The sequence below is a fragment of the Balaenoptera ricei genome, chromosome 13 (genome assembly GCF_028023285.1).
Source record: "Balaenoptera ricei isolate mBalRic1 chromosome 13, mBalRic1.hap2, whole genome shotgun sequence".
Taxonomy (NCBI): Eukaryota; Metazoa; Chordata; class Mammalia; order Artiodactyla; family Balaenopteridae; genus Balaenoptera; species Balaenoptera ricei.
The window spans coordinates 7537653-7609741 of record NC_082651.1 but is presented as its reverse complement, the minus strand read 5'-3'; the positions used below and the strand labels follow the sequence as shown (position 1 = coordinate 7609741).

The 72089-nt window shown below is 42.5% G+C and overlaps 2 protein-coding genes across 6 annotated transcripts in view; one reads left to right on the top strand and one right to left on the bottom strand.

Annotated features, from left to right (window-relative positions):
* CHST10 (carbohydrate sulfotransferase 10) overlaps positions 1-2792 on the bottom strand; it is a 26297-nt gene extending 23505 nt beyond the window's left edge. For all 5 annotated transcript variants that reach the window (XM_059942748.1, XM_059942752.1, XM_059942749.1 and 2 more), the window contains exons 1-2: positions 2523-2792; positions 554-623 (exon numbers count right to left, since the gene is read on the bottom strand). The gene's annotated coding sequence lies outside the window, so the exon portion shown is untranslated. The remainder of the gene's footprint in view (positions 1-553; positions 624-2522) is intronic.
* Positions 2793-23806: 21014 nt separating this feature from the next.
* On the top strand, positions 23807-33788 carry NMS (neuromedin S). Its single transcript, XM_059943395.1, has 9 exons — positions 23807-23882; positions 26936-26991; positions 27291-27329; positions 28922-28945; positions 29042-29095; positions 30866-30940; positions 32024-32059; positions 32647-32688; positions 33750-33788. The coding sequence occupies exons 1-9, from the start codon at positions 23807-23809 to the stop codon at positions 33786-33788; spliced, it is 441 nt and encodes a 146-aa protein (XP_059799378.1).
* The last annotated feature ends 38301 nt before the right edge of the window (positions 33789-72089 follow it).

The following is a 72089-nucleotide window of genomic DNA, read 5'->3' as shown; positions in this document are numbered from 1 at the left end:
AATGTGTTCCCTAATCAACAAAACTATTAAATCACCACTTACGAAAATAAAATGCTGCGTATGACTTTATAAAATATATAAAGTCTTATTACAATCACTGTGAGCTTTAAATTCATAGTAAGGGTTTCTCTCAATCTAAGTTCAGAAATTTCCTTTGTCTACTTGGCCGTCGTCATTACAATTGACCACCTCAGAATGACTGCTCATCCTTTAGTGACCAGAATGGAAAGCCACTCCTCACTCTGGCCAGCTGGGGAATGAACTGGAGGTGAAGACAGATTCTCAGGAGTGATCGTGACGAACAGCAAACACGTCTTCGGGGGTCGCTGCAAGCCAGGCACTGCACTCGGCAGGTACCCAGCTCACCTAACCCCCTGCCTAAGCGGGTGCTCCTATCATGATCATGGTTAAGAAAACATTTCTAAGAATCCGTGTACATACTCCTATTTATGAGTTTAAGCTTCTGGAAATCTCCATATGAGCAAGAAAGGAGAATGCCATGTGACATGGATCTCAGATAACTAGTGAGGTGTCCACAACCTCCCTTCCGTACCTTCTCAGGCCTGGTCCACATTTCCTTGCAGTATCTGCTTTGCCTTGGAGGTTCCTGGCTCCTCCTGTCTCTGTACGGGACGATTGAAAAAACAAATAAGCACCATTAAAGGTTATGAGATCAACTTACTGAACACAACTTGCTTTATACTTGGGAAACAGTTAACCACTTTGATTTTTCAAGTATATTTCGCACGCCAGGTCTCTTACAGAGGGGGGTTATCTTTGGATGGCTTGGCAGATGAATAAATATTCTAAACGTACCAAAAGGGCTAGCCATTTAAAAGATTCTTCCTGTAACTTAGTATGAAAAAATGAAATTTTTTTGGAGCAAAAATAATCAGATCCTATTATACCTGCTTTATATGTTTGATATTGGGTAAAGGATTCCTGTATAAGATATCAAATCTTTCAATGCAAGATGTTCACTGGGTTTTGTATTTCTTCAAGCTTTAACACCCTGGTAAATTCTAGCCAAATGTCATATCGTGAATGAATAACTGGAAACAAGCCAAACTCATGGAATTAGAGAGATCACAGATTTAATAGAGTTACCTGGCAAAATAAACATCCAACTCATTTAAAACACAATAGAGCCCGAGCTGTCTGGGATGCTTGGAGCAGTCTAGCTATGCTTCCCTTTACTCTTATGAACTCAATATTAAAAAGAAAAGCAATTTCATGTTACAAAGACGGAAAGATTAAGATGCAGATTCTTCCAGACCTGTATCAGGACAAAACACTCTCTTGGCTTCTAGGATCTCTCAGGTCCTGCATTCACCTCTCTCCCCCGTTTCTATTCTACTGTATAACCTCAAGTATTTGAAAAATGATCTGAATATAATTGCAAATTGCCCAGGATAGTAACTAATTCTTCCCTTTCTTTGTTCAGTTTTGCAAGAACTCCAGTTTCCATTCCAGGGAAGGAGAGAATTTTTCTCTTAGGTATTTCTTGGAGACTCTATCCTTGAGGGTCAAAAGCAAAGATGGAAAGATTCTTTCTTTCCATCTTGAAATTCCCATTTGGACCCAAGATGGACTTTACCCTAATTATAATGGGAAAAAAGAGAGAAGACCATTTCCCTCTTCGTGTCTCTTCCTCTTAACCCAGTCAATGAAAAGAGTGAATAAGCCTGGAGCTAAACGGAGCTGCCTGGTTTTAAGAATACCTGAGACATTTCTCACTCTGGCAGTGAAAACTGACCAATAACCAACTCTTTATGGCCCAAGGCCCCAGACTTGGGGTGTTTGAGACAAAACACCCCTTTATGACAGTCCTCCCGCTCAGCTAACCAGAACCTGACTGCGCTGCTTTGCACTCAGCGCCCGGCCCTTTCCTGCCTTTTGCAGACGTGGAAAATAACAAGGCAGCTTTTGGAAGATCTGGTTCATCTTCCCAGCCAGAAGTGCAGAAATTTATGCCTCCACCTCCAACTTCTGACAGGCCTCTCTTTTGTCCAAATCTGAGCTGAGGGCACCCGGGAGCCTACCTGGCAGGACACACGCATTTCCAACCATCCTTTCCCCTCCCACCCGCCAGAGACGTGCTTAATTGGGCACTTAGGGAAGCTGCACATGGTCCTTCTTCCCTGGCCTCTCTCTTCCTCTGTCTGCCTGCTCCCTGCACCCAGGTGGAACATTTTCTTCCTCTTTCCGCCTCCAATTACAAATGCAAATTCTCAGGCAAGGATGAAAGAAATGAACTATGGATCACCGAATATCAATGATGCCACGATCACAGCATCCCCAGCAAGGACGCCGCCTCATTGCATAATTAACGTGATGAAGGTTCTCCTCTTTAACCCCACGAACTAGGGAGGCCCTCAAGTCGCCAAAACACACTGGGATGTCGCTAGCAAAGAGAAGCCGGTTTTCCCCCCGTTTTCCCGTCCACCCGGGGTGTTGTGGGAGTCGGGGTCCGGGAGTACGTGACGCTCACCCCCACGCCCCCCGCCCTTCCCCGAGCTCACCCTCCGAGGAGCCGGAGCCTGTCGCGGTCCTCCGGCCCTTCCGCGGCCCCAGGGGCGAAGCTCGGCTCGGGCCTCGCGGGCCTGGGGGCGAGGCGCGCGGGGTCCCGGCGTCCGGGGAGCGCTGGAGGCCCGCCCGCCCGGAGGCCTCGGCGCCGCCGCCCGCCCGGCCCGGGATGTGGCGGCGGCGGCGGCGGCGGCGCCGGAAGAAGGAAAGCGAGCGCGCGACGCCCTCTCGGGGGGCGAGGCCGCCGCCGCCCCACGCGCCCCTAGCGCCCGTCCGCGCCGTGCGCGCCCCTGCGCGGCTGTGCGCGTCCCCGCCGCCGTCCCCGCCGTGCGCGCCGCCTGCCGGCTGTGCGCGTCCCCGCCGCCCGTACACCACCCCCCCCGCACCACCCCCGCACCATCCCCCGCGTGTGCGCGGCGCCGGGACCGAGGGGAGGTGGGAGGGGGCGGAGCCAAAGGACCCCAGGAACCCGATCACCGGGTCCTTGAGCCTCCCTTCCACCCACACCCCTCAAAAAAAACACCCACCAAATTATATCCCGGGAAATGACAGAGGGACTTGTGGCCAAACCTAATCCCACCAGGTCTCCATCCAGGAAACAGGTTGGGTGTTTGAGAACGAAAAAAAACCCCAAACTTGGAAAAATGAAAAAAAAATCCAAGCTCGGAAAAAGGCAAAATTGCTTGAGTTTGGGGTACCTCCCAGCATTCCTAATTAGCCTACCTGGTAAAAACAGAGCTTTCAACAGGGCCCTTTCCACAGACCCACCCTTGGCTGACGGTCTGGAGGACGTAACCCCCTTGTCAAGGTAGAGTGGGTGGAGTCAGTCCCAACGGTGATGGGGGTTTTATTGCCCTAGAAAACGTGAACTAGTTTTGTTTTGATCTAACCTACATGTTTGTTAACTACCTAAATATATATCTACTTAGCAAACAGGGTAATATAGATAAGTGTGTACACACACGTATGCACATGAACACATATAATTTTTGTCAAGCTTTCAAGAAACCAGCTTTTTTTCCCTTTTTTGGTCTACCCTGTTGGTTTCCTCTTTAATGACTTAAATATAATACCGGTGGGGCTCAGCATTTCAGAATTTCATTTTTAACGTGGTTACTAACCACCATGACTTAAAGATGGCAGGGCGGTTTAAGGGCGCTTTACTCGGTCTTTTGATCACACATTCAGATATTTATTAAGCCCTTTCTTGGGGACACTATGGTTGACAAGAGACATTTGCTTTCTCCCTGGGGGTTTGAATGGACACACGTACACGAGAAGGGCACAACAAGTAAATTTGGAACTTAGATGTGACACTGAATAATATGCAGAGTTTGAGTCCGAGCTCTGGGAATTAGACCCTGTGGGTTCAAATCTTTATTCCACCACAGAAGGCTCGTGACCCTGTCAAGTTCTTTTGTCTCTCTGTGCTCCCATTTCCTCATCTATAAAATAGGGATATTATATAGTATTTACCCCAGAGTTTGATACTAAAGAATAAAGGAGATAATGCATTTGAAGTACATAGCACAGTTCTCCCCCAGTAGTTAAAATCACAGTAAACATAAACTACTTTCATTATTATTATTTATTATTTATTGCATTCCTAAGATGCTGTTCAAATATTAAAAGATACGGTTCTTTCAAGGGGCTTACACATTGGTGACTAAGGTAGCTGAATATTTTTGTTGGGGTTTTTCCAAATTATTCTAGTTCTTCTTTTTGTTTCTATAAATGAACTTAAGGAAAGTATTAGTATTCAGTCTTTATACCAGCAGAATAGTTTCTAAAATAGCAGTTCTCAAAATGTGATCTGTGGACCCCTGAAAATCTCCAAGATCCTTTTAGGGGATCCTTTTAGTGGTTTAGTGGATGTCAAAACCACTTTCACAATAACACGAGAACATTAGTTGTCTTCAGTATTTTTTTTAAATTTTTTTTCTGCCTTTATTTTAAAATTTATTTATTTATGGCTGTGTTGGGTCTTCATTTCTGTGCGAGGGCTTTCTCTAGTTGTGGCAAGTGGGGGCCACTCTTCATCGCGGTGCGCGGGCCTTTCACTGTCATGGCCTCTCTCGTTGCGGAGCACAGGCTCCAGATGCGCAGGCTCAGTAGTTGTGGCTCACGGGCCCAGTTGCTCCGCGGCATGTGGGATCCTCCCAGACCAGGGCTCGAACCCGTGTCCCCTGCATTAGCAGGCAGACTCTCAACCACTGCGCCACCAGGGAAGCCCTTCACTATTTTTTTTAAACATTTTTAAAATTGAAGTATAGTTAATTTACCAGTTTGTGTTAGTTTCAGGTGTACAACAAAGTGATTCAGTTATATATGTATACCTGAATATATATATTCTTTTTCAGATTCTTTCCCATTACAGATTATTATAAGATATTGATTATAGTTCCCTGTGCTATACAGTGGGTCCTTGTTGTTTATCTATTTCATATATAGTAGTTTGTTAATCCCAAATTCCTAATTTATGCCTCCACTGCTATCCCCTTTGATAACCAGAAGTTTGTTTTCTTTTTTTTAAACATTTTTATTTTTATTTATTTATTTTTAAATTTATTTATTTTTGGCTGCGTTGGGTCTTCGTTGCTGCGCGCGGGCTTTCTCTAGTTGCGGCGAGCAGGGGCTACTCTTCGTTGCGGTGCTCTGGCTTGTCGTTGTGGTGGCCTCTCCTATTGTGCAGCACGGGCTCTGGGCACGCGGGTTTCAGTAGCTGTGGCACACGGACTCAGTAGTTGCGGCTCACGGGCTCTAGAGCGCAGGCTCAGTAGTTGTGGCTCACTGGCTTAGTTGCTCTGCAGCACGTGGGATCTTCCCGGCCCAGGGCTCAAACCTGTGTCCCCTGCACTGGCAGCAGGATTCTTAACCACTGCACCACCAGGGAAGTCCCCCAGAAGTTTGTTTTCTATGTCTATGAGTCTATTTCTGGGGTTTTTTTACCGTTTAATTTTATATTGGAGTATAGTTGATTAACAATGTTTTGTTAGTTTCAGGTGTACAGCAAGGTGATTCAGTTATACATACACATGTATCTATTCTTTTTCAAATTCTTTTCCCATTTAGATTGTACATAATATTGAGCAGAGTTCCCTGTGCTATATAGTAGGTCCTTGTTGGTTATCCATTTTAAATATAGCAGTGTGTACATGTCAATCCTAAACTCCCTAACTATCTCTCCCCCCAACCCTTCCCCCAAGCATAAGTTCGTTCTCAAAGTCTGTGACTCTATTTCTGTTTTGTAAATGAGTTAAATAAGTTCATTTATATCATTTTTTGTTTAGATTACATGTCTAAGTGATAAATGATATTTGTCTTTCTCTTACTGACTTCACTTAATATGATAATCTCTAGGTCCATCCGTATCACTGCAAATGGCATTATTTCATTCTTTTTTATGACTGAGTAATATTCTGTTTGTGTGTGTGTGTGTGTGTGTGTGTATATATATACACACATATACGTGTATATATATATATATATATATATATATATATATATATATATATATATATATATATATATAAATACCACACCTTCTTTATCCATTCAACTATTGATGGACATTTAGGTTGCTACTATGTCTAGTTGTCTTCAATATTTAGACATTTGCTCTGATGGTACAAAAGAAATGGTGGGTAAAACTGATGACAAATAGCGTGAATCCAGGCAGTGGCACAAGATTGAACTGGTAGTCATTGTATATTCATCACCATCGTGCACGTGCAGTAAAAACAAACATACAAACAAAAAGTGCCACTGAAGACTGAAGCAGCCCTAGTTTTTGGAATGGGTTGGAAAGTGCACAAAAGTATTGCTAGGTATGGTGGTTCTCTGGAGCCAAAGCTCTGGGGCCATGGTTTGCAATGCAAAACATTGAGCTGCTTTTTTTCATTGAACACCGTTTTTACTGGAAGGAAGAACTGACAGACAAACTGTGATTACATAGACTTGAGGATTTGGCAGACGTTTCCTCCAAAATGAATGAAATGAGCCTGTCACTTCAAGGAAAACACAGATAGTTTTTATTGCTGATGATAAAATTCAGGCTTTCAAGTGAAAATTCAAACTTTTGGTTGGAAAACCTGTATCTGCCACTATGAGTTTGACAGCATCCCAATATTTAAAGATCTTTCTGATGAAATCGGTGGTGATGCTGAAGGGCATTTTTTTTTTGATATTGTATACTGATAGACCAATTGTGGCACAATAAAAATATATATATTTGGCCTTTTCCTGGTTCTTGACACAGAGATTCTAAAACCTTTTAAATGTCTCAAATAAAGAGGTGATAGGAGCATCTTTTATTCTAATATTTGGCCTTTGTTCCTGGTTCTTGACAGAAAATTCCTAAATCCCTTGGAATTTCCTGGTCGATAGGAGCATCTTTTGTTTAATGAGGGGACTTTGGGTGGGCCCCTAGGTAGCTTCGGATGAGGACTGGTCACCACAAAGACCAAACCTTGATTAGAAGCCTGGAACTTTCAGCCTTACCTCCCCCAACCTCTGGGGAGAGGACAGGGGCTGGAGATTGAGTTAATAATCGATCATGACTATGTGATGAAACCCCCATAAAACACCTAAATGACAGGGTTTGGAGAGTTTCTGAGTTGGCAAGCACATCGAGGTGTTGGGAGGGTGACCGTGCGGAGAGGGCTTGGAAGCTCTACACGTACCACCCCCCATACCTTGCCCTGTGCATCTCTTGCATCTGACTCTTCCCCAGTTGTATCCTTTGTAATACATCGGTCATAGCAAGTAAACTGTTTTCCTGAGTTCTGTCAGCTGTTCTAGTAAAATCAAAACTGAGGACAGGGTAGTCGTGGGAAGTCTGATCTGTAGTCAAGTCAGCTGGAAGAGTGGTAACCTGGGGACCAACATGTGTGACTGGCATCTGCAGCAGGAGGAGCCTTGTTAAAGCTTTGGAGACTGATGGTAACTCCAGGTGGTATCAGAATAGAATTGTAGGACATTTAGTTGGTGTCTGGAGAATCCTAGAGTTGGTTGTTGGAAACACCCCAGGCTGATGAATTTTAACATCACAGCGTATGAAAAGTTATTGATAGGGTTTTGGGTTCTATGTTGTACTAAACTTTAAGAAACTACCACTTGCTGAGTTTGGGTGTAATATTAAAGAAAAACACCAAAAATTATCTGAAAAGATGATTGAAGTACTTCTTCCTTTTCTACTTATCTGCACAAGGAAGGATTTTCTTCATATGCTTTGACCAAAATAACACTGCAACAGATTGACTGCAGAAAAAGTATATGAATCCAGCTGCCTTCTATTAAGCAAGACATTAAAGAGATTTGCAGAAAGGTAAGTAATGCTGAATTTTTGTTTTGGAAAATATAGCTATTTTTCCTTCAAATATGTCATTTATAGTAACATTTAATGGGAATATTGTTATTTTCCAATGAATTAATAAATAAATGTTTTAAATTTCTCAGTTTCAGTTACTAATATTGTCTGTATAGAGAGATATAATTCAGATGAACAAAAGCCCTTTGGGTTCGTTGATCATTTTTAAGAGCGTTGATGGATCCTCAGATCAAAATGTTTGAGAACTGCTGTTCTAAAAGAAACCCTCATTCTTAAAAGTAAAAGAAAAATACACCAGATTCTTTTAGCCTCCATAATTGCCAAATGTTTATCTTTAAAGTCAAGGCTGGAGGAATGACAGAAGTCAACCGAAGTTGGTCAACCAAGTTGACCAAAACCTATTTCCATCTGTTGGAATCAAACTGGTGGAATAATCAATAGATACATTTAGAGAAACCTAGACGCCTCTTACAGGGGGTATGGGTTATATGGAGAACAATCATCCTGTGAGAGTAGGAACTTGCCAGCTCCTCTAAGCATTCTGTGGTATTAAGATTTTGTAAATTTCTCTCCAGTTCTTCATTTTGGGTAAGTATGTATGGACTTGGAGTCTTTAGTGTTGGTGCTAGAAATTGACATTGTTTTCCTTCTTGCTTCCTTCTTCCTCAACTCCTAGGTGTGCCACAGAGAGGCCCCTGCATTTCCCGTAGCAGCCAGGGCAGGAGACAGTTCCCACAATACTGGCCCTCCTGTTCCTGAACTCACATCTCAATATATACAAGTAGACACTAGTCTCTAGAGGACACTAGCCCCTCACAGGCTTCCTTGGAGTTTCTTTAAAAGAAGTGGTTTTGGAAATCATTTCTCAGCTAGCTGGACTGTAAAGGTAACGGAAAATTGCATACACAGTGTGCATACCCCAGCTCCTTTTCTGAAGCCCACTGAAAAATTATATTTGGCTCCCTTGGTGGGCATATGGGGAGATGCTTTCCAGGGTTGAAATGAGATTTTGTCAAGGTTAAGAGGAGCTGTAGTGGTCCCGGCCAGGCATCTCCATGTGGTTCTAGAACTGTGAAATGTTCAGTTAATTAGAGGGCTCTTCTCAGTAGACATGCTGCTGGCGGCAGGGATTATACAAATCCACCTATGTTGATTTCCCTTTCCAGTTTATAGCTGGATGTATAATTCAAAGTCTTATGTACCAGGAGATAGCCGGGTGAAACAGACTGGGTTCCATGCAGTAGCCCTCAGAAAACCTCTGATGAGTTTATTATGGTTTTTGTCGGGGGCTGTTTTGTCTTATTAATAATATATCCTATATTAGCTAAAATATGATAGGGGTTCATATTTGGAAAGATTTACCAGAAGGATTTATTTCATATTTTAAGTTGGGGGCATTTTTAAGATCTACATTTTGAATTGTTGGAAATATATTTGAAATATTATTAAAATGAGAAAACCAAAAGAGGTGCTGAACTCATGAGATGGGAAGAGACCACAGACACATCCCACTATCAGGTTAGACTACCTTCCCAATGTAATTGGCTAAGGATAGAAAATTATATCAGAAGTAAGGTGACCACACAACCTGGGTTTGTGCCATGTGACTGGGTTCTGGCCAGTAAATGGTACACAGAATTGATCTAAGCCACCTATAGGGTTCACCCTTAAGAACATGCCATTTGATCCTCAAGTTTTCTTCCCCTGACATGTGCTGGGTGTTCCAGAAGTCAGACACACAGAATGGAGTCACCATCTGGAGGAAAGTTTTAGTACCTACATAGCATAACATGAGCAAACCATCAGCATTCATTGTGTTAAGCCAAGGAGAGTTCAGGGCATATGCCTTATACAGCACAGCCTATTCTAATACAATATTCTAGTTTAGTGATAAGAACACTGGACTGAAAGTCAGGAGACTTAGGTTCATTGAGGTTGAACTGTAAGAGATAGCTGATAATCAATAGTTTCTGATGTTCAAGAACGGCAATTTCGCATGACTAACTCTAAGTTCCACCTTTGTGGTCAGCTAGATATGTGACGCTGAATTATCCAATAATCCCATCTGAATCTCATTTTTCTCATCTGTTAAAATCAGACCTAACAGACATCTATAGAACAGTCACCTAGTACCAGGAGAATTTACATCCTTCTCAAGGATACACAGAACATTCTCTAGGATATATATGCTATATGCTAAGCTGTAAAACAAACCTTGATAAATTTAAAAGGATTGAGATTATAGAAAGTATGTTCTCTAATCACAATGGAATTAAATTAGAAATCAGTAACAGCAGGAAACTTGGGAAATACACTATATTAAATTAAACATCAAAATCCTAAAATAATGAATGGACCAAAGAAGAAATCACAAGGAATTAGAAAAGACTTACAAATGAATGAAAATGAAAGCACAACATCTCCAGATCTATGGAATATTCAGAAATTTATTGCTATAAATGAGAACATTAAAAAGAAAAATGATCTCAAATTTAACCTAAACTTTCACCTTAAGAAACTAGAAAAAGAACAGCAAACTTAAAGCAAGAATAAAAGAAGTAAATAATAAAGATTAGCGTGGTAATAAATGAAAGAAAAAATAGAAAAGCAATAGAGAAAATAACAAAACAAAAAATTGGCTCTTTGAAAAAATCAACAAAATTGATACATCTTTTTCTAGATTGACCAAGAAAAAAAGAGAGGAGTCAAATTACTAAAATCAGAATGAAAAGGGGGATATTACTTACAAACTTACAAAAATAAAAAGGATTATAAATGTATACTATGAACAATTGTATGCCAACAAATTAGATAACCTGGACAAGTGGACAAATTCCTAGAGAAACACAAACTACCTAAAATTGACTCAAGAAGAAACAGAAAATCTGAATAGACCTATAACAAACAAGTAAGAGATTGAATTAGTAATTTTAAAACTTCCTACAAAGAAAAGACTAGGCCCAGGTGACTTCACTGTTGAATTCTACATTTAAAGAAGAATTAATGTGAATCCTTCACAAACTCTTCCAAAATATAGAAGAGGATGGAACACATCTCAACTCATTCAATGAGTCCAGTATTACCCTGACACCAAAGCTAGACATAGACATCACAAGAAAACTACAGACCCATATCTTGTATACAAAAGACACAAAATCCCTCGACAAAATACATGCAAATTGAATCCAGTAATATATATAAAGGATCATACAACATGACCAAGTGGGATGTATCCCAGGGATGAAGGTTGCTTTAACATCTGAAAATCAATTAATGTATTACACTATATCAATAGAATACAAAGGACAAATCACATGAGTAAATAGAAGCAGAAAAACATTTGACAAAATTCAACTCCACTTATTGATAAATACATGCAATAAACTAGGAATAGAAGGAAACTTCCTCGACCTGATAAATGACATCTACAAAACTCTACAAATAATATCATACTTGATGGTAAAAGACTGAAAGCTTTCCCCGGAGATCAGGACCAAGACAAGGATGTCCACGTTCATCACTTTTAACAGTTTGCTGGAGGTTCTAGGTAGGACAGTTAGGCAAGAAAACGAATGAATTATCCATATTGGAAAGGAAGAAGTAAAACTATCTCTATTTTCAGATGACATGATATTGCATACAGAAAATCCTACAGATTCTACTAAAAAGAACTAATAGTTAGTTGAACAGGATTACAGGATATAATACAAAAATCATTGTATTTTTATAAACTAGCAATGAACAATCCAAAAATGGAATTAAGAAAACAATTCTATTTATAATAGCATCTAAAGGAATAAAATTCTAGAGATAAATTTAACAAAAGAGGTACAAAACTTACGCTCTGAAAACTACAAACATTTTTGAAAGAAATTAAAGAACACCTAAATAAATGTAGAGACATCCCATGTTCACGTATCCGAAGACTTAATATTAAGATGGCAGTACTCTCCAAATTGATCTACAGATTCATTGCAATCCTCATCAAAATTCCAGCTGGTTTCTTTGAAGAAATTGCCAATGTGACCCTAAAATTCACAGGGAAATTCAAGAAACTCAAAGTAGCCAAAACAATGTTGAAAAATAAGATCAAAGAGGGAGGAATGACACTTCTCAATCTTAGAACTTACTACAAAGCTACAGTAATGAAGAGAGTGTGGTACCAGCATAAGAAGAGACATATGGATCAATGGAATAGAATTGAGAGTCCAAAAATAAACCTTCACGTTTATGATTTCCAACAAGTGTAACAGGGAAGAACAACCCTGACTCCGTATTGGACGTGTTTCTTTAACCTTTGTATTCTATTGCTTTTGCTACAAGTTATTCACTAAAGGGATGTTGCCTATAGCTTAAGGTATGCATAATGGCCCATCTCCAGGAAGCCTGTCTCCCATGTCTGAAGGTTAAGCTAAAATATCTTTGTTTTCCTTTGTTCACAGGAAACATCCCGACCAGGCCCACCTGTGGAAAAGAAGAAATTAACACACCCCCTCCGGAGTCTGGCCAGAACCAGGAAATATTTGCAACAACTTGTTGCCTTTTTTACTTTACCTCCTCACCTTCCCCTCTTTCTTTTATAAAAGAAACTAGCATCCAAACCCGAGCAAGATGGTTCTTTGGGACAGTAGCCCACCATCCTCTTGGTCTGTTGGCTTTCCGAATAAAGTCGCTATTCCTTGCCTCAACAACTGGACTCTCCATCGATTGGCCTGTCATGCAGTGAGCAGTACGAGCCTGGACTCAGTAACACAAGGTTGCTAAGATAATTAAATGAAAACAGAATAGTCTTTTCAAAAAATGGTGTTGAGATGACTGATAGCCATGTGCCAAAGAATGAATTTAGACCCTTCCATCACATCATATTGAAAAATTAACTCAAAATGGATTGTAGATCTAACTGCAAGAGCTAAAACTAAAATACTAGCAGAAAAATAGGCATAAATCTTTTAACCTTGAGTGAGACTATGGTTTCTTAGATATGACACCCAGAGCACAAGCAACAAAAGAAAAAAATAGATAAATTGGACTTCATCAAAAACTTTAAATGTTGTGCTTCAAAGGATACTATCAAAAAAGTGAAAAGACAGGCCACAAAATGGGAAAAAACTTTTGCAAATCCTATATCTAATAAGGGACTAGTATCTAGAATATATACAGAACCCTTACAATTCCATAACAAAAAGACAAATAACCCAGTTTAAAAATGGGCAAAGGGGGCTTCCCTGGTGGCGCAGTGGTTGAGAGTCTGCCTGCCAATGCAGGGGACACGGGTTCGAGCCCTGGTCTGGGAAGATCCCACATGCCGTGGAGCAATTGGGCCCGTGAGCCACAACTACTGAGCCTGCGCGTCTGGAGCCTGTGCTCCGCAACAAGAGAGGCTGCGATAGTGAGAGGCCCGTGCACCGCGATGAAGAGTGGCCCCCGCTCGCCACAACTAGAGAAAGCCCTCGCACAGAAATGAAGACCCAACACAGCCAAAAATAAATTAATTAAAAAAAAAATGGGCAAAGGATCTGAATAGACGTTTCTCCAAAGAAGATATGCAAATGGACAGTAAGCACATGAAAAGATGCTTAACATCATTTAATCACTAGGGAAGTGAACATCAAAATCACAGTGAAATACCACCGCACATCAACTAGAGTGGCTAGAATCAAAAAGACAATAACAAGTGCTGGCAATCGTGGAGAAATGCAACCCTCACACATTGCTGGTGAGAATATACAATTGTACAATCGTTTTGGAAAACTTCTTGCCAGTTCCTCAAAATGTGAACCTAGCAGGTATATATTCCAAGAGAAATAAAAACATACATCTATACAAAAACTTGTATGCGAATGTTCACAACATTGCTGTTTATAATAGCCAAAGAGTAGAAACAACACAAATGTCCATCAAATGATGAATGAATACCCAAATATAGCATACCCATACAGTGGAATATGATTTGGCAAAAAAAAAAAAAAAAAAAAAGGAATGAAGTACTGATACATGCTACAACATGGAGAGTTCCATAGTATCACTGGTAATGGCTTCATGCTATTTCATTTTATAGGCGTACCATAGTATACGAAACAGATCCCCTTCGCTGGACATTTAGGCTACCTCTAGTTCTTTATGTCATAAACAGATTCTAGGAATATGGAGGTGGTAGTGGCAGCACAGTTTTTTCAGTTTCTCAAAATATCAGCATAAAAACAGAGCAACTAGATAGCAAAACCCATGGACAACACTGACAACAAAACCAGATGATGAGCCATTGCCACAAACCTCAAAAATACAAGTAGGCGGGGGAAAACCACAGACCCATAGGTTAACAGCATCTGTACAGAAACAGACAGATAACCAGGCAGCATCTGAGAAACTGGAGAACAGGAGAAACCCGAAGTTGTACAGAGGACCAGTTTGAAAGCCGCCACTGAAATGGGGGAGGGTCTTGCCCAATCCAATAGCAGGTGAGAGGGGTCCCACAGTAAAAATTGAGGGGCTGGAGCGGTGTAGTCTTTAGGAACCGTCAAAACTGACTGCCTGGGCTCCCAACTCCAAGCATCTTCACTAGGTATTCCGAATTGCTTGCAAAGGGGTTGTGCTAATTTACCTGCCCACTTCTTTGCCACATTAGTATTGTCAGACTTTTAGATTTCCGACAATCCTATGTGTGTGAATGGTGTGTAATTGTTTTAATACCTACTTCTCTAAAACTAGTCTACTGGTCACTATGAGACATGGGACCTGGGACCCTTTGCTGCAGTGCTGCAGTGCCTGCACCTGGACACACCTCTCCTTGAGCAACAAAACACAAAGAAACTCTATGGGACTAAAAATAACTGCATGCATGCGCAGTCGGTGCAAATTCTGAACAAAAGATACAAAGAGACCAAAAAACCCAACTGCCACTTTTGAACAACCTGGAGCAAAAGCAGGGTACTGCGCATGCCCCCTGCACACAACACCAGCTAAGGGGTGGGCAAAACACCTAAGCCAACCCTCTGGCACGACCCCTGGACACACCCCTACCCTCACCCCGTATAAGGAACAATCTCATCCCCCATCAGGGATCGAGCCGGCAAGGGAACCTGCTGTTTGCTCTCATTGCCCCCTGCTGCAGCAGGGACCCCAATAAAGCCTTGCCTGAATTTCTTGTCTAGCCTCTGATCAATTTCTATTGATTAGGGAGGCCAAGAACCCAGGTCGGTAACAACTATATTTCTTCTTCTCTGAATTGCTTGTTCATATCCTTTGCTGAGTCCTGACTCAGATCCTTACCAGCTGTGTAATATTGAGTAAGCTGTTTAAATTCTAAGGTTCCCCACCTGTAGAACGAAAAATGAATAATAGGATTACTTTATAGCTGTAGGGTGATTATTAGGATAATGTGCCTTTATATATGTTTAGAACTGTGCCCAGCACATAGTAAACACTGTCTAATTGTTAACTATTATTAATTCATAGCCTATATGAATTTATATTTGTATATAAATTCTTCATCTGCCATAAAAATGTTCTCTCTGAAAAAAAAAAAATGTTCTTTCTGATTGTGGCTTGTCTTTAACCTTGGTTTGTAGCATATTTTATCGTATAGAAGTTTAACACTTTTATAATAATACATCAATATCTTCTCTAGTGATTTCTGTTGTCTTTATAAAGAAATCACCTTTCCCCCAATAATAAAATAGTATTGCGTACTTTCTTCCAGTTGTTCTAAAATTTCTCAATTTAAAAATTTATCTAATTTCACATTTAGCTAATCTCACTCCCATCTGGAATTCATTTTTATATGGTGTGAAGAAGTATAAATCTAATTTTTTTCCATGTAGAAAGCTGAGCTAGACTACAAGTGCTTGTTATGGCCACGAGGACTGGTGAGGATGACGACCTGCACTTAGCTTGGGTTACTTTCTCTATCGCTTACTTGTGAGCCAACCAATGACCAGGGCAAAGATCACAGGAAGCTAAGGAAATATTTCTCCAAAATTTCCTTTGTTGTCATGGAAGTACATCTGAATAGTTGGTGGTCTCAGCAGCCCTGTGGGGAAAGAAAAGTGCCAGAGGCTGCAGAATCAAGACAGCCTGCCTTTTATATCATCTTGGAGGTTGAAAGTGTAGGTGGAGTCACATCAACCTTTCAAGATCCTTTAAAAATGTCAGTACAACGTGTACCTTCCATTCCATTTCTATGTCGGCCTCCCTGAGATTTCGATGCCATGAGATAACACAGTTGCCCCAGCTCCATTTGTTGACTCGTCTTTCCCCATGATTGGTAACATCTCCCACACCGAGGGCCCCCTAAAGACCAAGGTCTCCGTGAATATGATAACTAATAGCGTCCATGTAAAACATACAATGTCAAACACTGGCCATCTTGATCTTGGCTTGTCCAAAGTCTGAAAGCTTCAGAGATGAAGTGAAAAAAAAAAAAGATCCTTATTTTTTGTTGACACATTCCAGGTTTTAGAGATTCATAACACAACCCAGAGCCTTTCTATACAATTGCCTAATGGGATGACACCAGCTTAGGACTTGGGTGTGTGCCTTCTGATAAACATGGTGGTGTCAGACATTACAGCTGGGTAGTTATAATTGTAATAATTCTGTAGTCGTCTCCTGTAGAAAACTGAGTCACTCCATGAATTGGTCAGCAAACTTTCCAAAAAGAAAGTTACTCAAATGAGCAGAGGAGGACTAAATGTGTAGTTACAGCCCCGTTCTATTTCCTGTGCACCAATTGCTTCCTCAGTAGTGTACCTATGCCTCAGCGCTCTCACGGTGTCATGATGGGTAATAAAAACACAGAATCCGGAGGAGGAGCATTGCTACATTGTATTAAAACATGGCCTTGGGATGAAAAGAAATGAGCTTGTGATGACTGAGTAATAGGGAGATGAAACATTGTGAGAATTATTCATAGCGGGTCATGAAATGGAAAGGCCAGGATGCACTTCCCAGAGCAGGGCAGCCAGCGATGCTCAGGGGTTGTTTGCATTCTGCTTCTCTAAATGACAAATTCTAGTCATCAGAGCTTTCTCGAAACTTCCTATCCAGCAGGGCTGCTTAGGTTAGTGCACAAATGGTATTTTTACACATGCAGATGGCTGTGCTTAGATCATGTGGACGCTAGCAGCTGTGGTGGAGCCGCGCTGGGGCACAGATCACTCCAGGCATTCCACACAGCTTCTGGGGAGTCCTCTATTATCTATTTATTTTCTGCATAAGATTTGTCTTTGTCAGTATTTTTCCAGAACCAATATAAAAATACCTTTGTGGGGAGGGAGGGAGATGCAGGAGGGAGGAGATATGGGAACGTGTGTATATGTGTAGCTGATTCACTTTGTTATAAAGCAGAAACTAACACACCATTGTGAAGCAATTATACTTCAATAAAGATGTTTAAAAAAAAAAAAGATCTATACTCTTAGCAACTTTCAAATTAAAAAAAAAAAATACCTTTGTGTGTTCTGAACCCAAAATTGGCTGAGAATGAGCTATTGAGTACACAAGAGAAATCATCTATTTTTAAAAAATATTTACTTATTCATTTATTTTGTTGCACCGGGTCTTAGTTGCGGCAGGCAGGTGGGCTCCTTAGTTGCGGCAACTGGGCTCCTTAGTTGTGGCATGCGAACTCTTAGTTGTGGCATGCATGTGGGATCTAGTTCCCTGACCAGGATCAAACCAGGGCCCCCTGCATTGGGAGCGCAGAGTCCTAACCACTGTGCCACCAGGGAAGTCCCAGAAATCATCTACTTTTGTTTGAACTGAGGTTCTTAACCCGGGGCTCCTGAATCCATAGGCAGAGCTTCTCAAACTCAGAGGGCAGCGGAGCCCTCTGTGAAGTGTGTTTCCAGTGCAGAGTCCTGTGTGCCACACCCAGCAATCCTGATTCTGGGAGTCTAGAAGGGGACCCATGAACCTGTATTTTTCATGCACACCCCGGGTGTTTCTCAAGCACATGGTCTGGGGGCTACATTCAGAGGAACCCTCTCCTGAGGGTGGGTGGTTGTTTGTGGTAGGGGTTCAAGAAAAAGGACTGTGGAAGACAGAGAGAACAAACTTATGGTTACCAAAGGGAGAAGGTGGGGAGGGATAAATTGGGAATTGGGGATTAACAGATACAAAGTACTACATATAAAATAGGTAGACAAGGACCTACTGTATAGCACAGGGAACTATAGTCAATATTTTGTAATAGCCTATAATGGAAAAGAATCTGAAAAAGAATATATGTACATATATACATGTATAACTGAATCACTTTGCTGTACACCTGAAACATTGTAAATCAACTGTACTTCAATTAAAACAAATAATAAAATGGACACACACATACACACACACACACACACACGGTAAATGGATAAACAAATTGTGCTAGATCCACACAAAAGAATACTGTTCAGGAATAAAAAGGAATGAACCACTGGTACATGCAACATGGATAATGCTTAACAGAAGAAGCCAGACACAAATAGTACCTAATGTACGATTCCATTTATATGAAATTCTAGATTAGGCAAAACTAATCTGCAGTGATGGACAGATCAGTGCTTGCCTAGGGCTGGGACTTGGTGTGGGAACCAACTGCAAAGTCACACGAGGAAACTTTTGGGGGTGATGAAAATGTTCCAGATTTTGATTTTTTTTTTTCACTTTTTTTTTTTTTTTTTTTTGGCCGTGCTGTGCAACACGTGGAATCTTAGTTCTGCAACCAGGGATCAAACCCGTGCCCCCTGCAGTGGAAATTTGGAGTCTTAACCACTGGACTGCCAGGGAAGTCCCCCAGATTTTGATTTTGATGGTGGCTATTTGGGTGTATATATTTATCAAAATTCCTTCAAGGATACACTTAATATGGGTGTATTTTATTATATGTAAATTATACTTTGACAACAATAGAAAAACAGGACCGTGGAAAGAACCATGTGCCTGACCCCTGCAGTGGTATGAAAATTGGGCATCCAGATGTGCTGTGAATTTTTCAGAGATGAGGATGTATGGCTTCCCTCACATACCCGGAGAGACCCATGTGCCCTCAGAAGTTACAAACCACGATAGCACTTAGTTCCCACGGAGCTAATGATCACATCTGTTTCCAAGGAGGGTGTTTAACTTCTCTCAGCTATGGGAAAGTGACTCAAAAGGGACAGTTTATCGAGGTGGATAGGCAGCTGGTCTCTGCAAACAAAGGCAGCAGTGCAGTCTGTGCACCAGGCAGCCTTGCGAAAGGCTCCCAAAGACAGTCAGGGGGGCAGGAATCTCCCCTGGGGCTGGTTTTCCTCAGTTGGTGTCCAGGAAATGGCTCTTGGAGGTGGCCTGACTCTCCAGCAAAGGTCTGAGGTCCTTCAGTTCCAGAGCCCCCTCACCTCCTTGAGTTTCCAGAACCTTCCTCTCCTGCTCCTTGGCCTGTGCAGAACCATGAAGAACAGCCCACAATCACGAAGACTGTCCACAATGACCATTCGAACCTTCCCTCTGACCGTAGCCATTTCTTTTTCATTTCCTACCTGGCTTCTCAAGCATCTATTACCATTAACTTACATGAGTTTTTCTTTCAAATTCTTTGTTTACAATAACAAAAAAAATCATAGGGTTTGGTTCATTGTTATTATTTTACCTTGGCACAGATGGAAGATGACCAAAGTGCCCCTGGCCCTCTTTTGACTTAAAGGCTCACAAATATATATGCCTTTCAGAAAACAGATCTCAAATGGGGTGAAACAGAGCAACACATTTTTAAAAAAGACCAATTAGGATCACCACCTTCACAGAAGCTACAGTGATTTGCAGAAGCCGTAGCAACAATCTCTGAAGTTCCGATATTTTATGATGCTTGTGTTAGAAACAACATGGACGAGCATGATTACATGATGTAGAAGAACATTTCTCTGAGCTTTCATCTTGTTAAGTTTGTTTCAGTTAGAGAGGGATACATTTTCTTCTTTAGCTGAGATTTCTCTTACGAGCAATTAGAAGGATCTATTATGTCAGGGCTTGGATTCCATTACTTAGCACTGTGAAGAATAAAGCAGGCCTGTCTTATGAAAATATTTAAAAATTTAAAATATGGAGCAGGAAAAAGTGGAAAGAGAATTTAACAAAGGGAATATGGAGCGTGTGAGGTTTTGCCTCTAAATTGCCCTAACTTCCTGCTTCTTCCCACCAGCCTCCAGCTAGGTACCTTAGCCTCTTCTTTACATGACCTGGCTCGAATTCCTTCCCACACCTCCAGTCCTGTGTGTGCCTTTATCTCCTTCCCTCCTGTTTCAGAGGCGAGAGACTGATCCCTCCTCCTGGCTTGTGACTCTGTCCCCTTGGATGACTCCCTGACTTTGGCTCCTCAATTTCCTTTCATCTCCCTGTCTCTACCAATGCCTCTGCTCTGCCGACCTGCATGTCCCCATCTCCTTCACCCTTCATTTATTACGGAGCTTTTCTTGCGCGCAGCCCTCTCACCTTCTGTGCTTGGAAGGCTGGTCTGCACGCGCTCCTCCGCGGTCTCTGCGTCTGCGCATGCTCACCCCAGGCCCTGCCGACACTGCACACCCACGGCATCCTAGATGCTAAATCCACCGTCCCTCTCTCCCTGGCAGTTCCCGCTGGATCCCCTTTTGGCTTCTGTTCCGCCCCTGCCCTTGAGCACTTGTATTCCCTATGTCTCGCCACTGCTCTCAGGTTCCTTTAGTCCATTCATTCTCCCAAAGCGACGTCTTTTCTAGTGATTGCAGCCGCTACACCTGTGCTCCCGATGATTCAATCCACACAGTTCAGTCTCTTTCTAAAGCACAAGGCACTCGTTTCCAGCTACATCCTGGACCCCTCTGTTTGTATCCTCCGCAGGCACGTAACCAACACAGCAACCCACCGCCCTCCCTCCAAGCCCGCATCCCAAGCCTCAGTCAAGGCTGCCGCTCTGCTCTGCGTTGAAGACCTCACCCCTTGGAGGCCTCTCCAGCTCCTTCCTTTCCTTCAGCCTCCAGTCATCCCCAACTCCTGCCAATTCTCCAGTTCAAATGTGTGAATCCACCCCCCCTTCTCTGTTCTCGGTAAGACTGTGGGGTCTGGCCCTCACTATTTTTCACCTGAGGATGCCTGCACCTTCAGATCCCACCATCCCTGCTTTCAGACCTTGAGGACGTCCTGATTCTGACACAATACATCCCACTCCCGATCGGCATAGCAGGCTCTTCCAGCGCAGCTTTCCACACCGGCCCAGTCGCTAGCCAGTGTGCTCTTCTCCCTTCTCACTTCCCTTCCCGCAGGAGGGGGCCAAGTTCTAACATCAGAGGATTGCCGTCTGGTGGTGGGCAGCTGCGTTTGCAGATGGGGAGAGTAAGCGGATAAAAATGACTCATTGACTATGCTCACTACGAGTCTGCAGACTGACAACCTGTTTCCACTGAGCCCTTCATTCTGCTTCTCCATCATCTTTGTTGTAGTCTCAACAACCTCCCAGAAGATGCCACACCGATCTCTCCTCCCATTCCAGCTATCAGCCACACTTCTGTCCCCCATCTCTGGAAGCACCAAACTTCACTTTTCTCTGATACTTTCTCACCTTTGTACCTTTCATACCGCCCTTACCTACCTGCTCTGCTCCGCAAACTCCACTTGTCTTTTAAATCCCGGTCAAATCCAGCTCCACTGTAGAGCCTCCCCTATTCTGGGGTTTGCTCAAGAGCAATTTCCAATCAATTATTTACTCTCTTTTTTTCCCTAATATAGCATTTTATATAAGTGTGTGCATGTGTGTGTGTGTGTGTGTGTGTGTGTGTGTGTTAGATTTAATTCATTAATCCTCTGGAATTTATTTTAACTTATAGTGTGAAATAGGGAATTTTTTCCAGATGGATAGCCAGTTGTCCTAACCACCATTTATTGAGTAGTTCATTATTTTTGCACTGATTTGAAATACCACCTTGACTCTGTATTAAACTGGTCTGCTTCAAGACTCTATTTCTTTCCATTGATCTATTTGCCTGTTGGTGGATCAATAACAAAATGACTACTACAACATAATTACTATTGCTTTATAGTACATTTTTACATTAACAAAGTATCATTCTTTTTAAAAGAAATTTCTTGCATATTCTAGAATATTTTCTCTCCCAAATTAATTTCAGAATCAGTCTTAAAACTCTATGAAAAGTCATTTTGGAAATTTAGTAAGGATTATCCTGACTTTATAGGTGAATTTGCCATTAGTTGAAACTTTAACAACAGTGAATGTTGTCTAGGATCATGATGTACCTTTTCATTTATTCACATATTCTTTTATGTCCTTTGGTAAAGTTCTGTACTTTTATTTTTTAATATAGTCCATATTTATCCTTTGGTTTAGTTCTCAATATTTCATAGTTTTTTAAGCTATTTACATTTTCTAATAAACATTTTTCAATTTGCTTTTGCTCATGTCTAAGAAAATTATTCCTGAAAATAGTTTTCTTTAAATCTGGCTGTTTTGTAACTTTTATTCATTCTGATAATTTGTCAGTTGATTCCTTTGGATTTTGGGAGATAGATAATTGTATCATTTTAAGCAATGAGAGTTTCCACCTTTTACTTTGTATTTCTTTTTTTTTTGTATTGAATTAGCTAAGAATCCCTGTGTTTGTGTTAGTCTGGTTGGGCTGTCATAACAAAAGACCACAGACTGGGTGGCTTGAACAACAGAAATTTCTTTTCTCCTAGTTTGGATTCTGGAAGTCTGAGATCAAGGTCCCAGTAAGATTGTTTCTGGTGAGACCTCTCCCCTCTGCTTGCAGACAGTACCTTCTCACTCTGTTATGAATTAGAAATTTTTTGGCAAAATACCACATTTTAAGTCATAAATAAATAGCCCATTCTGAGCAACTTCCACCAAAAATTATTCTCCTAATCCTTAAAGGCAAAAATTAAAGATATGCATGGTGGAAAAAATCCTAAAGCTATTACGCATATGCTGTATATGTTACACTTTTTGCAAGACAGCTGACTTCATTCTTTTTCCTTCTTCTTTCTATCTCATATCCAATCTTAAGGAGGCTCTTTTTAGAAAAAATTAACATATCAACTAAAATCCCACACTCTTACTGATGTGACCTTGGGTCCAAATCCCTTCTCTGCATCCTTGATGGCTTGGTGGCTTTGGCAAGTTCCTTAATCTCTCCCAGCCTCAATTTCTCCATTCATAAAATTAGGAAAGAAATACATTCCTTATGAGTTTTCTGCAAAATTACATGAAGTAACCTATGTGAAATCCTAAATAGGACCTCAGTAGATGGAGTAATTTTGTTATTACTATTAAACACTGTCATATTTTCTTGAATACTGATTAAATTTGAAATATTTAACTTGTTCATAGAAATGAATCTGGAGAAACCATAAGAAGTCTAATTTCTAACCATAATTAATTTTTTAAAAACCTTAACTGAACTTCTGAATTTCTTCTAATGTTATATCCAGGACTCCAAATTTTGTTCTCAGATGCACCAAAGACTATAAAACATCCTTTGTTAATGGTGGAGAATAAACAGCTTCTTATAAAACAAGACTTCATCATCCAAGAGTTTACACATTTATATCCAGTGATTTGATTAAAAAAAGAAAAAAAGCCTTTTTTTGAGTCAGAAAAATGTTTGTGAAACCACTATAGAATAACAATTATGACTCTCCAGTTTTTATTTTTATTGCTGGGTTGAAAAAGGTGACTCTACAATGCCTACACCAGGAGGATATAATTCTACAAATAAGGGCCCAGCGTGACATTTATGAGAAAAGCCGAGTCCTCCTGCACAAAGCTGATTGGTGCTCAGTCAATGGGCTTCAGGGTGTTGCAAATAAAGGCACCTTCTCCACTGGGCTGGCCAGACGCAGGGCCGAGTGTTGTCTCTGCCTGTGGAACTTCGGGAAATTCTCAACTCCTGTCCCAGCAGAACACATCTGTGGCCAGCAAGGAGAAACCGTACTTTGAAGATGAAACATCTTCTTGCCCAATTCCCGTCCATCTTGGCCATTTATTGCTTCTGCCTACTACAGATTCCCTCCTCAGGTAAGGGGACCCCTTCAACAGACCCCAGCTGGCCTGAGCTCTAAGGAAGACTGGGACAGACCTTGACCTTTCAGGGCACTCCTGGAGGGAGTCTAGCTTGATTCCCTCACCTACCCTCATTTCTACCCTTTGGAAATGGCTTCCATCAGAGAGGATGGACAGAGCTAGATGCCGCAGCCTTTTACCAAAGGAGGTTACTTTCCCCTGTGGAACTGCCTTTAAACAGCTCTTGTCCCAAGGCTGGCCCCAGGATGTGCCGCTGAAATTGTGAGGAATGTGAGTCGGGGGACGACTCCAACGTGTTAGCCATTTATGCTCCTGGAATTCTGAAGAGATGAGAGCAGAGACGAGCTTACAAGTCCCAAAGACTGAGGATTGAGCAACAGTTGGAGAAGGGCGGTGTGGGAGCGAGCACAGGGAAAGGGAATCTTCTCCTAGCTTCTCCTGTGGGCCTGGCGGGGAAGGTGAGGGGGTTGGGCGGCGGGGGGAGAGTCCCAGGGAGCGCAGCTGAGGCCCCGTGTCTTCCAAGACTTGGGCGCTGTCCGAGGTGCTGACCGGACGCGGGTGTCTCTTCACCAAATTCTGAGAATCAGTGCTTTTGTAGGGAACAGGGGTTGGGTATGGGGTCCCTAGTCGAAATTTGTTACCCATCTCCAGGTAACTCGCTATATGATGCAGGATGTGGTGGAAGCTCCAGTTGGAAACAGATTATTTCAAAATTTTAGAATTTTCCATTAGAATTTTGGTTTCAGGGAGTAGAAAATCTTTGAAAATATATTCAAACAGAAAATATATTTCAAATAGCATGCTTGTTTTGCCATGTCCTGTAGTGTAATCACAAAGCCTAGGCATTGCAAGGAAACGTGGAGGTCATCTAGTTTAAACTCTCAGGAGAGCAGGGATCGCCTCTATGATTTCCCTAGTTGATTACTTTCAGTGACGCCCAACTCACTACCAGCCAAAGTCAGCCAGTAGCCGCCTCCCCTGGTTTCCAATAGAATCTTGTTTTGGAAATGTCTTACTATCTTTTATTTACCTGTCTATATATTTATATCCACGTCCCTCTTTTTCCAATTTAATTTTCTGTTCCCTGAGGATAAGGTCCCTATGGTATTTATCATTGTATTGTTAGCACAGAACCTCTTAGTAATTCCTTATAAGATTGGTTTGAATTTCTTTTCATTTTTGAATAGCTCCAATCATCACAAACTTCTTTACACTGAGCTGAAATCTGATCACATGCAACTTCTAACCACTAGCCCTAGTTCTGCCCTTCGGGGATATACAGAATAAGATTAATATTTCTTATGACAGTTCTCAAAATAGTTGATGGCAGTTAACACACACTTCCTAATTTTTCCCTTTGCCAAAGAACACTGTGCTCATTTCCTTTAACTCACAACAAATCCTATCATTTCAAGTAGGACTATTACCTTTCAAGGTTGGGACACTATTTTTTCAATCCAGCACGAGATTGCCTCAGCTTTTTCTTGGCTCATAGTGAGACTGCAGGGAGCAAAATATCACTCAGTATTTTTTAAAAAAATACTACTCTTGAGCCAGATATTCCCTCAGATTTTTAAAATCTAAAGTCAGGGTCTTATATTTATCCCATTTAATTTCATCTTCTTAGTTCTGACATATCCAGTTGATTCTTTCAGTTGCAGTATTAGCTTTTCCTCCAAGTGTTGTGTGACATGCAAATGAGATGAAGACTTCATCTAGGTCAGATAAAAGTTGACTGGTATGGGGTTCAGCTGCACGCCAGCAGCAACCTTCCCCATATCCCTATTCCTGAAGAGTCTGATGAAGCAGAGAGACAGGTATCCATATTTCTTAAAAGTTCCAAGAGTGACTCTGATGCATATACTTATTGACACCATCTCTTGATAGCCTGTCCTTATATATTCCATCAAAATATTACCAAAAGTGGGGTCCAGCTGCTCACCACTCAAAAGCCAATACAGAGGCAAGTTTGGTGGAAAGGAAAGCTTCCTTTATTTCAGGTGCTGACAATAGAGCAGGGGAGGGTGGACACAGGCCTGTCCAAAGGCCGACTCCCCAGCCCCCCACCCCGACAATCAGTGGGCAAGAGCTTTTATAGATGGAGGGAGGGGGCTACTTGCAGAAACAGTACAGTCAGCTCTGACAGTCATCTTGAAATTGGTCATATGGTGGTCTGACCAGCATCATCTTGATTGTTTTAAGTATAGTTAATCTTCAGTTCTCGGGTTGGGTTGTTCCCATTTCCTTGAGGCCAGTTCTCAGAATTGTGGCAGCTTATGTGATGGCTACAGTCTGGTCATCATGTAGTTAATTTCTTCCACCTGATGGAGGTTTTAGTATCTACAAGACAGCTCACAGGATATGGCTCAGAATATTATCTATAGCCTTTGAGAAGGAACTAAAGGTCCTTGACTTTGCTTAATGACTAAACTATTTTTATTTAGTCTTTTTGGGCTGTTTTCTTTTGTTTCTGCATTTTCTCACTTCCTGGATTAAACTTATCTTTTGGCTAAAGTTTTTCTACAGACAAAAGGCAGGAGGAGGACATGAGGGGGCAAGGACCATAGGGCCCTGATCCATTTCAAAAATACAAATTAAGTTGTTACCTAGGTAATTTTTTCCCTCTCTCTTAACTTGCTAACTCTTGTGCTGCTAACTCCTGGTAAATAAAAAACCATGCAATTTTTAATTAACTTTGGTACAAATCTCAGATTTGCTAGTGGTAGGTAGAAGTGTGTTTTCTTTAACAATCCTTCTAACAACACGGTATTAATAGAATCGCTGTATGCTTTTCATGGTAAAGATTTAAAAGTTAATCCTGGACTTTCCTGGTGGTCCAGTGGTTAAGAATCCATCTTGTAATGCAGGGGACACCGGTTTGATCCCTGGTCGGGGAACTAAGATCCCACACACTGCAGGGCAACTAAGCCCACATGCTGCAACTAAGACCCGATGCAGCCAATAAATAAATAAATAGTAAAAAAAATAAAAGTTAACGCTACAACCTCTTTTCTCCTAACTGAGATTTTTATGATTTCTCACAATAGGATTTCCTCGACCTTTAGCTGATCCTCCAGATGGCTTGGATATTGTGAAGCTTGAGGTACACCACTGTTCAGTAATGTGAGATTTTTATTTAGCGTTAGCCTTGAAACTATCATGGGGATAATGTTCACTTAAAACTATTTTAAGATCAGATTCTTGGCTGCAGCAGAAACTCACTGTTTTCATTTTCATGGCTTCATTTAAGTCATCTTGGGAGTTGTGTTGAAATTCATGGCCACTGTGTGAGAAGATAATGCAACGTTCATAAATGAGACAACTTTAGAATTTAATTTTAATTTTAATTCTATTGATTAAGGAATTTGTACTTATCTTTGATTCATTTTCCTCATTTTTTAGTGGCTGGCATATTGGGCAACTCTTTCTAGACAACCTAAGGTAAAAAAATTAATATACATATGGTAATTTTTTTATTTATAACAGTGCACCTGTTTATACCATAATTGATATCTGTAAATAAGCTCACTCTTTTGCTACCTACAGGAGAATTCTGTTTGTATGTGTAAGTGTGTGTGTAAGAATACAGTTTTAGGAAATAACAAGTGACTCTCCTAAATATAAATGACCATAAAATATTGGTAGTTCATCTGCATTCTTACAATGATCATAATCACATATACATATCATATACATAATCACATATATACATAAAATTACATGTCATGTGGGGATACAGTAGTGACCCAAACAGACCAAACTACCTGCTCTCATGGAACTTATATTCTAGTTGGGGAAGTAGTCTCCAAGACAGATAGATAAAATTTTAAAAATATTTTTTTCTCTAAAAAGAAAAAAAAATAAAGCAAGGAAGGTGCATATGAAATCTTGAGAGTTGGTGTTCATCACCTGGAAAATCATCTTCAAATTCCTTGTTATTTTTTGGTTTTTTGGCTTGAAAAGTAATGGTATAAAGTTGATGAACATGATAACAAAAATCTATTGCCTATTGGGGCCCAATAGGTGTCCAGAACACACACACACACACAAACACACACACACACTTCTGTGAACAGATGCTGACAAAGAGACCGGAAGTTGTAAAAATAGTAAATACTTTCTGCTGATTTAGAAATGGTGATCATAAGGAAACAGAAAGTTAATGTCCACTGAGCCTCTGCTATGAGTAATTTTGGTTCATTATTTTGTGTGTGTGTGTGTGTGTGTGTGTGTGCCCATATGCACGTGTGTACATGTACATGCATAACAGAGAGAGAAAGAGAGAATACGTAAGTATTGGTTACTGCAGAAACCCTCCCCAAAGTTTGCAGGAAGATGTACCCACAGCAACAAAATTAGACATGTTACTAACAACTTTCATTTCTGTCTTGATTGGAGTTTGAGCTGATTCAACAATGTTTAGATGTAAATGAGATGAGATCAATAGTAACCAGATAGTTACAACATCATTCACAGTACCTCTTTGAGTAGGAATACTGCCAATATAGCTTTTCCTGGGCTGTCATCCATGCAGACAGAACAGGGTGGTGTTCTAACAAGGATTCAGAAATTAAAAGCTGGACTTTCTGCAAGGACAGTGAAGATTCATGTAGAAAGCTTTTAGGGAAAAAATTTGGTCAGTATGAACCAACCCTAAAAAAACTGAATTATAGGGTGTGCCCAGCAGCAAATTAAAAGTTGCAGTCATTCTTTTATCCCACCTCTTAGTTAGATGGCTATCTGGGAATTGATTAGGGTATTGCTTCAATGCATCATAGAGTGTGTTTTTCCCCTGAAGATTGAAAAGGTAAAATAAGATTAAGTTTTAAAATAATGATATTGCTGGTAACTTTCCTTTTAGCAAGATTCTGCATCAACTATAGTCTTATTAAGTTTGTATAATGGATTTCTTTTTAGAATGCCAATTTATTTCATAATATTCAGGTAAATCAGGAAGGTCCCCGGTGTAACTTCTACTGGAAACCTGCCCCAGCAAAATTCCATGTGACTTACCCTCATCATTTTCTTTCCAGGATAATCAAGACATATACAAAAGGGTGAGTACCACCAGCCTAGTAACAAGAGCATGCAACTACCACATTTACAGCAAGTGACGCTTAGAATTAAAATCAACCTTTTTTTCTCTTATTTAGTTTTTATTTCATTACTCCAGAACTCAGGAGCCGACGCATCCAGTTAAAACTGGGGTCAGTATTTTATCGTAATCATCTTTCTGTAAAAGTCACTCTCCTCTGCATGCCTTTGTCCTTTCCCATTTAATATATGCAGATAAGTAGAAAAACAGGGGCCTTCCAGAAACTCTGGGTAATAGCTTTCTAGGTGCTTTTTCCTGGGGCTGCAGGGATTCTCTCTCTCCCTCTCTGGGGAAGAGGTTGGGGGAGGTTGACAGATCTGAAAAGCTAGAGAATAAATACAGAAAAGGAAAAATTAGTAAGAAATAACTTTTTATTATGCACTTAAACAGATGTACAAGAAGCCTGGTAAAGACTGAGCTCTATTTACATTGCTCCATATTACCTTCTGTGTTTTAAATTCTGAAAAGTGCTTTGTGAAGTGTGAAGTACCACATTCCCAATAGTGATCCGTGGGTGTGCATCTTTCATCACTGTCACAGTGTGTATGTGCTGTGGGAATAAAAAGCATCACCTCTAACTTTCTTATTATAAATTGGAGTTACCCTCAGGAACAGATTGTTGAAGTGAATTTCTGCAGGGTATGATTTGGAGAATATTGGGAAGGTCATAGAATAGAATTTTTAGTAGAATTTCAATCCAGTCACAATGATTGAAATTCTACTATTAGAAAGTCACTTATTTATATAGTCAAGGCTTTCCAAGTCTTCAGAAAGATCCTTAAAATAAACAAGTACCAAGCAAAATGTTTTTCCCTTTGAGGCAAAGACACAAGAGTAGTATAGATTTAGTACTGGGGATCAGGTAAGGATGCGAATAGTATCAAGACAGGCCATGGGCACTGCAAGTAGAGAAGGGTCAAAAATGGAAGGGAAAAGAGAAAGACAAATACCATATGATATCATTTATATGTGGAGTCTAAAATATGGCACAAATGAACCTATCTACAAAACAGAAGCTGACTCACAGACATAGAGAACAGACTTGTGGTTGCCAAGGGGTGTGGGGAGGGGGGAAGGATGGAGTGGGAGTTTGGGGTTGGCAGATGCAAACTATTACATTTATTAGAATGGATAAACAACAAGGTCCTACCGTAGAGCACAGGGAACTACATTCAATATCCTGTGATAAACCATAATGGAAAAGAATACGAAAAAAAGAATATATATGTGTATAATTGTCACTTTGGTATACAGCAGAAATTAACACAACATTGTAAATCAAATATAGTTCAATAAAAAAAAAAATTCTTTGTAGCCTAAAAAAGAAAAAAAAAAGAAAAGAAAATGGAAGGGAAGAGATAAACTCCGTGTCTGTGACACGAATTAACTTTTACTCTGAGCCAAAATACTCAGGGAGGATTCACAGGCCTAGATGAGACAGGGTATGTATGTCTGAGTGTGTGCGGGCAGTCACGGATGAGACCTACAGGAAAGTAAAATGCATGGGGGCGGTGGTTATGCACACTGCCCTTCCACCTCGCCCCTTAGATAAGGAGAGCACACCTGGGGAGCCAGAGAGGATCTTCATGGAGATGCTTCTTTGAGACGATGCACTCCACACTAGAAGGACTGAATGTTTGGGATTAATGCCGACACAAGTCTGTTTTACCCTAAGGGAATATTTTTAAGTGATGTGTTGGAATGAAATGTGCTAGCAAGGCAGGCGGTTCTTTATTGAAATCATAAAATTTCAGGCTTAGGCTCGGAAATGGATTTTACTCTGAAAATTAAACCCATTTGTAAGGGGGTGAGCAGACAGGAATGCACATAGCCCTGGGCCTGGGCCCGGCGCTGTCTGACCCTCACCGCCTCTTCGCTGCAGTTTCCTCCTGTGCGTTCTCTAATGCGTCTGGCTGCCAAGCTCGCCAACCAAAGGATGAAAAGATTTCGGCAGCGCGTATGTACTTTTTCCTTCCACCATACTTTTATGCCACTAAAAGTTCACTTAAATGGTGAATGCCTGTTGTCCCCTTGGGGCTCACTGGTGTTTTCTCCTTGTACAAGCTCCACACAGTGGCTGCAGGGCAGGGAATGGGGGAGAGGGGCTGTGGTCCAGCTCCGTGACCATCGTCTCCTCGTCTGCGCTCTTCATCTTTTTCCATTTTAGTTTTTGTGTTGTTTTTTCACTTTCCCTGTCCTCTTCCTCCTCGTGACATAGACACTTGCCTTGATCATATACTCTGCTTCCCCTTGTCCCACCTACCTTTTTATTCTTATCGCAGAGCTTTGTTTCTTAAAAAAAAAAAAAAGCTCTGAAACTAACACAACATTGTAAATCAACTATACTCTAACATAAAATTAAAATTAAATTAAAAAAACAAGACAAATTTTAATTAAAAAAATTTAAGTTTAGAAATGACTAGTTTCAATAATAGCTGAAACTGTTCAAAATGTCCATCAAAGTTTTGTTGCGTGGTAGCAAAACAAAGAAACAAACACAATGTTTTGGACACTGTGAGTCCAAGTAGGGTGAACGACTCATCCCAGTTTGCCCAGGACGTTCCTGGGTTTAGCTCTGAAAATGCCAAGACCCCAGAAAATCGCTCACTTCCTGAGAAACCCATTGGTCATCCTAAGCACAGGCCACAGTTTGCCTGGATACTGATGTCAGACTTCCAGGTTGAGTCTGCCTCCATCATTGGGCCAGATCCACATGCAAAGATGAGCTGAAGAAGCTGAAATGGCATATCCTTGAAAATCTGCCTAAACCAGGAGTCAATTTCAAGTCGAGGCTGTTGGGAAGAACAAGCAAGTTTAACATTGTCCTGGACCCTAAGGGTAACCCAACCAAGAAAACACACTTGCCTTCCTGAACAGAAAATTGTAATTGGCTGCATGGTTAGCTGTTTTCTTGGAAGGCATTTTGCATCTGACTTCCGGCTACCTTAGAATGGAATCAGGGAGGGGCAGGATCACAGTACCCTGCAAGCCTCGGGGATGAGTTTCCTATTAAATGAACCTGGGCCTCATTCCTTCACAGGATTCCGGTGCTGCGGCAGAGGATTTTACCAAGAAGGTATGTCAGCCCTGAGCAAGCACCACCCCCCAAAAAAGATCTACTTCTCAAGAGAGAAGGACGGGGAGTGCTTGGAACCAGGCCACCTTGCAGCCCCTTTAGATCACTTCTGGAAAGAACTGGTCTCACACTATACCCTAAAATTCTCTGAGGCTGAGCATCTAATTTTGGGTTTCCCTGGGCTTGTCCTGGAGCAGAAAGGAATCATGGAGCAATGCCCTTGGACGGTACTATTTCATCTCCGTTCTTACAGATGCGTCACCTGGGTCCATCTGCACCTGGAGATTTGCTTTCTGGCTCAGAGGCCCACAGGCCAGTTGTGCAAACTTGGGGAGGGGTGCTGCATCTGTGCTTCTCCAAGTTGACCGTGCACCGTAAACACCTGGGACCTTGTTAAAATTCAGACGGCTGGGCCCCAACCCCAGAGATTCAGTGGGCACCTGAGATTTTGCATGTCTAACAAGTTCCCAGGTGTCGTTGATGTTTTGGGTCTGGGGAACCACACTTTGAAAACCACTACCATAGACATCTTTGAAAGACCTTCGGCACAGCGTGGTTGCATAATGGTTTGTGTTTTTATGTTGCAGGATCACACTGCCACCTTGGAAAGACCATTTTTCCTTTTCAGGGTAAAGCATATTTCCTCTTCTCTGTTTTTCACCCCGATTCTCTCCTACCGCCTCAGTTATGGAGTTACTGCAGTATAAGCCCAGCCAGGCCCCCATGGCGAACTTGTGAATCATTAGGGGAACTTTCTCACCCTTACTTAGGGGATGACTCGATGCTTGGAAAGGAAAGGGTCCAGCTGGACACATGCTGCGCGCACCAAGGCTCTGGGAGGAGCTCAGGGGCGGGAGGCGGGAGTTCTGCTGATGGACAGACGCGCGGGCCAACCAAAGTCGGAGTCCGTGTTCCAGAGCCTGAAGGTCCAGGACACACGGCCCCAGATCACAGTGGAAATAGGAGTCTAGGTGTCCTTTTCCCCAGGGAACTTGGAGCTTCTTGCAAAGGTCACAGAGTCACAGATGATCTTTTAATTCTTGATCTACCACTCCCTAGCTGTTTCACCCCCTAGATCTTCAGTGTTTGCATCAGAAAAACGTGCGAATCAGACTAGACGTGTGCTCTCCATCTGCATTCTGTGGTCATTGGTGCTAAGAGATGCTCTGCAAAGATCAAATACGATCGAAAACACTGCACCTGACACTCTCCGAGGTTTATAGAGCATACCATGTCCTGCAGGAAACAACCTGTTTAACTTGGCTCAATCATACTATTCCCAAACCCGCATGACATCCCAAGTACAGCTTTTAAATCTGCATGCCCTACTAGTGGTTGTTTTCTGGAAAGTACTTGCAGAAACAGTGGGTCTCCACGATGTCTTTAGGGTGAGAAGTCCTGTGATGCGTCGTTTAGGGATCGTCCTGCCACATAAACAGAGGCTAAGGGGTGGAGTGGTGGGGTGAGGGACAGTGTCTGGGCCATATGAGCAGCAAGGGTCCTGGAGCACTGCCCCAGAGGATCCACAGAGTAGCAGTGACTGGGGCTCCCCAGGTGAGCCCCCAGGGAAGCTGCTAATGCCTCAGTTAGGAGAACAGAGCCTTAGAGCGTAGGGAAAGGATCTGGAACCAAGACACAGATTTCAGACAGTTTGGTCTCAGTACTGTAAGCTGCTCCTTTTTTTTTTCAGCCAAGGAATGGAAGGAACCTTGACCTTAGCACCTGGTAGGATCGTCCAAGGTCAGCCTCATTGCAGCTCTTCTCCTCCAAACAAATGTTATCTGTCTGACGTGGGGGAGTGAGAGGCAGCCGGAGGGGTGATAGTTCCAAGAAAGGGGGGCCACGTGAACCCCCTAAGGGGCGCCTCTGCCCCTCCCTTTCCCGCTCTCAGCATCACAGAGACCCCACGGCAGCCTGGCACTGTCCCAAACAATGCAGCCTCTGCTCCATGCCAGCTCTTTGCAGGTGTGTTGTCTCCAGCAGTGGCTGTGAGAGGACAGAAGCTCCACAGCTTTTGTGACTTCTCCCCGGCCCTTGTGATGAAGCAAAATCCACCCTGGCGTGCTTGGCGGGGAGAAGTTCTCTATAGTGGGAACATTTCCGATTAGAACCAGGCCAGGCTGTTCCCTCCATTCAATGGGGCTCTGAGACCCGGGGGTGAAATCTGGGGAGATTTCTTGGCTTCTGGCCCATGGCAGTTCAAGTCCCTGCACACGGGCAGCTCTGGGCCTCCTCTGTCTCTCATGTTGATGTGGTCCCAGGGACATGAAGCCACTGTCCTTCAGAGGCATCCCAGCCTCCCTCCTGGAGCCCCTGGACCAACTGGCAGCGACTGGGGCCCTGGCAGCCCAAGGTGCCTGAGAGAGCTGTCCAGATGCTGGGGAGTGTAGCTGCCCTGGCCAAACTGGGAAAGATGTTCCCTGAGGCCACAGCTCTCACGCTGGCCTAGTGGCCTGATCAGTTACAGCAACAAATCTTATGAGTACCAATTATGGGCATTTATGACATGCCAAATTGAGGTATTTTAAAATATGTTATATAATAACATGACCCTGGGTCTCATCTCCATCCTGATAATGATTCAATCTGACCTGTACATTTTTCTTTTTTCTTTTCAGAATTCAGCGGCAAAGGGAGTCTGGATCAGATGAGGCAACTGAGCATTTATTTTGAACAAACATCAAATTTCTTTCTGTGAACAGTATTTAAAGAGAATTCTCTTGCTCTCTATTCACTAGAATATTCAGTTGTGTAAAAAATAAAGTAGCATTGACACAACATTTTCATTTCTTATTTCTTATCGGGTATATTTTTTAAGTAATAGGGTATGTATGATTAAAATGTGCTGGTTTTGGTGTTGTTTTATCATGTTCCAACAATCTCGTTATTGTCGAGCATTGAGAGAACAAGCCCGGGAGAAGCCTGGCTGGCTTCAGATCCTGACTCCGCTTTTTAGCTGGGGGACGGTGGGCTGGTCACTTTCATGGTAAAATAACAGCACCTTCACGTCGTTTTTGAGATGACTGAGGAGATGGTCCACATAAGGGGCTTAGCATGATGGTACCTAGTGAGCACTCAGGGAGTGTTGGCTCTAATTATATCTCAAAGATGAGTTTTGTTACACAAATGGTACCAAAGGGACTTGCCCTATGGAAGCTGCTCCTATATTGCTGACCAAGGGCTTGAAGTTACAGCATTAAGTTGATGTATACCAACTCCAATATGATCCAGCAATCCCACTCCTGGGCATATATCCAGACAAAACTATAATCTGAAAAGATACACATACCCCTATGTTCATGGCAGCACTATTTACAATAGCCAAGACATGGAAACAACCTAAATGTCCACCAACAGATGAATGGATAAAGAAGATGTGAGATATATATATATATATATATATATATACACACACACAATGGAATATTACTCAGCCAAAAAAAAGACTGAAATAATGCCATTTGCAGCAACGTGGATGGACTTAGAGATTATCATACTAAGCTAAGTAAGTCAGAAAGAGAAAGACAAATACCATATGATATCACATACGTGTGGAATCTAAAATAGGACACAAATGAATATATCTATGAAACAGAAACAGGGTCACAGACATAGAGAACAGACTTGTGGTTGCCAAGAGGGAGAGGGGGTAGGGGAGGGATAGACTGGGAGTTTGGGATTAGCAGATGCAAACTAGTATATACAGGATGGATAAACAACAAGGTCCTACTGTCTAGCACAGGGAACTCTATTCAATATCCTGTGATATTCCATGATGGAAAAGAATATGAAAAAGAATGTATATATATATATATGTATATATACACACATATATGTATAACTGAATCACTTTGCTGTACAGCAGAAGTTAACATAACATTGTAAATCAACTATACTTCAATAAAATTAAAAAACTAACAAACAAAAAAAATCCCACATACCAAGCCCAGACTCCTCAAGAAACTATGAGGCTCAGGCCTTTACCTTCTCAGGTGCCTCCTCTATAAATGAGGGGCGTAGATGCATGGAGGGGCCCCGACGATACATGCCATGAACCTACACTGCACTCAGCCTTCCTTCTTTGAAGCCTCTCAAGCTTCTCATCAAATTTAAGACTCCTCCTTTTAAAATGTCATTTAGACATCCCACTTCTAGGACTAGGTTTTCATTTTCACCTTTATAAGCCTTTGCAATAAGTCTCAAGCCTATTTTCTGAAACAGAATATTTTAAGACCCCTCCGTAGACCCTGCCACAAAAGATGAGGTGAGCTAGCCCACTTCCATGAGACGCTGGGCTGCGCGCAGGTCCAGTTGGTGAGATGGAGGTGCTGGCCCATAGATCTTTCACTAAATGCCAGAGTCAGAATTCAAACCCAGGTTTAACTGGCTCCAATGTCTACAGTTCTTCACCACCATGGGCTGTCTCCCAGGGACACGGAATCAGCCCTTGGCTGGGGTCAAGAGTGAGATTGTTTTCCTCACTTTATATTTTAAAGGCATTGGGTCTTCACAGAACGAGTTGCCCAACCACACGTGAAATTGTTTACATCAGTCCTTTAGTTTGAAACTTGGGGCCTTTAGGATAATATGGTTAAAATAAGAAGAAAGAAAACAACTTTCAAGTCAATGATGAAAGATGAAAGACAAACAGTGAATGTACTAAATAAGTTAGACACCTAAGTAGAATGATTTTTAGATGTATTATGAAGAGTATCCTAGCTGCCTTTAAAATGTCCTGAGTAGGATTTATTTTTATAATTAAAAAATCACACTTTAACATACATTTGAAGTGATTAAAAGCATCAGATCATAATGCAATATCAAGGCATTATTTATACATGATTTAATTAATAAGATATTTCCCTTTAGACCTTATTACATGCCTTCCATACATTGATGGTGCCATTTATGATTTGATCACAACTTCTACCCAGGGTCCCTCCATCTAGAATATCTTGTCACCATTATGTTTTCCTCTAGTGCTGGGACAGTTAATGTTTGTGAATGTTGTTAAAAGACTGATGGTTTTTAATTAAAGTTAGACTGAACTGGAAAAAAAAAAAAAGAGTGAGATGGGATGAGGGTACAAGGTTGAGCTGCACATGAAGTTACAAAGCTACAACCGCTACCCCCTCAGCCCCTGACTTGTTAGGTAGAGATGGTATACCTAGTGCAAGATCAGAGTGAAACAAGAGTTCATCATGGCCAAGGAATGCCAGAGCTATTCCTGATTTGGGGCCAAGGAGGGATCTGGATGAATTGGGGGAGGCTAAGCAGGGACCCTACCCAACCTCTGCTTGGAGTTTCAGATTCTTTTCCAATTCAACACATTTAGGGAATTCCCTGGTTGTCCAGTGGTTAGCGTTCTGCACTTCCACTGCGGAGAACTAAGATCCTGCATGCCACACAACGTGGCCAAAAAAACAAAAAACAAAAGAAAAACAATAAAAAAAACCCCAACCATGTTTAGACTCTCTGGCTTTCTTAGTCTTTATAAAGGTATTTATCTTGTCTACCTCCCTGAAAGAAACAAATTTTCCTGGCCCAAACAAACCCCATCCAAAGAGCTGGAAAAATACCTCTTCTGGAAAGGTTTATTTTTTTTGCTCAATTCTATGATCTCTTTGTTGACTCTTGGTATTTCAGTTTAATATTAAAGCCATCAATTTCCCTCAAGAGATTAAGTCACAACCAATAGAAACCCTGAAGAAGAGGCAGTAGGACCTATTTTATTTATAGCCTTAGTCTTTGCCTTCCAGACATTGGTGAAATGGAACTTAGAGGGCTGCTGTAATCAAGCAGAGTCCAGAAGAAGAGGTTTCACTGCACAGCAGCTGCAGAGATGCTGGGGCTCTGGGCAGCCGGCTGGTAGACCATATGTCTGCAGGCTCGGAGGAGGGGTGGTTGAGGGAAGAGCCACCATTTGTCACCTTCCCAGGGAAAACTCACCTTGACCTGAAACAGGTTAAGAAGAGTGGGGAGTGTCTGTGGGAAGGAAAGCCACACGGGAGGAATTGGGGTTTTTTTTAAGATTTTTTTTTTTGATGTGGACCATTTTTAAAGTCTGTATTGAATTTGTTACATTATTGCTTCTGTTTTCTGTTTTGGTTTTTTGGCCGTGAGGCATGTGGGATCTTAGCTCCCTGACCAAAGATTGAACCCGCACCCCCTGCATTGGAAGGTGAAGTCTTAACCACTGGACCACCAGGGAAGTCCCCCAACTACTGATTTTAACTGTGCCCTTTCAAATTCCCGTTTCCTATCTCTGAGCAGGCAGCTCTCATATGTTTTCTAGATATACTGAGTTATTTAAGTCCAGTCTATTCCAACTGGCCTATCTAATTTAAATCTCATGCTCTCTGTATTCGTTTGCTAGGGCTGCCATAGCAAAGTGCCCCAGACTGGGTGGCTTAAGCAACAGAAATTTGTCTTCTCACAGTAGTGTAGGCTAGAAGTCTGACATCAAGGAGCTGGCAGGATTGGTTTCTTCCGAGGCTGCTCTCCTTGGCTCGTCTTCTCCCTGATTCGTCACGTGGCCTTCCTCTCGTATCTGTGTCCTAACACCTTCTTCTTATAAGGATGCTCGTCATACATGATCACCTCTTAATTACGTCTTCAAATACAGTCACATTCTGCGGTACTGGGCATTAGGATTTCAACATACGAATTTGGGGGGTACACAGTACAGCCCATAACACCTTTCTGTACCCAGTGCAGGGGTGAGGAGGTGCACTGGGGAAGCAGGGAAGGTGGCCTGCCTCTGGACTAGCACCCCTTCCCCTTTAACAGACCCTCACCCCTTCTGTGTCGGGTTTGGTAATGACAATGGAGGAAGAAGGGGAAACGTCTTTTTGCCTGATGACCAGAATTTGGTGTCCTCTGCTGCTTTTCTTGCCACAATTTCCTCGTCTGGGGCTCTTCCAGAAAGGGTACCCACGTGAGCTCCTCGGGGGTCTGTGGTGAGCAGTGTTTCTGCACAGCTCCCTGGGAGCTGGTCTCTTCACCTCAGCAGAAGCCTCAGTCCCTCTTAAGTGCCAGAGACCCCTCACCAGACACCCAGCCCTCTTTGAGTGCATCAGGTATGGGGGTCCATGCCTGGCTATTTCTAGACTCCCGGAAAACTTGTGTTTCCTTGGCAACCGAATGATGACAATGCAGGCTGTTCCAATTCCCTGCTCAGGGTGGCACAGGGGCAAACCTGCTTGTCTACTGTGTCAGCAGACAGCTAACTAGTTAATAAAATGCAAAGGCAGGTAACCCACAGCTTAGAAAGTCCAAGGGAGGTGTCTGATCCGAACTGATCAGCTCTTTAGAACAAGAGGAGTTTATTTCCCTCTGGCCTTTGTCTGGGCTTCAAGAGCCAAACCCTAGACAACAGGAGCAGACCCACTGCCCTTCCACCAGAACGATCACTGCCCAGGGAGAAGTCAGGACCCAGCACTGCTTGTTCATCCCCTGAGGACAGTGAGTCCTTGGGAATCTAGAGGAGTCACTTAATGAGGATCCATGCTGGGGACAAGGAGTTGAATGTGGGAAAATCCGAACCACATTTTGAGGCTGACTTACAGTAACAATTTCTGAATCTTTACCTTCTTTCCCTCCATCCTACCATGACTCATCCTGATATTTTAAGTCACTCATTTCTCAGGGCTCAATAATGGACTTGCATGTACTTGTGAGGCTTCAAAATTCATTTGACACAACAAAGGAGTCTGCGTTTATTATTATAAAACGAATTCTAATAGATTCCAAAAAAAAAAAAAAAAAAACCCAGACAAGCCCTGCCTCTTTTCTTATATAAATTTGAGCCAATAACTGATTTCACAGAGAACTTCAGTGACAGAATCACTAGTAAGAATAGCCCTGGACTTTGTTTCAGAAGACCTTGATGTGGTCTTCCTTCCAACCCCTCATCTTTTGTCCTCAACTGTGAGACGTTGAGCAGTAACCCAATAAAAGGAAAATACCTACTATTTCACATGGTTGCTGTCTTTATAAATCATGTCATATTTATTATATATTTGAAAAATCTTTAAAAACCAAGTTCTGGACAAAACTATAATTCAAAAAGATACATGCATCCCTATGTTCATAGCAGCACTATTCACAACAGCCAAGACATGGGGACTTCCCAGGCGGTCCAGAGGTTAAGACTCCGTGCTTCCACTGCAGGGGGCACAGGTTCAATTCCTGGTTGGGGAACTAAGATCCCACATGCTGTGTTGTGTGGCCAAAAAAAAAAAATAGCCAAGACATGGAAGGAATCTAAATGTCCATTGAAATATGAATGGATAAAGAAGATGTGGTACATGTATACAATGGAATATTACTCAGTCATAAAAAAAGAATGAAATAACGCCATTTGCAGCAGCAAGGATGGACCTAGAGATTATCATACTAAGTGAAGTAAGTCAGAAACAGAAAGACAAATATCATATGATATCACATACATGTGGAATCTGAAATATGACACAAATGAACTTATCTACGAAACAGAAACAGACTCACAGACATAGAGAACAGACTTGTGGTTGCCAAGGGGGGGATTTGAGAGAGACGGATTGGGAGTTTGGGATTAGCAGATGCAAACTACTATATATAGAATGGATAAACAACAAGGTCCCACTGTATAGCACAGGGAACTCTATTCAATATCCTGTGATAAAACATAATGGAAAAGAATATGAAAAAGAATGTATATATATGTATAACTGAATCACTTTGCTGTACAGCAGAAATTAACACAACATTGTAAAGCAACTATACTTCAACAAAATTTTTTTAATTAAGAAAAAAACAAGTTCCATACAAAATTGAAAAATGGCTACACATCCTATATCAGATGGTGGTAATGGCAATGATTGAGGCATTGAGAGCAAGCAGGAGACTGTCAGCTCCTGAGGGTTCGGAGGCCAAGTCCAGATGGTCTTTGACGGACAATCCCTTCCCAGCCGCCTCCTCCAGAGGAACACATGGTAACCACCACCATTACCCCAGTTTGAATAACCAGCACGAATAATCATGACTTAATAGGACAAGACATCCTTAGACTCTTGGTCTTGCATGCACACAGTGATCTTTCTGCCCTGTTTATTATCTCACAGGATGCGCCTAATACGTAACCACTTAGGTTCAATCTAAACATACCTGTAACTAAAATACATTCTAAAGTGCAGTGATGGTCATTTGCAACACAGCATATACCCTACGTTGAGACAGCGGCTGTATGACACTGAACATGGCCAAGAGTGTGATCACCCCCGAATCAGAACTCCTAGGTCCGGACCTTTGATTTCTCCACCAGTTTGTGGGGAATGAGCTGGGGAAGGAGGACAGCGTCCTGGTGCTGGACGCGAAGGCCCACATCCTGCTGAGCTCCTTCTGGCTGTGCACAGCCCGCTGGATGGGATTGGACTTGATCTTGGGCACCGGTCGCCTTGCTCTTCTTGGCTTGCAGAGCCCTGTTGCTGGCCAGCTCCGGCATGAGGGCCGAGGGGTAGGGCGGTTTGGCGGCCACGTAGCCAGACGCCACCACGTCCACTCTGAGTATCCTGCCCCTCTCCAGGTGGCCATGGATGCGGCCGTGGGAAATACCGACCTGCTTGGGAGGCTTTGTTCCTCTTGGCTCCTGGCTCCTTCTGGACACAAAGGGACATGACTTGTAGAAAGTGACTAGAGGAAGGAAATCGACAAGGTCAGGCAAGAGTCCTTCAAAAACATTTGAGCCGACAGGGAACAAAGTGATAAACAATCCTGTCATCAGGGAGCTACCAGCCTAAGGAGATAGGCTCAGGGAGATACCATAACATGACGCTGCAGGTGCAAGATGATGCAAAGGCATCGGGTGGGACCTTAATCGGGTCCCCACAAGACACAGGTGAAGCTGCATTCTTGTGCCCCGCCCAGCCTTCCCTTTCACATCCTCAGTCATGGGCTTCACTGCTTCTCCCTGAGGGGAGTGATTCAGGTCAGTAACAACGGCAGGGCTTTCGGGAGTACTGTGGCGCCAGTAGTTTGTAGAAACCAGGTCTCCTGTGACTTCCCCGGTGGTCCAGTGGTTTACACTCCGTGTTTCCAAAGTCAGGGAACTAAGGTCCCACATGCCACGCAGTGTGGCCAAAATAACCCCACGAAATCCAGGCCTCCAGCTCAGCCGGTTTCCTTCCTCTGTCTGCCAGGGAATAAATAACAAACACTGGTAGCCCTCCTCAGCAACTGGACACATCTGAATTCCCTCCCTTCTGCTGCCTCCACCAATGAAGCAAACTAGAGAGATGCTCTGGGGCCCATCGGGAGCCTCCCTTGCCTCTGAGATGCTGCTTGACACAGCATTTTGCTGTCACCACTTCCCCTGCATCAGGATCTCAACAGACTTCGGATCTCTGGTCTCCTTATTCCAGGGTGAGCCACAAGCCTGCAGCCTTGTTAGAAACATGGAGCAGGCTCTGGTCTCTTCTGTCAGGAGTGTTTTCACATTCTCTGGAGCTGAGGGGTTGCAGAGCATAGAGCTGGTTCCCAGAGACGGGGTCACCCTGTCAATCTCAGGGGGCAGGGCCCTGGGGGGTTGGCAGGTGGGATGGCTGTACCCGCAGGCAGAGGCGAAGGTAAGCGTTTTAGAAAACACTCCATCTTTTAAAGGAAGTGCAATGGAGGGTGCCTGGGGCAGTATTTGCCCACTTTGATTCCAGTTCTTGGCAAAATCCAGTCACCACTCACAGCCTTGGGAGCTGACTTAGCTGAAAAAGACTTACTAATGAAACAGGGTTCTGAAGTGTGTCACCTTGATGCTTCTAGAAGAACTCTGGGCGAGCACTATGAGAATGCCTTAGGGAAGATGACCTCCAGGTGCTGAGTTCACAGATGGAGACGCTTCTTGTGCTTGATGGTCCCTGACGGTCCACCAGTAATGTACCTCTTACTGGCATCTTCAACTTGTCATACGTCACTTCTCACTATGAGAACAGTATGTGTTCATTACATGAAACTTGCAAAGTACAGAAATGTAAATAAAGAGTTTCCTGTTTGCCTACCACCCAAGGAAAACCGTTAATATTGTCATGCATTGCTTTGAAATCTTCTATTTTTAATTTTCAAATTAATGTTTGTACCAACTAAAAGCATATCTGTTACCAGAACTAAGGAAGCCACAGACTTGGTTCCCAAAGGAAAACATTTCAACCAGGACACAATTTCATCACCCGGAGCCTCCTGCTTGAATTGACTGAGTGAAAAGCAAACAACCTTTGTGCACTGAAACCCAGTAGGGCTGCTCCAGGCAAAGATTCTCATTTATTTATTTACTTTGGCCACATAGAGCAGCATGCAGGATCTTAGTTCCCTGACAGGGATCGAACCTGTGCCCCCTGCAGTGGAAGTCTTAACCACTGGGCCGCCAGGGAAGTCCCGAAGGTTCTTATTTCTAACCCCTGGGATCATTGCCTTTGTTAGCGCCTCTGCCGGGATGCTTCCAGAGGCTAAGGTGACACACCTGGGCATCAGTTAGCATCCTCTTGAACACACACTTCACATTCAATCATCATCTCACATGGGAGATGCCAGGATCCTGGGACCTTGGTCATGAATGGGACAGGTAAGACAAGTGGGGAAGAATCCTCCCCAGACCATAATCATTGATGGTGACACCAAAAAAGGGTGTAGCAACCTTCCTAGCAAGGAGAGGATTGCAACAAGATTTGAATCAAAATTCAATCATTTTTCAAAGAACAAAAAAAGCTGTGCATCAAGACCCTTGGCTTCAGTCTCTTGCTAACTGTGTAACTGGATTAGGTTACTTAAACTCTGGCAATCTCAGTTTTTCATTTGGAAAACTGGAGCTAATAATATCTGTTCTACTGAGTTGCTATGAAGATCAAACAAGAAATGAAGTGAAAATGCCTGCTGTAGAGTAACCACTCAAATGCTAGTTTTGTTTTTTATAAGTGTTGTCACATAGCCAGGTTGAGATCAGGAAAAGACAGCCGTATATGTTGAGAGATTTTAGCAGGCAAAGAAGTGCCCCTCCCCCAATCACCTCCCCACCATTGATTGACACGTGGAATGTCTTGGTCAGAAATTCATTCCATTGATTTCTGTCATTGTTCTCCCTTCAAATCAGAGCTATATTTAAATCAAATTTTCTCAGACATCAAAACCGTGTTCAATACCCTTAAACTGGCAGGTCAAAATATTCAGTAATTTTGAAAGCACAATGAAATCAATTTTATTATGTCAAGGATGTGTACATGTTGTGGAGAATTTCTAATTCAATTCTATAAATTAAAAAAAAAAAATAGAGGCCAAGTAGGGTGGAGGTTAAGCATATGGGCTGTGGAGCCAGACTGGTGGGGTTCAAATCCCAGCTAGGCTACTTAATAGCTGTGTGACCTTCAGCAAGTTACTAAATATCTCTGTGCCTCAGTTTTCTCATCTGTAGAATGGGCTAATAGAACCTTTGTAGATTGTTGTGAGGATGAAAGAAATTAGCACACAGAAAGCACTCCTGGTGCCTTGAACTCAACAAGCATTAGCTACTGTTATCAAAGGCAGATACTTCTGGAGGAAGGGATGATTAATCAGTTTCCACTTGAGAGAAAGTTCATGAGATCTTTTCCTGAATGTAGGCTTGAAGGGAGTGAAAGTAGAGACTCTGAGCATATGATGTGTCTAAAGCAGTGGTTCTCACCCTGGTGTGCGTCAGAATCCCCTGGTGGGCTTGTTAAAATAATTTCTGATTCGGTGGGCGTGGAATTTGCATTTCGAACAAGTTCCCAGATGGCACTGATGCTGCTGGTTGGGGACCGCTCTTTGAAAGCCTGCAGCCATATATATCCCTACAGGATTTGGGAGCTGCTGCAGTGGACTTTACCAGCAAGGTACGTAAGTCCTGCGGCAAACACACCCCCCAAAGAAAGATCTAAAAGGGAAGGGCAGGGAAGTGCTTGGAACCAGGCCACCCTGCAGCCCTTTAGACCACCTCTGGAAAGAACTGGTCTCTTCTGGAAAGAACTGGTCTCTCAGCATGACCCTGAAAAATCTTCTCTGAGGCTGAACATTCAATTTCAGATTTCCCTGGACTTGAGAACAACTGTGCAACAACTTTTATTGTAACATAATATAAACTTCAGTCATTTAATGATATTAAAAATTACCATTTATAATAATTATCTATATTATAATTATATTATAATTAATAATATTATAATAATTATAATATTAATAATTATTATTTATAAGGTGGTAAGTGCCTTATAAAAATGTTCCAAGTAGGGCCAGACTCTTTTCAACCTTCTACTAGAGGACCACTGGAAAGATGGAAGATTGTCATGAGGTTTTGGCTCCATGTTTTGGGGAAGTAGCTTGGGATGGGTGTTGGGTATCACCTTACCCCTCACAGATGGTCACGGCTTGAAAGAGTTTATTCAAATCCTCATCCACTAGAGTTCCTAGTTGGATGTGGCAGGGCACGATCTGAGCTTTCTTGCTCTCATGAGCAGCAATTGCAGACAGATCCAGAAATTTGGCAACTAGACAGTCTATCACTGCTGCCTGGCAAATGAAAGACAAACAGCCAGTTCTATAAGTGTAGTTCCCATTTTTCAAGGGCTTGCAACTGGCCCAAAGGAAACTGCAAATCCACTGTGGAAGACTGAGAGCTCTTGGGGAGCACATTCATTTAAAAAATCCTCTTGTTTTTTTGGCCAATATAATCACTCAGCTACCAGAGACAAGAAAAAAAAAAGTATGAGGTTAGGAAGGAAGGGGGGATTATTTCAGAGCTTAGATATTTTTGCAAATTGACATCAGTATTTCCCAGCCTATTCTATCAAACTTTTCAAAAGTTGTAGCTTCTTGATATGTTTGAGAATCAAAGAATCAAAATACAGCACTTCTTACTCATCTGGTGTTGAGTCAGCTATGGGGTCATGAAAGAGGGGTAAGAGTAGCAGATAAGGCGTGTGTTCAAGTCCCCGTTGTGCCATTTAATGGCTTGGCCTTGTCTCCTGATCTGATCTTGTTTCCTTGTCTATAAAACAGAAATAATACCACTGTGTTCACATGAGTGTTGAATAAACGGAAGAGTGCTGTGCCGACATGGTGTGATATAAAGAATGAGAACAAATGCCTCCTTTGGGTGTTGGCACAAACAAGCTTGGTCAGCAGGGAAGGTGAGGCGTGGCAATGGCTGAATATGGGCTCAAAGGCTGTCTGGGGTCTTTGCCAAGGCTGGCTCCTCAAGACCCCACAGTTCCTACTTTTCTACACCAACCACTTAACATCTCTTTCCCCCCAAAGCTTTCATGCCCACCCTGAAGGTTTACAGCCTGTGAGATTTGGAACGTGGTCCATGGCAGGTATAAGGCTGGAGTCTATGGAATCTTTGAAAGCAAAATAAAAAAACTGTGGCCCCAGCCTCTAAGCATTGTGGCCACATACATCAAATAATACATTCAGGACACTCACTGTGAATGTATACAGGTATATTAAAAATCAGATTCCTCCAGGAGCGGTAATGAGATCATAGTTACTCCTGATTATTTGACATCTCCTCAGTTACATCTTCACTGTGCTAGAGGATTGGCAGAATCTCATTTTAGGGAGATGTTCTCGTACTCAAAACGGTTGGGAGCCACTGAGATGGTTTATAATTGGGGATTCCACCCAAGATGGGGTCTTTCCTCACCGAAGTCTGCATTCTTCCCAGGGCAGAATCACTGAGCCCCAGATGTCCACACTCCTTCCAGCCCTCACTTCTCAGCTGTTAGGGAAGACATGCGTTCCTTCATTTTCCAACGGTGTGAGCCTGCACACATTTCTTAAGTTCTGATTATTTCCTCTTGCCCAGAATATGATAAATACCTACCTACTTTGCAGAGATACAGTAAGAATCAAGTGAGGACACATGGGAGGCATTACCTCCTCAACGAAGTCATCAATTTTGACAAGTGCTAACATCCATGTCAGATAAACCTGACTTATTAAGCTAGTTGAATTCAAGGAGAGAAATTGCACCTTACGAATGGAAACTTCTTTGCGGAAGATAAATGCCTGTTTTCTCTCAATCAACCTAGGAGACTTCAATCATGAAGATCATCACTCTCATGGACGTGTGAAATCTCCAATCCAGGTGTTTCACCAACAGGAGGCTCAACTTCAAACCAGTATTTCCCAGTTACTTTCTACAACAATGTTCCTACTATTATTTTTCCTCTTCGTGACTCACCCACTTTGAAGGGGTTCTTTTACCAGATAAACTACATTCATCGTTCACGCCTCCAAATTTTTTCCTCCAGTTTGAGATAAAATTGACATACAGCACCGTATGTCAATTGTGTCCAGCATAATGATTTGACTTACGTACATCATGAAATAATTGTCACAGTAAGTTTGGTGAACATCCATCATCTCATAGGTACAAAACAAAAGAAAGAGAAAAAAAGCTTTTCCCTTGTGAAGAGAACTTTTAGAGTTTACTCTCTAAACAATATTCATATATAAATACAACAGGGACTTCCCTGGTGGTACAGTGGTTGAGAATCTGCCTGCCAGTGCAGGGGACACGGGTTACAGCCCTGGTCTGGGAAGATCCCACACGCCGCAGAGCAAATAAGCCCGTGTGCCACAACTACTGAGCCCACGTGCCACAACTACTGAAGCCTGCTCGCCTAGAGCCCTTGCTCTGCAACGAAGAGAAGCCACCGCAATGAGAAGCCTGCATACCTCAACGAAGAGTAGCCCCTGCTCACTGCAACTAGAGAAAGCCCGCACGCAGCAACAGACCCAACGCAGTCAAAATAAATAAATAAAATATTTAAAAAAATTAAAAAAAAAAGAAAACAGTATACCAAGTCCTCAAAGAATTAAACATAGAATTGCCACATGATCCAGCAAGGCCACTTCTGCGTATATACACAAAATAATGGAAAGCAGGGTCTCAAAGAGATATTTATAAATAAAAAAAAAAAACATACAGCAGTGTTCATTATATTAATCATGTTGTACATTACATCACTAGTACTTATTTATCTTATAACTGGAAGTTTGTACCTTTTGACCCCCTTCATCCAATTCCCACTCCCACCCCCCAACTCTGGTAACCACAAATCTCTTTTTCTATGAGTTTGGTTGTTTGGTTTTTGTTTGGTTGTTGTTTTTTTTTTTCTAACATCTTTATTGGAGTATAATTGCTTTACAATGGTGTGTTTCTGCTGTATAACAAAGTGAATCAGCTACATGTATATGTATATCCCCATATCCCCTCCCTCTTGCATCTCCCTCCCACCCTCCCTATCCCACCCTCCCTATCCCACCTTCCCTATCCCACCCTTGGTTGGGTTTTCTTTTTTTCTTTTGGATGTTTAATTGACCGAGAACGGTTTGTTACAACCAAGCAGGACCCTCCGAGGCCTTCCCAGAATAGACCTCCATCCATGTCCTCCGCCTGCCTTTTGTCTGTAGAAAAACTTTATTCAAAGAATAAATTTAATCAGAGAAGTGAGAAAATGCAGAAAGAAAGGAAACCAGTCAAGCAAGACAAAATAATAATACTTTAGCCATTAAACAAAGTCAAGGACCTTTAGTTCCTCCTCAAGGACTATAGAGAATATTCTGAGCCCTGTTCCTTGAGCTGTTTTGCAGATTGTGAAACCCCTACCAGGTGGAAGATGTTAACTGTCTGCTGCCCACAAGCTCGGAGACCTCAGACCGGTTGGAACCAGAAGGTTGATGATGCCGACTCCTGATTACCTCACCACCAGCCAATCAGAAGAGTGTCCACGAGCTGACCACGCCCTGCTCCTTGAACGCTATAAGACTCCTCACTACCCCTTCCAGGGTGGGACACACAGTTCTGAGGGCGTGAGCCTGCTGTGGCCCCCTTTGCCTGGCAAAGCAATAAAGCTCTTCTTTTCTACTTCACCCCAAATTCTGTCTCCACATTTCTATTCGGCACCAGTGAACAGAGGCTGAGTTTCGGCAACACCTGGCGCACAAATTTTTTGTCAGAAGTGTTGCAGTATGTAATCTGTGACATCCTATAAAAGTAAAGAACCGTGATGTTTTGGTGAATTTCGGATGCATTTTCCGCCAGGCTGTTTGAAAAATAGATAATAGCTTATTGGTTCCTACCTCAACCATTCTTACCTAAATGCTGGCCTCAGGCTAAGAGCTAAGTTCTCACAACGGTACTGGAAGGCAGGCCTTTCCTGAGGACCTCCCACTTCCCACTGCAGACCCAGACTCTCAGGCACATCAGACCCTTCACTGTTCCCTGCTCTCCTCCTTTCCTTTTTTTTTTTTGGCTGCGCCATATGTCTTAATTCCCTGACCAGAGATTGAATCCGTGCCCCCTGCACGGGAAGCGTGGAGACCTAACCACTGGACCGCCAGGGAAGTCCGTCCTCCTTTCCTTTTAACTCCCTTTACTAGGCAGTGCATGGTCCTGTCTCCTGCCAGGAATAAGTCCCTGAATTCAGTAATCAGGCCACTTAGGATTTTTCACAGTCCTAGTCTTTCCACAGGTATCAATACTTGGCCTGATTGCTAAAGACCTAACATGGGGTCCCCAGGCTCAGCCTAAGACTGGCCTTCTCTTAACCAATATAACATCAATGGTCCCAAGGTTTGCTTGAGAACTGCACACGGATTTATTTTAAACAGTAGGAAAAAAGTATGACTTAAATTGACATGGGGAGGGGTGGAGGAGGAATAAATTAGGAGTTTGGGATTAACATATACACAGGACTATATATAAAATAGATAACCGACAAGAACCTACTGTACAGCACAGGCAACTCTACTCAATATTTTGTAACAACTTATAAGGGAAACAAATCTGAAAAAAAACATGTATGTATTATGGGTATATATGTATGTAAAACTGAATCACTTTGCTGTACACCTGAAACTAATACAACATTGTAAGTCAACTATACTTCAATACAAAAAAGTTTAAGTTAAATATTTAACAAATTAAATAACAGAATCGGAATCAGAATCAGAATTCAGTCTGATTCTCTCCCCACCACCATTCCCTGAAGTCTTTCTAGGAGAAAAATGAAAATTTAAATCACATAGCAATCGTTCTTAGCTCTGAAAACAAAGAGAAGTCAATTTTCCCCCTGATCAAATAGCTTGTTTTTTCCTTAGAGACATTGTGAATCTTGAAACTGATGGGATTTCCCTTGTGTTCTAGGAAGCTCAGAGTCAAGTCGTCAACAATGGCCTTTGGCAACTAGGTAAGATGCTGCAGTGTATGTTTTAAATAATAACACAACTCCTGGCTTCTTTGTATTTCCCTACCACTCATATTCCCTTAGTCTGCAGTTTCTCATTTACTTATTTTCCATTGTATTGGTTGAGTGTATCTTTGAAATCTATCTTTTGAGGATAAGGTGAGAGGTAGGAAATCATCCAAATAATAATTAAAGCAGCTAACACTTAGAGAATTATTAAGTGCCAAAGACAGTCCTGAGCATTTATTCAATACTCAACAGTGCCCTTATGAGGCAGCTACTATTATTATTGTACCCATTTTACTGAAGAGGAACCAGAGAAGCTAAGTAGCTTGCCCAGGCTTACAATGGCAGTGAGCTTTTGAGCTGGAATACGTCCCCAGGTGTTCTGGCTCCAGACAGGGGATAGAATTACGTATGTATCAGGGAAGGATGGGTGCTGGGTGGGTGAGGGATCCCTGGGTTTCTGAGAGAGCCTCAGTTACCCATGTTGTTGTTATGTGAAGACAGCCTTAAAGTATGTGTGCGGGTGTGTTATGATACATGCATGTTTATTTGCTACAATAGCTAAGCCATTGGACTGAGGTGGCTCCAATGCCTTGGTAGCTTACGTAAGCAAACCACAACCTAAGAATCAACGCACTCGAATCTGAGAAAATACGACTTAAGTACCACCAGTAAGAAATAGCCAGCTAGGCTTTCCCAAACAAGGCAACTGCTTAAGCTATCGCCAGTCAAATAATTGCTTCGCTTTGCTTTGCTTCTGCATCATCTCCGTAAAATCCTCTCCCCTTCCTCCTGTTGGTGGAGCGCTCCTAACCACTGTTAATCTGGTGCTGTTCAGTTTGAATGGATATATGCTCAAAGAAACTCTTGAAAACTTTAGCGTGCCTCGGTTTACCTTTAAACAATATGCACTCATCTCTGCATTGTAAACATTATGTAAGGTATGCAAAAAACTGTTACTTGCAGTTATGTCTAGGGAATAGGGGAGAGGAGGGAAACTTACTTTTCTCTACGTATTCTTCTATATTGTTTACATTTTAAAATGTAACAAGTATTTTTTATAATAAACAATAATTTTTATAATAAAAATCTGGTAAGATATTAATTCTTTAAGAGATTCAAAATAATTTTTACTTCTACACACCAGGAAGGCAACTGAGTTTGTGTTCTATGTTCTGGGTACAATTGTTCCGTGGTGCGTTGGAGGGAGTGGGTACAGTTTCTTTCTGTTTCAGGAACTCCACCAAAGACAACCTACAGGTGGTGTTTGTGAGACACGCTGGGACCTGGGACTCTTTGCTGCAGTGCTTGCCCCTGGACACACCTCTCCTTGAGCTACAAGATACAAGGAAACTATATGGGACTAAAAATAACTGCATGCATGCACAGTTAGGGCAAATTCTGGGCAAAAGATATAAAGAGACCAAAAAACCAAACTGCCACTTTTGAAGAGCCCCAGAGCAAAAGCAGGGGGTCGGGAGCAAAAGCAGGGTACTGCGCGTGCCCCCTGCACTCAACGCCACCTAAGGGGTGGGCAGACCACCTCAGCCAACCCCTCCAGCCAGATGCCTGGACACACCCCTACCCTCAGCCCATTAAGGAACAAGCTCGTCCCCCCCCCCTCCCTCAGGGAGCGAGCAAGCAAGGCGAGCAAGCCAGGGACCCTGTTGTTTGTTCTCGCTGCCCCCCTGCTGCAGCAGGGGCCCCAGTAAAGCCTTGCCTGAATTTCTTGTCTGGCCTCTAGTCAATTTCTATTGATTAAGGAGGCCGAGAACCCCGGTCGGTAACATTTGGTTGGGAAGCGGGAGCTAATAGGGAGAGGCGGGGACCCTGACTTTGCAAGCTGGAGACTGCGCCGGGGTGGGGTGCAGGGGCAACTTCCCCGGGCTTGGGAAGGGGATGCCGAGCTGTGGATGCCAGGAGTGGTGGAGACCGCTCATGGTGTCCAGATGCAGCAGGGCTGAGGGCTGCCTGCTGAGACCCCAGACAATAGCTCTGTGGGGTTGGAGGCAGCCGTGAGATTTCAGGGACCGACCTGTGGTCAGTTTGCGGACCTCTCTGCCGGGCATCAGCACCTGTCCTACGGGAAGGGCAAGGTCACCAGGAATGTCATGTAGCAGAAGGACGACAATGACCACCGTGGTCTGTGGACTGAGCCCCCGGCGGCTGCTCTCAGGGTTCTCCTCCAACCTGAGGAGGGCAAGTGCCGGAAAGAGGTCGAAGTCCCTCTACCCGGAAGTCAGATGAAATTTGACCTGGAAAAACGAAGTAGGTGTCATTTCTTTTTTTTTTTTTCTTTTATTTCTTTTATTTATTTATTTTTGGCTGCATTGGGTCTTCATTGCTGTGCGTGGGCTTTCTCTAGTTGCAGTGAGCAGGGGCTACTCTTCGTTGTGGTGCGCGGGCTTCTCATTGCAGTGGCTTCTCTTGTTGCAGAGCACGGGCTCTAGGCGCACGGGCTTCAGTAGTTGTGGCTCGCGGGCTCTAGAGCGCAGGCTCAGTAGTTGTGGCACACGGGCTTAGTTGCTCCGCGGCATGTGGGATCTTCCCGGACCAGGGCTTGAACCCATGTCCCCTGCATTGGCAGGCAGATTCCTAACCACTGCACCACCAGGGAAGCCCCAGGTGTCATTTCTTACACTGATTTGAAAGAGAGAGAGAGAGAGAGAGATTGCCGTTTGTGGGGTTTCTTTATTTTTACTGAATTCGCAAATACAACTTAGTTAGACTTTGAGGAAAAGGTAAGCAAATTAGATGAAGTGGCCCCAAGAACCTAGGATGAGCCACCAAATCAGGGGGAGAGGAAAGGAGAAGGGGAAGCGCCTCTCTTAAAGGGGTTTCAGAACCAGTGGGCAATGCAGGTGTGGGGTTTTCAGATTTCATCCTGCTTAGAAGGCAGAGGAGAGCCTCCTGTGGGCTTTTCAGCTGGGCAAGGCAGGATCCCAGGCTTAGGCGGGGAGAGGAGCAAGGCTGCGTCGGGAGAAGGCTGAGCTGAGCTGAGAGGCTCTTCACAGCCCATTCAACCAGATCCGCGGCCTTGGTGGGACAGCGGAGAAAGGCTTCCATGCTACAGCCAAGCTTGAAAGCTACTGGCACTTTGGATGCCCATCCTCCACCAGCGTGACGTGCCAAGTACCGCTCTAGGCTTCAGGGACACAGGGAACAACGGATCATCATTACCTACAGAACGACAAATCACAGTGGCAGGTAAGTTCTATGAAGACAAGTAAAGGGGGGTCAGGAGTGACGTGGAGGGGGGAGGCTGCTCCTTTAGAAAGAGCCACGGAGGAGTCTTCTCTGGGGAGCTGTCTGAGCCAAGAGCAAAAGACGTGAGGAAGTGACCCCCACAGAGATCTGGGGCCAGGTTTCCAGGCAGAGGAAACAGCAGATGCAGAAGCCCGGACAGAATCGTGCTTGGCACTTTCACAGACCAGCAAGAGGCCAGTGTGGCTGGAGCGTAAGGAAGGGGGAGCGGCTGGGTGGTCGGGGAGGGGCCTGAACACATGGAGACTCTGGGGCCTGGTCTACACCATGAGGTGGAGCCACAGGAAGGTTGACAGAAATAACATGATCTGACATCCTCGTTGGACAAGAGCCTTTCTTCTCTGGGGAGAATGGACCATGGAGTGAGGAGTGGAGTAGGGAGGTCCATGAGGCCATTGCCCAATGCTGCATCTGGAAGAGCATGAAGGTGGCTTGATGGGAAGGTGAGGGGTATGGGAGGGGAGAGGGGATGACAGGATGTAACGCCGGATCCCATGCGGGATATGAGGGACATGGAAGCATTGGGGCTGGACCCAAGGCTACCAGGATAAGAACCCTGGAGGGGAAGACTGGGAATGGGGTAGCCAGACTTCTGGGCTAGTTCATGTTAGATTTGAGAACCAGGCCATGGGTCCATGAGCCTGGATTCAGAGGAGAGTCCAAGGGCGGAGTTTCATATCCAAGAACTTCACCAGACATATGGCATTTGTGTTATAACCATGCACCAGCTGAGATCACCCAAGAAGAGAGTGTAGAGAAGAGGGCTGAGAACTGAGTCCTGGTGAAATCCCAAGCTTAGAGTTTAGGAAGAGAGAAGGATCCAGCAAGAGGGCTGAATAGGAGCAGCCAGTGAGGGGGGAGCATCAGGAGAGCCTGGGGGTCGGGGTAGCCAAACCAAGAAAGGGTTTCCAGAGGCGGGAGCAAGCAACCAATCAAATCTACTGAGAACAGAGGAAGAAGTACACAGAGAATGAGCTGTTGGATTTTCCAGTTGGGGTCAAGGGTGACCTCAACAAAAGCCTATTTAATGGGTGAACAAAAGCCTGACTGAAGTGAGTTGAACCGAATGGGAGGGAGGGGGTGGAGACAATGAATAGAGTCCTCTAGGAGTTTCGCTGGAGAGTGGCTCTGAGGAAGGTTTCTATAGCTGGAGGGCAATGTGGGGTCATGGAAGGGTCTTTGTCTTTGACATTGGAAAGATGTCAGCGTGTCATGTGTTGATGAGAATGCCCCACTGTGGAGGGAGAGGTCTACAGTGGGCACAGGAGTGGGAGGAGGAACGATGGCTGGAACAAAGTCCAGCTGTGGACAAAAGATGGCGGCGACTCCACACACAGCGGGTGCTCCCCTTTCACGGGAGCTGGGACAGGACGATCTCAAGGCAGGAAGACAGCAGAGATGATGGGTCCATGTGTATGTGGATGGATGGCGCTGGCAGTGGGAGCCCGGGAGGTTCTCTTCTGGTTGCTTTTCTTTTTTTTTTTTTTAATTTTTGTATTTATTTATGGCTGTGTTGGGTCTTCGTTTCTGTGCGAGGGCTCTCTCTAGTTGCGGCAAGCGGGGGCCACTCTTCATCGCGGTGCGCGGGCCCCTCACTATCGCGGCCTCTCTTGTTGCGGAGCACAGGCTCCAGACGCGCAGGCTCAGTAGTTGTGGCTCACGGGCCTAGTTGCTCCGCGGCATGTGGGATCTTCCCAGACCAGGGCTCGAACCCGTGTCCCCTGCATTGGCAGGCAGATTCCCAACCACTGTGCCACCAGGGAAGCCCCTGGTTGCTTTTCTTGGTGTAATAAATGCAAAATCATCTTCTCAGGCTAGGGAGAGGGAGAAGGCATTGGGATTTTGAGAAGAGAGAAGGTGTGAATTTGTTCTCTAGGACAGAGAGAGCATGAATAGACAAGGGAAATCAAGTACTGGGAGCCCACAGGAAGTGTGTGGTCATACATTTAAAGCAAGACATGTCGGATTGGTTGCGTGTGTTTCTACAGCCATGTTTAGCTGCTACGGTCCAGGCCTGATGTGGGCAAGGGATGGGATATAGCTAGTGCTGGAATGTGGGGTGCAGGTCTGATGAAATGGGGGGGGGTCTAGAGAGATCAGGATGAAAGGTCGTGAAACCCCTCACTCCCTCCTTCCAGCTTGAGCAGCCTGAGAAACAGGAGGCAGGTCGATGGGTCAGAAATTGTTGGAGTGGAGATATTTGAGTGAAAGATAAGAGTAGGGATTCAGGGAGTGGAGCTCTTGGGCCAGTTTAGGTCCTGCTTGAGTTTGGGGTGAGCTGTGGGTGAGTGGGCATCTTATCTGGAGCAGGTGACTCTAGACAGTCCCTTGAAGCCTGTCAGACAAGGGGAGGCCAAGAACTTTCCACGAGATGTTCCACTTTGAGTTTAAGAAGAGCTCACCTTATTTTATGGTACTGTAAGTCCTACAATATGACATCATACAGATGGTCCACGCTGAGCCCCATCATGTGCTGGCACTGTTCTGAGTTTACACGTATTAAATCATGGACTCTTTTTTTTCGTTTTTCTTTTTTCTTTTTTTTTTTTTTAGATTCTTTTCCCATATAGGCCATCACAGATTATTGAGTAGAGTTCCCCGTGGTATACAGTAGGCTCTTATTAGTTATCTATTTTACATATAGTAGTGTGTATATGTCAGTCCCAATCTCCCAATTTATCCCTACCCCCCATCCCCTTTAACCATAAGTTTGTTTTCTACATCCGTGACTCTACTTACGTTTTGTAAATAAGTTCATTTGTACCCTTTTTTTTTTACACTGTTGGTGGGAATGTAAATTGGTACAACCACTATGGAGAACAGTATGGAGGTTCCTTAAAAAAACTAAAAATAGAACTACCATGTGACCCAGCAATCCCACTCCTGGCATATACCTGGAGAAAACCATAATTCAAAAAGATACATGCACCCCAATGTTCATTGCAGCTCTATTTACAATAGCCAAGACATGGAAACAACCTAAATGTCCATCAACAGATGAACGGGTAAAGATGTGGTACATATATGCAATGGAATATTACTGAGCAATAAAAAAATAACAAAATAATGCCATTTAAATCATGGACTGTTTATAACAACCTTAGGAGTCCTTGTCCCCATGTTACAGTTGAGAAAACTGGTAGAGATGAGTTAGCCTTTCCCATGGGTTAATTCTTATGTACAAGCCATGATCATTGTTTGCTTGAAGTAGTTTGATAACATTGATGCAGCACAAGCCTTTTCCCTGTGGGTAGGAGAAAGGGGGAGGTTGTTTGTTTTGGGGAAAATTGTACCAAGGACATAAGGATGCTGTGCTTTGGAAAATACCACATCTTTCTTAGTATTTTCATACATTTTAAGAAATGTCCTTTTTGTTGACCTTAGGATTAGTGAAGCTGATTTTGAATATATCAGCTTGACAAGGCAATAGTTTCCAAGGAGGGCAGGGAACAGCCCCTAGGGGACGTCTCAGAAATGAGTCAGAATTTTTTGGTCACTTCACTGACTAGATGGGGAGAGGAGTCCAGATGGCACCCATGGGTGGAGTTGAGGAACGTAGGACTTTCCTGTAGCTGTAAAACCTGCTTAAATTTAAGCATAAATTTTTGTCCAGTTTGAAGTGAATTTTTCTAGGACTACAACAAATTTTCTAGAAGGTCAATTCTCTTTAAAATCGAGGGAAGATTGTACTTTGTTTTGATTGGAATTTTGCCTAATTGTTCACCATTTTAGAAAATCATCACTCTGCCCATAATATTTCAGTTACCATGGCAACATACCTATTAGTCAATATTAATATCTGTGTAATTGCAGTGATTCTACTTGTGTATAGACAAATATATTTACTTAGCTCTTATTTTCAAATGTTAGAAATAAAGAAAAATGAATGTTTTTCATTAGAAATTGGTACAATCGCCTGACTACTTGATTATATATTCTAGTGTAGCCATACTGAAGGACTCACATATTGAAAATGGATTATTCTACTTTATAGTTAAGACACTATGCTGATATTTTTAAATTATTGTTTGTAATTATGTTATCTTTCAACGAATTTCAGAATAAGAAAGAGAACATACATAATATCTGTTAACCTAAGGGGTGCGGGTCTGGCACTATTGAGAATCATTGTGGGAAAGGAAAACCAGGAAAGTGATTATTGTCACACCTGGGCTGAGGTGGCAGATTATTCCCAGAGCTCTTTGGCACAGAGGGAGCCCAAGTGTGTGATTTGAAGCAAAAGAGAAGCCTCCAGAAGGGAAGAACCCCCAAATTCCAGATGGGTAGCTGGAATGCAGTACTGGAGAGACCAAAGAAGCCACCATGATAAAGAGAAGTGAGGATTTCTGGCCACAGAACCTTGTAGGGTCTGTGAAAGGGTATGTGTTCCATTCAGAAGTCGGTGAGAGGTTACTGACAGGTTTAAATAGGAGAATGATCAAATTTTCATGTTAGGAAGAATTCAATATGCAGAATCGATTGGAGGAGAGTGAGATTAGAGTAATTCCATAGGAGACTGCTCAGGAATCTAGGAGGGAGATAATGATGGCTTGGATTGGGGTCTAGACAGTAGAAATGCTGAGGTGTGCAACAGGGGTTCCAGAAGAACTCAGAAGGTAGAATAGGCAGGACTTGGCAGTTGCATGAGGAGAACCCTGCAACATGCAGCTCCAGCTCCTCTGTCGGCACAGCCATTCTTCAGAAAGAAAGCATGGACCCACCAACCATGACCTGAGAACATTTTAACACAGTCAGATTTATTGAGATACGATGTTGAAAACAGATAATTGACATACAATAAACTACACATCTAAATGTACAATTGGATACATTTTGGCATAGGGATGCACCAGTGAAACCATCACCACAATCAAAATCATGACCACACCCTTCACCCCAAAGTTTCCTCACAATCCATCCCTTTTGCCCCTCTCTACAACCTTCCCATTGCAGGCACAACAGATAGGCTGTCTGTCGTTACAGGTTACATTGCATTTTCAAGGATTTTATATAATAGAATCAGGTTAGCGCAAGTTCGTGTGCCCGATGCACAGTGAGGCCAAACACACCAAAACATCGGAGTCTGGAGCAGAGAAAGGTTTATTGCAGGGCCATGCAAGGAGATGGGTGGCTCATGCCCTAAAAAGCCCCGAGTTTCCCGAAGGGTTTCAGCAACGCATTGTTAAAGGCAAGGTGAGGGAGGGGGGTCGCAGGGAATGTGATCAGCTCGTGCACAATCCTCTGACTGGCTGATGGTGAGGTAACAGGGTGGTGTCACAGGGGTTCACATTATCAGTCCTTAGCCTCCAGGAAAAGCAGAGGATATGGGAGCCGGCCTGTCCTGGGAAGGCCCCATAGGGTCCTGCTCAGTTACAATCATACATTATGTATTCTTTTTGGTCTGGCTGCTTTCAAAACATAATTGTCTTGAGATTCATCCATGTGATTGTACATAACAATAGTTCATCCCTTTCGTTTCTGAGTAGAATTCCATCGTATGGATATACAACTATTTGTTTATCTATTTCCTTTTTGATGGACATTTGGGTTGTTTCTAGTTTGGGGCCATTTAAAATAAAGCTGCTGTAAGCATTTGTATACAAATCATTGTATGGACCTATGCTTTTTTTTTTTTGTCTCTTAGATAAATACCTAGAACTGGAAGAGCTAGGTCATATGGTAGATAGATGGATATTTAACTTTCTAAGAAACTGCTGAAGTGTTTTTCCAAAGTGGTTGCACCATTTTACATTTCCATCAAAAGTATATGAGAAATCCAATTTCTTCACATCCTTGTCTACACTTGGTGTGGTCAGCCTTTTAAAATTTAGCCACTCTACAGGTAGGTACTGGTTTAGATGGTTTAATTTTCACTGCCTTAGTGAGTAATAACATGGAGTGTCTTATGTGTGCTTATTTGTCATCCTTGTATCTTTTTTGGTGAAGATTTTTGGCCCATTCTTTCATTGGGTTGTTTGTTTTCTTAATGAGTTTTGAGAGTTCTTTACATATTCCAGATACAAGTCCTTTATCAGATGCACGATTTTGCAAATATTTTCTCCCAGTCTGTGGTTTATCTTTTCATTCTCTTAACAGTATCTTCTAAAGAACAGAAATTCTTAATTTTGATGATTTCTAGTGTATCATTTTTTTCTTTATAGATCCTGTTTTTGGTGTTGAATATAAGAGCTTGTTGCTTAACACAAAATCACAAAGATTTTGTCCTAGGTTTTCTTCCAGAAGTTTTTAAAATTTTAGGTTATATATTTAAGCCAATGATCCATTTTGAGTTAATTGTGGTTTTGGGTGTGAGATATAGATCTACATTCTTATTCTTTTTTGCATATGGATATCCAATCATCCTTTCTCTACTGAATTGCATCACACTGCATTAATTACTGTAGCTTAATATTAAGTGTTGAAGTCACGTAATGTTAGTATTCTAACATTGCTCTTCTTTTTCAAAGTTGTTTTGGCTATTCCATGAAATGCATAAAATATGCATTTCCATTTGAATTTTAGAATCAGCTTTTCATTTTCTACAAAAAAATCTGCTGACTTTCTTATCTTATTGCATTAGCTAGGACTTTTGGTAGGATGTTGAATAGAAGTGGTGAGAGTGGGCATCCTTGCCTTGTTCCTGATCTTATTGGGAAAGGATCTAGTTTTTCACCATTAGGTATGGTGTTAGCTGGTGGCTTTTTGTGGATGTTCTTTGTAAAGTGGAGGAACTTACCCTCTTATTCCTTGTTTGTTAAGAGTTTTTATCAGGAACGGGTTTTAGATTTTGTCAAATGCTTTTTCTGCATCTATTGATATCATGATATACTTTTTCTTTTTTACTTGTTAATGTGATGGATTACATTAATTGATTTTCTAATCAATTAAGGGACTAGGTTTGCATGCCTGGAATAAATCCCACTTGGTCATCATGTGCAATTATTTTTACACATTGTTGGATTCAATTTGATATTATTTTGTTGAGAATTCTTACATCTATATTCATGAGAGATACTGAAATGTAGTTCCCCTTTCTTGTAATGTCTTTGTCTGGTTTTGGTATTAAGATAATGATGTGCTCATAGAATGAGTTAGGAGGTATTCTCTCTGCTTCTATTTTCTGGAAAAGATTCTAGAGAACTGGTATAATTTCTTCCTTATATTTTGTAGAATTCACCAGTGAACCCATCTGGGCCTGGGTCTTTCTTTTGAAAAGTTTTGGAAAGTTATAGTTATTGATTTAATTTATTTAATAAATATAGGCCTATTCAGATTATCTTTCCAGACACTGTACTGCTGGCATATGCATAGACGTATAGAATTGAGAGTCCAGGAATAAACTCTCACATTTATGGCCATATGATTTTTGACAAGGATGCCAAAACAATTTAATGGAGAAAGAATAGTCATTTCAACAAATGGTGCTGGGGGAATCCCCTGGTGGTCCAGTTTTTAGGACTCCGAGCTCTCACTGCTGAGGGCCCAGGTTCAATCCCTGGTTGGGGAACTAAGATCCCACAAACGCCATGGCCAATAAATAAATAAAATAATATTTAAAAAATGGTGCTGGGATAGCTAGATATCCACATGCAGAAGAGTGAAGTTGGACTCCTTTCTCATACTATGTACAAAAATTAACTCAAAATGAATTATAGACCTAAATGTAAGAACTAAAGCTATAAAACTCTTAGAAGAAAACATGGATGTAAATCTTTGTGACTTTGGATTGGACAAGGGTTTCTTAGACATGACATCTAAAGCACAAGCAAGAAAAGAAAAATTAGATAAACTGAACATCATTAAAAATTTTTAATTTTTTGCTTCAAAGGACACTATCCAGAAAGTGAAAAGACAACCCACAGAATGGGAGAAAATTTTTGCAAATCATTTACCTGATAAGGGAGTGGTATTAGAATATATATAGAACCCCTACAATTCAATAATAAAAAGACAACCCAATTAAAAATGAACAAAGAATTTCAATAGATGTTCAAAAAATATACATATATATGGCTAATAAGCACATGGAAAGATACTCAGCATCATTAGTCACTGAGAAAATGCAAATCAAAACTACAATGAAATACCACTTTACACACCCTAGGATGGCTATAATCAAATAGACAAGTGTTGGTGAAGATGTGGATAAATTGGAACCCTTATACACTGTTGGTGGGAATATGAAATGGTGCAGCAGGGTTAGAAAACTGTAAGTTCTTCAAAAAGTTAAACATAGAGTTACTATATGATCCAGCAATTACACTCCTAGACAATTCCACCCAAGAGAATTGAAAACACATTCACACAAAAACTTTCACACAAATGTTTATAACAGCAAGTGTTCCACCAAACTCAGCAAGAAGCATGACCCCAGGCTCTGGGGTTACTGGCAAGCAGTCAATAAAGACCCAGGCACAAGGATAGAGAAGCAATATCTAAAGAGAAAATGCCCCAAATGCCCATGAACAAAGTTTAGTTGAATAAATCTATTCTATTTAGAATTGCTGATAACATTTAAAAGACACCAACTCATAGGGTAAGTGTTTTAATGAAATGGTAAATTGAAGGGAACTTTATGAGTTTCCTTTAGAGAAAATTTATTAAATTTTTTGTTTTTCAACTTTTCCAATCACAAAAAAGTCCTGTAATTCTTTTGATTCTAAGGGACCTACAGTGCCCCAAAAGCATACAAGATGGTCACAGGGCTGCTCCCCGATTTCTATCATAGTAGCCAAAAAGTGTAAACAACAGAAATGTCTGTCAACTTATGAATGAATAAACAAAAGATAATGTATTTATGATAGAATTTTATTCAGCCTTAAAAAGGAATGAAGTAGTGATACATGCTACAACACGGATGAACCTGGAAACATTACATGCTAAGTGAAAGACACCAGACACAGAAAGCCACATATGTATGATTCCATTTATATTAAATGTCCAGAATAGGCAAATCCACCAAGACAGAAAGTAGATTAATGGTTCCCAGGGTCTGAGAAAAAGGATGAATGGGGAATGAGTGCTAATAGTTGTGGGGTTTTCTGAGGTGATGAAAATGTTCTGGAATTGGATAGCGGTGATGGTTGCACAACATTATAAATATACTAAAAACTACTGAATTGTATACTTTAAAATGATGTATTTATGGTATGTGAATTATAGCTCAATAAAACTGTTATTAAAAAAAGTAATTCAGACATATTAAAGAAAATGTAAACAGTGGAGAAAAGAAATGGCCGTAATTTCACTGTGTTAGGATCCAGTCAGGAAAAAACAAACTGTACTAGATATTTCAGATGGATGGGATTTAATATAGAAAACTAGTTCGAAAGTGCTGATAGAACTAAAGGAGCCACAGAGGAGAAGGTGAGATATTGCAGAGATTAGTAAGTGCAGAAATCACCCACCATGCCCAGGGCTAGGGGAACAAAAGGAGTGGGGGGAGGGTGGTGCTGTCAGAACCCAGGAGCTTGCTCCCTGCTGGGGAGGCCCCGGGGAGTATTGGAACAGCCCAGGTGAGGCCACCTGGGCCGGTACTAAAACCCTGGAGAGACATCTCTGGGGGTGAGGAAGGGTGCAGGGGTCCCTTCGATGAAGGAGCGCCCGCCCAGAGCATCCGGAAACAGGAGCGTCTCCCCTCCCCCACCTACTCCTCCCACTGCGCTTCCTTCCCAGGATCAGAACCGCAGGTGAGGCAGCCAACTGGGAAGCGGCGGAGCAGTTTGTCTGCAGGTCCCAACCCCCTGCAGCCCACAGCAGAGCTCTGCAAGTAGGGAATGGGTTAGGAGAACAAATGTCAGGACCACCCACCAGGAATCTGACGATATTCTGACTGTGGAATGCGTCTAATTTCATTTTTATAGAGATTCATTTTATGGAGATGTTTTAGAAATACTATATTTCCATTTGATGCCTGCTTTTTCTATTTTACATTATATAAAGACATGGAAAATACTTATGATCATCATCATGACTGCCATTCCTCAAGGCCATGTAGAGCCCCAGTGAAACACTGACGTTGGATTTCACAAACTGTGGTCTAAGCACCACCAGTTTCAGGATCACCTGAAAGCGTTATCCAAAACTCTACCCCTTACCTACAGAACCAGAATCTCTGGGCGCGGGACCTGGAATCTGCATTTTTAACACTCTCCAAGGAATTTTTATTTACACCAAGATTGGTGAACACTCCTGAAACCTGGAGAAGCTGAAATATTAAGTTCTATCAAAAGTTGTTCTACGTCAATCCCAATCTCCCAATTTATCCCTCCCTTCCCCTTACCCACTGGTAACCGTAAGTTTCTTTTCTACATCTGTAACTCTATTTCTGTTTTGTAGATAAGTTCATTTGTACCCGTTTTTTAGATTCCACATATGAGCAATATCATATGGTATTCGTCTTTCTCTGTCTGACTTACTTCACTCGGCGTGATAAGCTCTAGGTCCATCCAGGTTGCTGCAAATGGCATTATATCGTTCTTTTTTATGGCTGAGTAATATTCCATTGTATATATGTACCACATCTTTATCCATTCCTCTGTTGATGGACATTTAGGTTGCTTCCATGTCCTGACTATTGTAAATAGTGCTTCAATGAATATTGGGGTGCATGTATTTTTCAAATTATGGTTTTCTCTGGATATATGCCCAGGAGTGGGATTGCTGGATCATATGGTAGCTCTGTTTTTAGTTTTTTAAGGAACCTCCGTACTGTTCTCCATAGTGGCTGTACCAAGTTACATTCCCACCAACAGTGTAGGAAGGTTCCCTTTTCTCCACACCCTCTCCATCATTTATTGTTTGTAGATTTTTTGATGATGGCCATTCTGACCAGTGTGAGGTGATAACTCATTGTAGTTTTGATTTGCATTTCTCTGGTAATGAATGAGAAAAAAAAAAAAAAAAGCTGTTTTATCTTTTCATTTTGCTTCTTTTCCTAGAAAATTGTTGTTGAAATCCAATAGCTATAGCCTTCTGGGAAGACCGGGAAGACAGCTCTCCCCATGGTCATGGTTAACAGAATTTTCCCCTAAAATTTCTTTCACAATATATACCTCACTGGGTTCAATAATCCTCAAGGTTCCAAAAACTTCTAAATGTTTCCACTGTAGACACCATCTCAGCACCTAGTTTTTCGTGTATCTACCATCTCTTAATCATCTGAACTTCCGGCCAGTCTCACAACTGATAGAGGCTGGCAGTCATGCAATCATCTCCTGTGATAACACATCAACACATTCTCCTTTTTTTTCTTTTTTCTTTTTAAGACATGTAAGCAGGGAACGAGAGGCAATGGAAAGAAAAGAAGGGGAATTGAGTGCCGTTTTTCACTGAGAAATCACACACTGGCCAATCTTGGGAAAGTGGCTGCCTAAAGATCAAATAGAAATAATGTTTGGAAGATGAAATTTCCAAATTATTTGGTAGCAGTTGTGGAGTCCCAGGCTTAATGATAGCTCATTAAAATTGCTCTTTTAAGCACTCAGGTGAATCTTCCTATGCAGGCCTTTGTCTTCGAAAAAAAGGAAATTTTGAGATTAGCTCACCATGTGAATCTACTCATCTATTTCTTCTAGGAAGAGAAAGAACAATGGACTAATAACACCATTCCTATATTCAGGGTCCTATAAGGCAAAGACTCACAGTCACCAAGTTTTAATGCCAGCTGCAGCTTTTCCAGCAATCTGAGGAGTCACTAATACCAGGCATTTTGCTCAGATAATACCTGTGCCGAGGCATGGTAATATCCTATGTGGTCACATATCCAAGGACAATCCTCCGTGAAGTATGTCTAGGTGCGAGTCACATTTTGTTGTTGTTGTTGTTGTTTTGTTTTGTTAACGCAGATTTTTGGTACATTTCTATCTACGGGTGCTTGGGCTTCCTGAAGGGATTTTTCTTGTACTTGCCTGTTTGGAAATCCATACAATGCATTTAATTTCAGGATTGGCTGCTCTGTTTTATTAAGTCCATTCATCATTTATCGTGGGGTCATAAACACCTACCCCGGAAGGGAGCGGGGGAATAGGCAGCCACTGGTAGAAAGACCAAGCCAGGACTCCCGTGGTTAAGACTCCGAGCTTCCAATGTGAGGGGGCTCAGGTTCGATACCTGGTTGGGGAACTAAGATCCCACATGCCAAGCGGCCCGGCCAAAAAAACCCCCAAAGAATTCACTGCGTGACAGTCATTGCTAAGCTAAGGAGACGGAGGAGAAAGCCGCTGAATGCCGTTCTAAAGATTTGCACAAGAAATACGGTGGATGGGAGCCCTTTGCCTGAGACGGGGGTGCTGGGGATCAAGGACAAAGGGGCTTGTGACTGTGACAGGTCACGAAGGGCTGCAGAGGATAAATGTGGCCAGGTGGCAGGGGACAGGTCCCAGAGGAGACAGGCAGGTAAAGTCACTCCCCTCCCCAGGACTGGGTTTGAGGCCCCTCCACCCCGGGGGCATCAAACACCAGAGGCCCATCTGTCTTGGAAAAAAGATGACCATGAGACTTGAATCTTATTTTATTACACACCCCGTGGCTGCCACACAGTGGGCTTGTTCAAGACCTCAGGGAGCAAATCGGCCACAACAGTACACGGGAGACCATGAAGTGTTTAAGTGTGTTTGAGAGACACCCCGGATCCTGCCCAGAAAGAGAGAAGTGACTGACGTGGGCAGGCCTTTGCGAAGGATGCCGCTGGACATCACAGCCATCAGCCCACAAAACTGCTGCTTAAGGTCACGCTGCTGCCTGACCAGACCCAGGCTGTGACGAGCACACTGTACGTGGGCAGGCCCCAGAGGGAGAGCCTGCGGACCAGGCTACCTCCCTCGAAGTCTGTGAGGCTCTCTGTCCATTATTAAGACATGCAGGACCTACGTCTGACACTTGCCACTGGCTGTCTCTCCCTTCAGATGTATGGGATACCTCTTCGCTGATTGGCACAAACTCCTATATTTCCCGAAGCCACACGTGGAGGGTCACAGCAGCTCCCAGGCCACCCTGGCTGGGGACGCCAGTGGTTATGCCTGTGTCTGCGGCAGAGGATGGGAAGAGCCCAGGGCCAAAGTTCCAGGGAAAAGGGGATCAGGATCCACCAGGTATCAGGAGCACTCCCGTGGTCCCTGAGTTGTCCCAGCCCCCCCACTTCCGGTGATGTCGGGGGGAATCAAATCCAACATGCCTCCCCTACACCGTACATGGAAGGCCCAGTGGATTCCCTTGAGCCCATCTGCTCTGCCGTCACGAAATCTAAAGGGTCGGCCGCAGACCCTGCAGCAGGCGCGGTGCACGTGTGTGTGGAAGCAATCGAGTCTGTAGCCCCAGGACAGAGAAACGCAGCCATGGGAGGGCAGACAGCAAGGAGGAAGTCAAGCCCACGTGGCCACGGTGGTGCTGCAGACTTCGTCCTCAGAAGATGCTTCCAGTTCATCAGCAGGGGCTGCTGGTCTCTGCCCAGAGGGTGACATGAGTGATGACTCCGGGAGCAGGGCCCACCAGCGAGGAAACAGCTAAAGGTCCATAAGGGGACCCCGTGATGCATGCTTGCAGGATGAAGGGTGCAGTATCCCAGCCCGATGCTGAGGCCTGGATGGGAAGAATGGCCAAGAAGGACGTACCTGTCCGCATGAGAAGTCCCAACCCCTATCTGATGGGTGTAAGTTGCTGCAGGGCAGTGGGAGACAAGCGACTCGAAAGATCATCCTCCAGCCTGTCGTGACCCAGACGTGGAGCCACGAGAGATGACAAGAAAAGAACAAGACCAGAGCAGCCCCGGAGGTGGCAGGCTCAGCTCCTCCCTTCCCCTCACAAGAGCACCAGACCCACCCTGAGGAGTCCAGGACATCTCATAAGTGTGGGTGCTGACCTACAACTGGTTCTACAGCCAGGAACTTCAAATCCAGCCCTATTATGAGACACATGGTAGACAGGTGGATGGTGGACATTGTATCTGAGGTTACGGAAGGGAGCAGCATGGAGGCCACCCTGGAGGCAGCCGAGGGGGCAGGGCTGGAAGTTGTGAGGTCCAGGCCACCTGAGACCAATGAGACAGTGCACTTTGATGTCTATTAAACAGGTGTCCAGGGAGCAGACTCCAACTCTCTTTACTGACATTTAAATAAATGAAAAGACCATCACATGATCTCGGAATGAACTGCTGCTTTCTGTTTGGATGTCCCACAGCCTAGCAGTGACCTCAGAGTAGACACTCTCATGTCAGCAAAGCTGAAACCTGAGACCCTGATCTCCAACCAAGTGGAGCCCTGCGTCACACCAGAGCCCACAGAGCCAGTAGGAATGCTCCATCCTGCCTGAATTGCTGTCACTTTTGTTTCCCCAGAGCTATGGCTGAAAGTCACAGTCTGTGGTCTGGGAGGTGCTGTCCTGTAATGTACTGAATTGTGTTCCTCCCCTCCCCAAATTTATATATTGAAGCCCCAACCCCTAATGTGACTGTATTTGGAAACAGGGCTCTTATGGAAGTAATTAAGGTTAAATGTTGTCATAAGGGTGGGGCCCTGATCCCATAGGATTAGTGTCTTTATAAAATTAGAGGGTGAAGAGAGCACGTGCTCTCTCCACCATGTGAAGACACAGCAAGAAGGTGACTGCCTGACTGCATGCCAAGAAGAGGGCCTTCCCTAGGAACTGAATCCGGAGGCACCTTGGTGTTGGACATTCCAGCCTCTAGACTGTGAGAAAATATATGTCTATTTTGTAAGTCACTCGGTCTATTGTATTTTGATATGGCAGCCAAGCAAACTAAGACACATCTGTCCCCTCTTTTTCACTGTCCTAGCCCCTGTAGATCCTCAAATACAGGCATTTGGTCCAGTCCACACAGTCTACAGACTAAGCAAGGACAGGACTCATACCGCATCAGGGAAGGTAGGAGGGGGTGCAGCAACTTTTGTTGGCAATCAGGACAGGAAAGTCTATCATCATCTGACTTAGCAACTCCATTCCTAGGTATATACCTTACGTACATACACATATTCCAGGAAACTCTACTGAAATTGTGTGCAGCAAAATAACTTGCAATGGCAAACACAGCCCAAATGTCCATCAACAGCAAAATTGGTAAATTCTGGTATAAGCATATAGTGGGATATTATACAATATAGTGAAAACAGTGAAATGAATGCGCTATGCATATTAGAATTGATGAATCTCAAGTAGTGTTGAGTTCATAAAGCACATGAAAAGAATCCATATGATATAGTTCCACTTATACAGAACTTCAAGACCAAGCAACATATTGTACATATTTGCAATAACTGAAGAGAAAAACAAGGAGCAATGAACAACACAGCATGCAGGTTAGAGGTTCTTTCCGGGGGGAAAGGGGAGCGGTGTACATCCCAGAGCTTCAACAGTGTTGGGAATTGTTCTATTTCTTAAGCAGGGTGGTGATTGTCCATGTGTTACTGAGTTTTTTTCTTTTTCGCATTTCTCGAAATTAGGAAAGTCTTACAATCTCCATCAACCGGGTGACAGCTGTCATATGTTATTTCCTTAGAAATGCCTTAACGAATTTATTTCTGTTATGTTTTCCTTTTTATAGATGCACAAGAGTAGCATGTGACAGAGATTTGTCTAAATCTGAATGACTTCAAAATTCCAAGTGACAAAAAAACATTCTGAGCTCCTCATTTGTTCAGGCTTCTCCAAGGCACTGGAAGGGGTGCTAGCAATGTGTTCATATGTATGTTTCTTTTTTCTTTATTGAAGTATAGTTGATTTACGATGTTGGGCCAATCTCTGCTGTACAGCAAAGTGACTCAGTTATACACATATAGACATTCTTTTTTTTATTCTTTTCCATTATGGTTTATCCCACAGGATTGGATATAGTTCCCTGTGCTATACATTAGGACCTTGTTGTTTATCCATTCTAAATGTAATAGTTTGCATCTACCAACCCCAAACTCCCAGTCCATCACTCTCCCTCCCCCCTCCCCCTTGGCAACTACAAGACCATTCTCTATGTCTATGAGTCAGTTTCTGTTTTGTAGATAGGTTCATTTGTGTCATATTTTAGATTCCACATATAAGTGATATCATATGGTATTTGTCTTTCTCTGTCTGACTTACTTCACTTTGTATGATAATCTCTAGCTGCATCCATGTTGCTGCAAATGACATTATTTCATTCTTTTTTTATGGCTGAGTAGTATTCCATAGTATACATGTACCACATCTTCTTTATCCATTCATCTGTTGATGGACATTTAGGTTGCTTTCATGTCTTAGTTTTTGTGAATAGTGCTGCCATGAACATAGGGGTGCATGTATCTTTTTGAATTATAGTTTTGTCCAGGTATATTCCCAGGAGTGGGATTGCTGGATCATATGGTAATTCTGTTTTTAGTTTTCTGAGGAACCTCCATACTGTTTTCCATAGTGGATGTGTGTATGTCTTTTTGTAAATGTTTGCAAAGCAGGATATTTAAACCATAGTCAGTTAAGTTCACTTGCTTTCTACTGCAGCTTCCCTTCAGTCACACAGACAACCCCACACCTCTTCTTTGTCATATGGTATTAGAACAGCTATGAATATTTTTGGAATCTGGCTTGGGGAAAAATGAATTGGGGGGATATTCGCTGGTATACATTTATGTACCTGCAGCTATCTCTAGGCCCAGTTATTGCTGACCGTCCAGGAGAGAAATGACTTGTAGGGATACTGGCTTCTCACTCAATGATGTGACGTGAGGTTAAAGGGCCAGAGAACAAAATGTGATATGAATATAATCTATGAACCTCTGTCCTTGGAATGAGGTATTTAGGTAGTTCTAGAAGAAACAGGGTTTGATGAATACAAGCCAGAAATGAGTCTATGATATCACATAGACATGCCAGACAGTTAATTAATACAAATATTATGTCATTTTCTGAATTTTGTGATGTTTGTGGTATTTGCCAGCTTTTGAAAATTGGTAATTTGTAACTATTACTTTTTCCATTCTAAATAAATGTTCACTTTCATGCCTACTTTTATGTTCATAATTTTGTACCGTTATTTTTTGAACTTTGTATTTTTTAATTTGGTCAAATGTCATCATAACATTTGTATAGGCTGCTCTCTACTCAACACAGAAATTGTACTTTATTTCTCTTTCTTGCGTGCTTACGTTGTATCACTTAAAAATTATAAGGACAGGAAATACAGCATTGTAAAATTACTATTCTTACCATATCACAGCTAATGTTATTTTAAAAAAACATTTATTGAATGCCTATTCTGTGTAGAAATTATTCTAGAAGATGACATATCATTTAATCTCTATAACAACATTTCTCAAAATCCCTCAAATGGGGTCTCAGGACCCCTTACGTTCTTTTTTTTCTTTTTCCTTATAGTTTTTTTCCAGCTTTATTGAAAAATAATTGACATACATCACTGTATAAGTTTAAGGTGTGTAGCATGATGGTTTGATTTGCATGTATTGTGAAATGATCACCACAATAGGTCCAGCTAACATCCATCATCTCATATAGATACAATAAAAAGAAAAGAAAGAAGAAAAAAGGGAAAAAGAAAATTTCTCCCTGTGATGAGAACTCTAGGATTTACTTTCTTAAAGACTTTCCCATAGATCATACAGCAATGTCAGCTGTAGTCCTCATTGTTGTATATTACATCCCTGCTACTTATTTATCTGATAACTAGAAGTCTGTATCTTTTGACCACCTTCATCCATTCCCTTCTCCCCCTACCCTCCGCCTCTGATACCTACAAGTCTTATTTCTTTTTCTGTGAGTTTTATTGTTTGCTTTTTTAGATTCCACATATAAGTGCCTTAAAGAGAGACTCCAATATCAAATGTGTTTCAGGCCTCACAAAACTTATCTGCCCCTAAATAAAAGTTTATCAGAGGATTCTGACTCTGAACTTTCTGTTGCTACCACTTGATCTCCATGCCCCCTTATCCTACAACAAGTTAACCACTTCATGAGTTTCTGATTTCTTCTGTGAGTATTTTTGCAAAATTAAGCATATATGAATATACACACACATGTATTCTTATTTAACCTTTTATTTTACACCAAAGGTGGCATGTATGTATTCACTATTTTTATGCAAATTTTTAAAATTTAATTTTTATTTTATATTATAGTTGATTTACAATGTTGTATTAGTTTCAGGTGTACAGCACAGTGATTCAGTTATATGTATACATATATCCATTCTTTTTCAGATTCCTTTCCCATATAGGTTACTATAGATTATGGAGTAGAGTTCCCTGTGCTATACAGTAGGTCCTTGTTAATTATCTATGTTATATATAGTAGTATGTATATGTTAATCCCAAAATCCTTATTTATCCCTCCCCCCACCTTTCCTCTTTGGTAACCATACGTTTGTTTTCAAAATCTTTGAGTCTGTTTCTGTTTTGTAAATAAGTTCATTTGTGTCATTTTTTTATATTCCACATATAAGTGATATCATATGATATTTGTCTTTCTCTGTTTGACTTGCTTCACTTAGTATGATGATCTCTAGGTCCATCCATGTTGCTGCAAATGGCATTATT

Excerpts from the sequence above, each read along its gene's own strand:
- NMS (XM_059943395.1), top strand. The coding sequence starts at position 23,807 with ATGAAACATCTTCTTGCCCAATTCCCGTCCATCTTGGCCATTTATTGC. Across the intron at positions 29,096-30,865 it reads CGCATCCAGTTAAAACTGGG|TTTCCTCCTGTGCGTTCTCT; the intron begins GTCAGTATTTTA and ends TCTTCGCTGCAG. Across the intron at positions 32,060-32,646 it reads CAGAGGATTTTACCAAGAAG|GATCACACTGCCACCTTGGA; the intron begins GTATGTCAGCCC and ends TTTATGTTGCAG.